Source organism: Telopea speciosissima, chromosome 8, assembly GCF_018873765.1.
Source record: "Telopea speciosissima isolate NSW1024214 ecotype Mountain lineage chromosome 8, Tspe_v1, whole genome shotgun sequence".
NCBI lineage: Eukaryota > Viridiplantae > Streptophyta > Magnoliopsida > Proteales > Proteaceae > Telopea > Telopea speciosissima.
This window is the reverse complement of record NC_057923.1, coordinates 18,197,813-18,269,901: the sequence shown is the minus strand read 5'-3', so window position 1 is coordinate 18,269,901 and position 72,089 is coordinate 18,197,813. Positions and strand designations below refer to the sequence as shown.

General features: G+C 39.1%; 4 protein-coding genes and 1 long non-coding RNA gene across 8 annotated transcripts in view; all 5 read left to right on the top strand.

Moving 5' to 3' along the window:
• LOC122670347 overlaps positions 1-1,664 on the top strand; it is a 4,793-nt gene extending 3,129 nt beyond the window's left edge. The window contains exon 3 of one of the 2 annotated variants that reach the window (XR_006334200.1): positions 1,387-1,664. This is a non-coding gene — a long non-coding RNA (uncharacterized LOC122670347). Of the gene's footprint in view, positions 1-302; positions 335-1,386 lie in introns of those variants that run through there. The other variant, XR_006334199.1, reaches the window with a different exon arrangement.
• Positions 1,665-17,286: 15,622 nt separating this feature from the next.
• On the top strand, positions 17,287-34,159 carry LOC122671895. Of its 3 annotated transcripts, XM_043869371.1 has the most exons (5): positions 17,301-17,398; positions 18,136-18,281; positions 27,381-27,722; positions 27,754-27,789; positions 27,837-27,879. In XM_043869371.1, the coding sequence occupies exons 1-4, from the start codon at positions 17,335-17,337 to the stop codon at positions 27,760-27,762; spliced, it is 561 nt and encodes a 186-aa protein (XP_043725306.1). In that variant the 5' UTR covers positions 17,301-17,334; the 3' UTR covers positions 27,763-27,789; positions 27,837-27,879. The 3 variants fall into 3 exon arrangements, 2 of the variants coding, with proteins under 2 accessions (XP_043725306.1, XP_043725305.1); XR_006334408.1 differs by lacking the exons at positions 27,381-27,722; positions 27,754-27,789; positions 27,837-27,879 and adding exons at positions 29,392-29,395; positions 34,148-34,159 and having other exon boundaries at positions 17,287-17,398; XM_043869370.1 differs by having other exon boundaries at positions 27,381-27,789; positions 27,837-27,878.
• Positions 30,439-31,566, top strand: LOC122671894 (UPF0301 protein BF2109). The gene is made up of 2 exons (XM_043869369.1): positions 30,439-30,631; positions 30,726-31,566. Exons 1-2 carry the CDS (start codon positions 30,475-30,477, stop codon positions 31,505-31,507), a joined length of 939 nt encoding a protein of 312 aa, XP_043725304.1. The 5' UTR covers positions 30,439-30,474; the 3' UTR covers positions 31,508-31,566.
• On the top strand, positions 32,470-33,460 carry LOC122671893 (pentatricopeptide repeat-containing protein At3g46790, chloroplastic-like). The gene has a single exon (XM_043869368.1). The coding sequence runs from the start codon at positions 32,501-32,503 to the stop codon at positions 33,446-33,448; it is 948 nt and encodes a 315-aa protein (XP_043725303.1). The 5' UTR covers positions 32,470-32,500; the 3' UTR covers positions 33,449-33,460.
• A 15,014-nt stretch (positions 34,160-49,173) lies between the features above and the next one.
• On the top strand, positions 49,174-51,292 carry LOC122672106 (pentatricopeptide repeat-containing protein At2g33760-like). Its single transcript, XM_043869604.1, has 3 exons — positions 49,174-49,325; positions 50,163-51,099; positions 51,215-51,292. The coding sequence occupies exons 1-3, from the start codon at positions 49,174-49,176 to the stop codon at positions 51,290-51,292; spliced, it is 1,167 nt and encodes a 388-aa protein (XP_043725539.1).
• The last annotated feature ends 20,797 nt before the right edge of the window (positions 51,293-72,089 follow it).

The following is a 72,089-nucleotide window of genomic DNA, read 5'->3' as shown; positions in this document are numbered from 1 at the left end:
TTACTTTCTACAACCAAGGCTGCCCAATAAATTTCAGGTTGGTATGGTTTTCAAACCTTAATATCTGCTTCCCTTTAAAAGGTGTCTGTTTATTTGAACTTTATTGGTGGTTTGAATAGTGTATAAATATAAAGCACTGGCTTATATGTTGGCAACATTACAAAATGATGGTTCTCATTTTCTTCTTTGTATTTTTGGTTTTTGCTCAACATATTCAATAATATATATTTTTAGGTACTGCAGAGTTATTGTTATTTTAAGCTCTTTTTTTGTTCACTTAACAACATTTTGTTATATCCCAGGATGCATCTCAGCATCCTAGTCTTGTTGGGGTGAAAAGAAAAGAACCATCCAGCAACCGGCGACGCTTGCCACCTCAACAACAAAAACCATCTTACACTCTCCAGCCCCTTCAAAAGAAACCACTCCTTTTTAACTGCGAGATCTGCCAAGTGCCCTGCTCAAGTTCATTCAATCTTAAGCAGCACCTTCAAGGCAGTAAGCACCAGGCCAAACTAAAAGAGTTGGAGGGGGGTCAGACCAATGGTCAAGAGAATAGTAAGAAACCACTTTGGTGTGAACTTTGTGGTGTGCCTTGCATGAACTGGGACTGTTTGCAGCAGCATCTTACTGGAAAGAAGCATTTGGCTCACATCCAAGCAATTGAGGATGCAAAGCAAATGAGAGAAGAAGCTGAAGCTGTGAAGTTTCAATTAAAATATGTACAGTGGGAGATGAGTGCGTAAGGCAACAAAAGAAAAGAACTTAGTGGAGGAAGGCTAAGAAATCAATTGTTGGTTTAAATATGATTCTCTTCCTGTGGTCATCTTGATCCTTTTCTTTCGTTGGGTTTGATCATTTTGACTGATCTTTTGCCTGATTTGACCACAGTGCATGTAAAGAAAACTAGAAACATCTTGATCTGGAAAGACAGTTGTAAATTCTCTACATCTTTTCCTCTAAGTTGCATCATTCTCCAATCCATAAGGAACGACCTTAATACTGGTGAATGGGGTGGGGGAGGGGGGTTAGTGTCTTTGTTTGCTTGGCATGTGAGTTAATATTTGACGGGTCGGGCGGGAAGTGGAGAGGTAGATGGGAGAGTGTTGAAGTGGGTCCAGGGTACAAAGAGAACCTGTTAATAAAATATCTTTACTTGTTAAAATAAGAAAAAGCACTAATCCTTGGAACACATATGTAGTAACTGAAGACATCACTAGCATTTGGTTATGCCCTCTTTTGCTTCTGTTGAACCTTGGCCACTGAAGGTGATTGTCTCAAGTTGTTTCCAACCTCTTATTCGTATGTACTTTTGGTTATCATGGATTGCTTAAAGTGTTAGCCTTGTTCTTTAGAGTGCAATGCTTTCCTATACTTTGGATACAGGACTGCCGGCTGGTGGTTCAGATAACTGTTTAGAAGTGGTCCTACTCTAGCGAGGCATCCACACAACAAAATTGGCTATATTGGGTAATTCTTGTCATCTGATATACGAAGCCCCTTTGGAAAGTTGGGATAAAGTCCTCCACAGTCTGGAAAAAGACAGGTGTGTATTCTCATTTTTTTAGGAGAATTAATTTAGTATATATTATAAATGTACTTGCAGTTGTTTTGGTGTCTTTATTTTTAGCATGTGTCAGGCCACAGTTCAGAAGTAAGCAACCACACTAGTGTAGCCATCGCCAGTATCTTGTTGAGTTCTTTTTATGTTTGAACTTTTACTTTAATGTTTATATATTTAATTTGACAAAAATGGTTAATGTTTTTTAAATTATAACGAAATACTATTGTAAACAATAATGTAATAATAATGGCTGTAATCAATATTTTAAACCCATAGGAATTGACAACTATGTAAACATAGGCAGCTAATCTTTGTGGCAAACCATCCTGTTAGAAGAATGTACTCCAGAATACCATGGGGGTATTCTGGTCCTTTTGGGGTTATTTTTATGTTATTAAGTGTAAGTCGGCTATGTGGGTTTTAGTCCCACATCGCCTATTTTAGTCTCTTGTAACTTTCCCCTCTATTATAAATAGAGGGGCTTACCTATCAATGAAGCTAAGCAATTATTCTCTCAGTCTCTCTTTTCTAGCCCACGATTCTGCCAACATGGTATCAAAGTTGGTCTGATCTAGGTTAGAAAAAGAAAAAGAAAACCCTAATCCATCTCTTCAATCGACTTCTCCCTTCTCCTCCTTCTGTTCTTCTTCCTCTCAACCTTGTAAAGGAGCAGCACTAATGAGGTAAACACAGCATATCAATGATTTAGTTGCTGCCCCCCTCCCTTTCTACCTTTTTATATTAAAAAATTTCTGTTCGAAATCTGCTGGAGCCATACCTGCGATATTGGAGCTGTCCAGAATTTTTGGAGATCTGATTTCTACCTAATGAAGACTGATCCTCTATTGTTGGAGCCTCCTATGCAGCCTTTTCCCGCACTCTTCTACCCTATTCCATAGTCTTCCTTCCTTTTTTTTCTTTCTCTCCATCTTTTATTAACTTTCCAGCCTCCATACCCAAATCGATCTCAACTTGTTAGGGTTTTTCAAAACCTTGACTCCAATCAATTTTGGGGTTTCCCTTTTCAGATGTAGCTAACTTTTTGGTGGTGATTCCCTACTACTACAAGCCCTACTCGACCTAAGTTTGGACACTTTCTGATGGCTGGATTTGTTTTTACAGCAAAACCTTCTTAACCTGCTATTTTTGGTTACTTGCTAAAACCCTGACTCAAATCGAAATTAGAGTTACAGGTTTCAGTTTTTGTTGTTTTTGGAGGTATGATTACTCCAACTACAAGGACCACTCGGCCTCAGTATAAGCCTCTTTCCAAGTGTTTGAAGACCCCTAACCCCAATCGATCCTCCTTTTCAGGGTTTTACAAAACCCTGACACATATCGATTTTAGGGTTAGGGTTGTTTGCTGCTGCTAGAGTTTTTTGGAGGTGTTTCTACCATCAAGAGGGACATTCTACTTCAACTATTCATGGCTTGAAGAAGTTCTATTACACAAGATAGCTGCTGCCCTATTTTTTCTGCAATTTTTTGTGTTTCTCCCAATTGAAGATCAAGTCTCAATCACCAAGAAGATTGGTTATTCGAACTGGAAATCCATTCTCGCAGTTGAAGTCAACATCTATTACCAGAAGACATCACCTTTGACAAGTCATCATCACTTTTGTTGAAGCCCACTTCCCTACAATCGATCTTCACTTTCAGGGTTTTTTACAAAACCCTGCCTATAATCGATTAAAGGGTTAGGGCAGTCCACTCTGGCAGATTTTTTGAGGAGAGTTTTATAACTATCAGAGGAGTATTCAACCCATATTTCAGCATCATTCTCCAATTATCAACCTTTTTTTTACTTGTTCCTATGTGATTGGCTGCTTCAACTACCTATGGATCTGTTGGGTTATTTAATCTATACTTGCTGGTTCTATTGAGCTTTACTACATATATTGCTGGTTGTATTGATTGGCTTCTGTAAGCATGACTAGTTGACATGTTACTGCTGCCTTTATGAGGACCACTGCTGCCCTGTCATTGAGACTGAGTATCCTACTATTGGAGATCGAATTTCTTTCATTATTAAAGACTCGCATCTACTACCCTGGAGATCAGCATATTTGGGATTACAGCAGTGTGTTCCAAGGTTATTGGTTGCAACTACGAACCTATTCAGTTATGTGAAGCTTTTCTGGTTCATATCCGGCTCACTTTGAGAGCTTGATCCTAGCATTGCTCACAAATTCAGATCTGATCCAAGTTTTTTGTTGAAGCTTCTTACATCCACTGTTGTCCAAATTTCTTCGTCAGTTCTATTTAGCATGTGGGAGTTTATAAATTGAAGTTTTGCACACTTGTTCTTCCTTGTATAAAGATCGATCAAGTTTTTGAAAAATGGTGCCTTCTCCTTCTACAAATTAGACCTGTTTTTTAAAATTCAGATCTGATCATTGGAGATTGGTGTTTTGGAATTAGTTTGATCGATTGAAAGAAGGTTGTAGATTACTGTGTTGCTTTGTCCATGGTTCATTATCCCACTGCTTCTTTTCACTTCACCACCTCACATATCATATCTTTGGCATATACCCATAACCACCTTGGAAGTTTATGGTATTCTCTAAATTGTCATTTCTTCTGTTTCCATTACCCTTAGCACTTTTTGGAAAATTCTGGAATATTATACTTTTGCACTGTTTCTTACATCATCTCCGTTTTCTGTCCACCTGTACTACTACACGTGGGGGGGGGGGATTATGTACAGTATACCTGCAGCCATTGCAGAAAGCACAACTTGCAGGAACACTTGGTGCAAAACATAGAAGATCAGTGTTTCCACCATTGCTATTGGGTATCCTTCATTATTGGGTTGAGTTTGCCGTGAGGGGGAGATTGGTGTTAAAAGTTTTGAAGATGTTTGGTTATTGCCTGCCCATATGAGGTCCTATAGTTTGGTTGTTTCCGCTGCTTGATCTTTATTGTTGCCTGACTCATCTGCTTGCTGCCCTAGTTACTTACCTTTAAGATTATCTGTCAGAGATTCTTCCCTGGACAATTGTTGAAGATTGGTAACAATTGATCAAGTCTGTCCAGGTTTGAAGGTCTATTTTTTTCAAGTTCTTGAAGGTCTATTTGGGAGCTGCATTCTTTTTGGAGCTGGATTCTGCTACAACTTATTTTTTCCATTTTTCATTCAAATTGGGCATTAGTACCTTGTATGCGCCAACTTGAGGGGGAGTGTTAGTATTGTTATAGAGAGAGTTTTTTCTTTTAGAGTTTTTTTCTTCTTTTAGTCCAAGCTGGATCTTCCTCTTTTTTATTTGTACAATCCAGCTTGAGGGGGAGTGTTAGAAGAATGTACTCCAGAATACCGTGGGGTTATTTTGGTCCTTTTGGAGTTATTTTTGTGTTATTAAGTGTAAGTCGGCTATGTGGGTTTTAGTCCCACATCGCCTATTTTAGTCTCTTGTAACTTTCCCCTCTATTATAAATAGAGGGGCTTACCTATCAATTAATATAAGCAATTCTATTATTTTCTTCCCTCTCTCTAACCACGGTTCAACCAACACATCCCACTGGCCTGCATTCCAGAACCATCAAAAGGTAGGTGACTGAAGTTCATTGAACTGTTCATTGAACACAATTTTTCCAGGATACAATGGAGAATGCTTGAGATACTCCAGATGGTTTTGGACTACATGAACTATTTCATCACACTTTTTACAGTTCCAATTCATCTTTGAAAACATTGGTAGATGACGGCTAATAATAGCTGCTATTTGGAGGCCTGGTAGTTGAATTTGTAATATATCATGACCCTAAACCTTTTAATACCTTGTTTATTTTAGTGAGAAGAAGTAAAGAGGGAACAGATACAAGGATGGGGAGCCTACAAGAAGTCAAAAATGACAGCTCACCATGGCCCCCAAGTCTAAGCAATGCACTGCAGGAATACTGAACCATCAGTTATCTGTGGCATTGACACTGTACATGGAGTCTTTCACAATTCCCTCTTAGCTAAATCTTTTGGGAGGCATTTGCTGACCTAGGCACCAAACAGATAGCTGTCTGGGAAGGCTCACTAACAATGTTAATTAAAAAAAAAAGAGTGTTACAAACTTACTGATACAGAACAAGGCACCAAAACAGATAGCTGTCCGGGAAGGCTCACTAATTATGTTAATACAAAAAAAAAGTTACAATCTTTTGGGTGGCATTTGCTGACCTAGGCACCAAACAGATAGCTGTCTGGGAAGGCTTACTAACAATGGTAATAAAAAATAAAAAAAAAGGTGTTACAAACTTACTGATACAGAACAAGGTTCCAGAAGCAGTACCAGAAGAGAAAGAAGCCATCACAGTTTGTCAATGTCACAACCACCGTGACAGCCTATGGCTGTGACATGACAGCCTACAGTTGCTGCTCACGGTTACTGTTCATGTTCAGATTCTGTATTAAATAAGATTTGAGATCTTATCCTTATTAAGAAGTCCAAGTTATGGGGTCTGTCTTGAAATTATTTTCTCTCTTTTTGTTTTCTATTGTAAAGCTTATTATGGTTTGAGATTATTTTATTGCAAGCTGAGTAGGCTCCTCTTTTCTTATTGGTTGTTATTATATTAGGTTAGTATAGAACTTTCCTATTGGTTAGATGATGGAAACTCTTATTTCCTGTTGGGTGGATAATGCAAGTCCTCTTCTAAGCCAATCATAGGCTTTTAGAGAAGCTATAAATATATGTAATGGCAGTATGCCTTCCCCATCGATTAAGAGCTTAGCAATTCAGTTTCAGATGTGTGTTGTGGATTCAGGCCATACTTCTATGGATTCAGAAGTGTTTACTCAGTGGATTTTGGGTAAGAATTAGGTGGGATTCCTAGCCTGTTATCTATCTTCCCTCTCTATCAGTTTTCTATCGTCCAATCAAGTTTCAGGTCAGAATTTCCTAATCTTACTTCCTGTGGCTATACTGTTCGATAGGACTTTCAGTTTTAGATTAGTTTTTTCATTTTTTGCTAAAGGTCAGTGTAGACGCTGAATTTTGTCACCCCCCGACGATGATGACAACAGGACACGGACAGACATCGGTATCTCTCTCAAGATTGACTCGTGTCCCTACATCTGAACCAAATCACCCTAACATCCCTAAAATGATTTATCAGACCCTTTTACTAAACTCTGAAGGAGGTACTGCTCACCCTCCCCCACCAGGGCGGTCTCACTAGCCGGTTAGCGGGCCGTGGGGGTCTAGGGGGGTAAGCAGCCCCCCTGGGGGGGTGTAGGGGGACGGACCCCCCGATAGAAAATTTTCTAAAGAGTCAAAAAGGAAAAGAAAACCCAAAAAGACCAAGCCCATGGGCCCAGACAAGGCCCAAAATCAAGGAAAAGTAACAGCGCTCCCACGGCACCGTGGGGGCCCACCACGGCATCAGTGTACTTTTTTCGCGGCGCCACAGAAGGGTATGACATCAGCCTGCTGACTTCACCCACGGCGCCGTGGAAAAGTCCCCCACGGCGCCGTGGACATCTACACGGCGCCGTGGAGGATAGACCCTCCCCTATAAATAGGAGGGTCCCCCTCCCTCCAAAACAAGCTTTTCTCGGGTAAGGAGACCCTTCAAGGCTTGTTTTGCCCCCTTTTCACCCTCTTTTCCCCCGTCTTTCCCTCACGAGTATGTGACTGAGTGGAGTTCGTCGACGTGGGTAGATCCTTCGGTTACCCATCCAAACATAAAGCGATTTTGCTCTTAGGTATTATTATCCCGTCAGTGTACGGATAACGAAAAACCCCCTTCACAGCCATTATTCTGTCTGTATACAGATAACGAGAATCTCTTATATAGCCGTTACTCTGCCCGAAGTCTGAGTGAAAAAACTCATCTCGTATAGCCTCATTTTGTCCGGCAAGAGAGAGACAAGCTGATTGTCCGTCTCCACCTGAGCCATGGGACATCACATATTTCGCCCTCGGTGCGCTTTTATTTATTTCTTGTATTTCTAGACAGGTATCTGTCTCTTTCCCTCTCATTAGTTTTGGCATAATGTAGACAATTAAAGCAACTCGTTTAGTGTACATAATAAATGATTTTTTTTTCTTTGTCAAGATTAGTGCATCATAACTTAACCTTACATGTTAGTATAGGATATATTATCAAGGGAGAATATTCGAAAACCAGCATCTAGTAGAAAGACCGGTTTATCAGGGCGAGGTGGGTGCCTAATACCTTCCCACCCTCGTAACCTGACTACTTACTTTGAATCTCTAACCAGACCATATGGAATCACATAGCCCTTTCCGCTAACCCCGGATGGGGCTACACCCATTGGGTCTAGGCCCTAATCCTAGGTGGCGATTCCATTTCTTTAAAAAGCATGATCCCAATCCCCATGATGATATATCGGAACGATACGCTGTTATTCATCGAAGCCAATCCTTGTTGCTAAGAGGCTGAGGAACCCTCGTCTCGAGGACCACGATACTTACAGTCAGCAAAGAAATATATTACAAAAAAAGGATGTGTAGAGGATAAATCCTGGCATGCCCGGATATAATACAATAAATAACAAAATAGACATGGAAACCCACCTTCAGCATGGCCATCAGTAGGAATCCCAGCTTCAAAGCGATTCAGCCAGGGATTCCACCTTTGGCATTGCCATCAGCAGAGACCCCTAACCAAACCCAAATTATACATCTCCTCCCAACAAGGCAATAAAAAACAGTCAATGGATCACAATTCGGAACCTTGGTCTTGTTTCATAATCCCAAATGATATCCTCTCTTACAAAAATAGGGTGAACAGGCCATATTACTGAAGCTTGAAGACAAGCTCCTATTTTAGCTAAGGAGTCAGCTACCACGTACACTTCTCTAAAACAGTGGGAAATATTCCAAGAAATACCAGCTAGATAAGCCTGGAGGTGAGCCCACTGTTGCTGAAATTTCCATGGAATGAAATTATTTTCCACACTGGATATCACTGCTGAAGAGTCACTTTCTATCCACAGAAAATGTATGCCCTTCCTCTTTTCCAGGTCAATACCAAATACTAAAGCAGAGAATTCAGTATAGAAATTCGTCTCCACAGCCACAGATGAAAAACTTCCCAATGATACCCCATAAGATTTTCTGAAGATATCTGCTGCACAAGCATGCCGGATTAATTTAATCCACCCGTTTTGTGGTTTGGACCCAATTACTTCCATAATTCTCGTTGAAGGAGATCTAGCAAAAGAAATTCCTAACTGCTTTAGTTATTAGCTTGAAGTTCTGCTATTGATTCTGCCAGTTCTCTTTGATGTTGGTTTAACATTCTGAATTTACTAATTAGATTTCAGAACTGATTATCTTCTTACCATGCGGCCTCTGGTTTTACTATAAATTTCAGATATGTGGTGTTAATCAGTTCCTGGTCTATGTTATTAATTCTGATTTCATTTTGCTGCTATTATCTTAGTTAGATCCCTTCCTGAGTTCTGTTTTGAAATTTTGAAAAACCCTAATCAATTCATCTGTTCTGCTTTAAATGTCAAGTTTCCTAGTTGCATTAGGATTGCTCCAGAACTCAAGTTCCAGCTGCCAGGTTTTAATCAAACTTTGCAGGTTTAACCCTTCAACTACAATTTCAGTCCATTCAGAGTTGGTCTGATGAAATTATTGAGTTTCTCTATATTCTGGTTCTAGTTCCTATACCTGCGATTCTATTTTTGTTATCTTCTAATAAATCAATTTTGTCAGGAGATTAGAAACCCCATCAAAACATATAGTGGGAAGGAAGATTGTCTCCCCCCCCCCCCCCCCTCCCAAAACCCACAAAAAAAAGGGAGTGTAACCAAATTATTTCATTTCTCCTTTATCAAAAGTAAATATAAATTCAAGAAAGGATAAGGGCTGGAAAAATGAGATAGCGGCCTTTGTTTGTTCTATCGGCATTTTGCGGTGATATTGTCTGCGACTGCTGGTGCCTGACTGAAAAATGCATAGTTTATTACTAGACAGATAAGAACAAGCGAGGAAGGAGTTTGGCCCTTTCTGTTTTAGAATGTGGAGGGATTCCATGGTCAAGCCAGAATCTTCATTGAATAAAAAAAAAGGGACGTACCCAGATGAGGCTCTTGCCACTGGGGGGTCTGGGGAGGGTCATAATGTACACAGCCTTACCCCCACTTTGCAGAGAGGCTGTTTCCTGATTCAAATCCGCGACCCAATGGAGCAACCTTATCATTGCACCGAGGCCTACCCTCTAGAATCTTCATTGAATATGTGATCCTTCAATTGGCTAGATGTTGTATTTCCCTGGTCACATCTGCTGTATATACTATATGCGAATGTGTATAAGACTCCTAGAAATGCAAGTCTCCCCATCCCTAGAAATGTTGCGGAGGTTTAGGGTTCTTGTGCTCAGATGAATCAAGTTTCAAGTGGATTTCTTATACTCAATTCTATTTCTACCTCCATAATTTTTCAGCAATAGAGTTTATTTTCAAATTAAAATATCAAAAAAATGCCACACCACCCATAAGCCGAACTCTTTAAGCTGGTCAATCTCTTTTATTTTATCTTTCAAGTTTGCTGAAGCTTATTCTTATTTAGTTTTGTTGAATTCTTTCCTAGTCTCTTAAGTTTTGGAACTTCCTTTGCTGAATCCTCAGATGGTTAACTTTGAAACTATTCATCACTTTCCTTCTCTCCCTCCTCCCCCCCCCCCCCAAACAGAACAAATAAAAAAGAAAGAAAGATGGATCAAATTGTCCTTGGAATCTTTCTAGCAGACTGAATAGTGTTCTGTCCTGGCTCAAATAATTTCGTAAGAAAATAGTCAAAAAAACCAGGGCAGGGACATGATATGGAATGAGCAAATTTTACATCCTTGTGATGGTATCAATCATGAATTTGGCAGAGGGGACATTCTCTTTGATTAAGATGCTTCTATCTATGAAAACTTGAGCATTCTGACTGAATTTTCCAACTCTCTTGATCGAAGAATTTGAGGTTGAAAAATCTGCTAACTGGAATTGATGCAACACTGAGAAGTGCTGGATTTCACTCAAATATCCTCGTGGGAGAACAAACTTGGTTAACGAGTTTGGATTCTAGACACACAACATGCTGATAATTTACTCTTTTCGCAAACTTTTTGTCAAATTCCTAGCGGCCTGCTGTAGTTTAATCATTCTCAGGAAGATCCCTGCAAAGAATAATTTTCACTGGCATTAATGATGGCTCAAGTGAATGCTGAAATCTGAAACGTCTTACTCTCCGCTAAAATAAATCCAGTTGACAGGTAGTTATAGTTCCTGAGATTGCCATTCTTTATGTTGAAGAACCCATTGGACAATTATCACTGTCCTTGTTCAATGGAGAAGATCGGAACTGGGTGTCAAATTGCATTTGACCAGAAAAATCACGTTGGTGGTCAGATCGCTATCAAATCTTGAAGGGCTGTTTATAGGAAACATTTTCTTAAGGGATGTTCCAGAACCTTTCCTGAGTAGCTTCATAGTAACCTTTTTAGTTGTAAAAAGGTGTCATAAATCTCCAGCTACATATGACTCAATCCATACCAATTTTCTATTGAGGTCTACGGAAATTGTTAATCTATTTTCTGTGGGGAATCCCCCCAGAGATTGAATAAATGCTGCTTGTTGCTTACAACAAGTTTTCTGGTGAAATTCTATCAGAAATCTACCATATGTAGTGCTTGCCACTGATCATTTTGTCTTAGAACTTGGTGGGTGTGTTGTTAAAAGCTTGGACAATTTGATTAACCTGATAACACCTGCTACACTCAAATTGTCTGTTGTGTAACTTCTCAACTAAACAGTTACTAACTTCCACAATAGAATGCTGGGTGGTCTGTTCTTTGGTCTTCTGTTAAGTGACACTGGCCGGAGATGTTCACCAACTTTCGGAGAACAGTAGTGCTGGGTGGTCTGTTCTTTCCCCTTGTGTTTTCATTGTAATAGAGTAGAAAGCATTCATCATATGATAAGAAGACAAACTCCAGCGTGAGAGGATTAACTGTTTGGGTTGGAAATCTGGATAAAGCAGAATTATGTGTGCTTATATTTTGAGGGTTGTTGCAGACTTTTCAGCTAAGATAGACTTGGTATGGTGTCATTGACCATTGACAGAGGTGTGCTGATGAGGAAACTACAAAGAGAAAAGCTTGAAAGCGTTGAGAAAGTTTCAGGCCAAAATGGGGGATTAACTAGTAATCTACCATTCATCATTCATTTAAGCTCACTCATGCTCCAAGGGAAGGGGTTAAACATAAATATGAAAGTGCTTCTGGTTTCATGTTTAATAATATTATAATAAGACATTGATTTCAATCACATGAGATATGCAGTACATTTTTTTTTCTTTCACAAATGACAAAATTAATTCATATTACCTCTTATTTTATATTCAATTAATAAATAGGAACACCATCATCCTCATAAATTAGGATTATTTTAAGGTGTGTTCTTAAGTTAGCATTCCCAAATGAATCTTTAAATTAGAATCTTTGGTAAAATAGTATATAAGACAAGAAGTACCTTCCAAAATTGAAAGAAAAAAAAAGGTTCAACCGTAGCTCTCATGACCATAAGGTTTTAAAAATTATATAATATATAGGGTTAGGATGTGGATTTGTTTCAGTTTCGGTTCCAATAGATCTTATATATTCTATCGGTTCTAGAACCATTGGGGGACCGGAAACTTAATCGGTAAACCTAGAACCAGACCAATAAGCTATTTTGCAAGTTGGTTCTGGTTTCTAAGGAGTTGGTTTTACTCTAATTCCCAATTTTGGTCCAAAATTGGCCCCTTTTTTTGAATGCTGGTTGGAGAGTATGTTACCACTTTTTTTTCTTTAATGCAAACCTGGTCTAGCATTTTGAGACACATGGAAGGACTAATTTTGGCAAACTGACCATTGGATGAGTTTACACCCTATGGATCAGCCATGGGTTAAATGCTATGGGCGATTTCCATAATTTTCCAATCATGAGTTTACATCAAAACACAATCCTAAAACGAGCTTTCAAAGCTTTGTTTCTTCGCATGGAAATTTTGTTGATGGAAATGTTTCTTGACAAATATGGAAAAAAGTTGTGTAGAACGCCAGGCTCAAAAAATGAAATCGCACAATTTTTCACATATCTTCATGTGAGGGGGTGATATGTCATAAATGTTCCTCCCTTTATTGTTAGATTCTAAAGGGGATCCCTTCATTCACTTGAAACTGCACTCCGACAGTGTAGGAACCCTCTCCCGACAAATATTTAGTCCATTATAAACTTCTCTTGATGGACCACTTAGGTGACTTACCCTAATTGAAATTTGAATACAGATGGGCCCTACGTTTGGGGATTAAACCAAAATCAGCTTAGCCAGAGGACCCATACTTCTAGTTTATTTTAGAGTTATTGAAATGTTGTTGACAATTCGGTAGAGATGAAATTTTAAAATGCTCGATAGAGCTGAAAATTTGTGCCCCAAGTCCCTTTGTCCACATGTCAAGATTCAATCAAATCAGAGATGCTAAGTGGCAAAGTAAAACCTTGAAAATCCAATGAAAAAGAAGCCGACCTTGTTCTTTGCTTGGAGAGCCATAGTAATGGCACGACTCCAAGTCGGAAAGTTGTCACCATTAAGAAGTTGGGTGACAAGAGGGGTGCCAGGGTGATCGGAATTATGCAGGTAATAGGGAGAAGTTGGGTCAGAGACGGAGGGGGTGGGTGGAGCCATAGAACAGTGAGAAAGAAGAAGGATCTCGTTAGGCTGATACCATGATAAAATAGAGATTCTGTAAACTCCGAAGATATTTCCAATGATATTGAATGGGATAAATACACAAAGGTGGAGCAATTATCTCCATAATTAAATCAAAGAATCCTATTCTAATTCCTAAAATAACTCAACGGATATGTAGAATGAGTCAACACCAATCTTATCTAATGAAGACAGCCCTATGCTCCAATATATACAGCTGCACTTCAATATAGACAGCTAACAAAAAAAAAAGAAAAAAAGAAAAAAGTTTCCTATCTTGGACATAGGCTCTTGCATATGCAACCTTGTGTTTGTCTTAGGGCTGTCAAAAAAGCCCGGCCGACCCTAACCCGCCCTAACCCGCCCTGAGCCCGGACCCGAACCGACCCTGTATTTTCAGCCCGAAGGGCGGGTTAGGGTTTATTAATACCCTGACCCTGGCAGGGTCGGGTCGGGATCGGGTTTAGGCCTCGGGCTCAGCCCGGCCCGGACCGACCCGACCCTGTATTAATAATTATACTTATTTATAATATAGGTGGGGTTTTGGGGATCTATTTTGGAGCGTAGGATTGAATTGGATGCATTTAAGTTGTTGGTTAGAAATGAGAAACCCTAAAATTTCTTAACTCCTCATCTATTGTTCTCGATTTCTCCTTTGGAGGAGAAGGTCATCGGAACCTAGCCTCATCGTTCTTCCTTTCAATGGGAGTTGCGAGTCTACAACATAGACACATAGAGGGAGAGATCAGTTTTAGGGTTTGTCTTTGAGGAAGAGAATGTGAAGAGGAGAAGAGCTCTGCTTCGTTAGATCTTCAAAAGCTTGGAAAATTGTTTAAGTTTGTAAATCTGAGATGGACAGAGATTTCTTGGGTTTGAATGCAAAGGAATCGTCGCCGGCGGTGAAGGAGGAGAGCAAGAAGGGATCGAAAGATTCTGGTATTCTATTATTTTCCAATTTCTACTTTAATTTGAGAAATTTTGTTTCTCTAAAGTTGAATTCCCTTTTTTTTCTTTATTTGATAGTTAAGAACTTCACTCCGCTCCCTTCTATTCTTCTTCCACACAGGGAATCAGCCATTTTTTGAAACCAGTTTTTGGTGGTGTCTCGTTGGAGAGTCTCCTCTCCTTCTCTGTTTGTTTCTGCAGTTCATCGTCCTCCATCGTTCACGGATTATTGGCTCTTTGTTCTCAGTTCTGGAGGATCGATTTGAGCTTGCTAGGCTCTTAAATTTTGGGTTTATGTTGAGGATTCATCTTTGTGATTGTCTAGATCTAAGATTCAATATAATTCCATTGCAGAGGATTTTTTCTTTGAGTTCTAAACTGATGGGCAAGGTAAAACCCTTCAATGTATCTTTTGATTTGGGTAATTTGTGGTTCTTTGGTCTGATTCTATTATTCTTTGGCTTGAATTCATGGCACAAAGCTTCAATGGTTGACTCTTATTTTCTAATTAGATAAGATTCATGGTTCTTTTTAAAATAAAAAAAATGATACTGTTCACTGATTATATAGCAAAAACTATTTACAAAAAAAATAAAATAAAGTCAAGGTCAGGTTAGGGACAGGGTCAATCAGGGCCAACCTGACCCTGCCCCTTGACCCTGCCCGACCCTATCAGGGTCGGGTCGGGCCCGGGTTAGGGAAAACCCTGGCAGGGTCGGGTCAGGGTTGAGGGTTTCTTGGCCCTGCCAGGGTTGGGTCAGGGTCAGGGTTTAGGCAGGCCCGGCCCAACCCGACCCATTGACAGCCCTAGTTTGTCTCTCTCCTCTTTGTAAAATGACCTCCCTAACCCCCATAGATTGAACCAAAAGGGAGGCGTTGATTGGGTCTCCTACAAGCATAGGAGCCACGTTCCAAGGCAAAGAACACTTCCCTAAAAATTCGAACTTCTCTAAAAATAAATGGACATCTAAAAATACAAGAGAATTTGTCAATACATTGGTGGGCAAATGGATGATTATGAGTCTGAAATTTGACATATGACCAATCTAGACCATTCTCTAGATATACATATGGTCAAAATTGCCACATCACCCTTCTATGAAAGCGTGTGCATGAGGCATCAACATGAATGAGATTTTTTGTTCCACAGAAGTGGAGTGATAATTTCACATGCTCATGTGTTTGGGAGTAGGGGTCATCCGGTCATGCGACGAGGCATTTCCCTATAAATATTTATTGGGAAAAGGTTCTCTAAGCCGGTAGGGGAGGGTACATTAGCACTTCTCTCTCTCTCTCTCACATGAACGACCTCACTGCCCTCCTATGTACAAAACCACATTGTCACACCTCATTGGTGCTTTTTTATGCCACTTGCTCAGAGAACCCTCTCCCATATTTATTTAATGGATTTGAGTTCCCTATCCTACTACGTAACGTATGCTAGTGCCTCATGTGTCTATCTCTCTCCTCCCACAATAGGGGTATTTATGTCATTTCATTGGAGGGAGGAGAGAGATAGACACAATGAAATGCTAGTGTCTGCTATGCAGCTTGGTAGTGTCCTTTTCCCCTTATTTAATATAACTCTTTTTGAAAAAAAGTTTTCCATGACGTCAATGTAATATCACCCTCTCACATGGGTTTTTTTATTTTATTTTATTTTATTTTTTACTGTTCACTCTCTCCTGCACTTGCCATGTGGGCTCCATGTGAATTATACAGTTCCTTATGTTGTCATTGGTGTGGTGTAGGAGATTCCCCCACATTGGCACTATTTGGTGTCCTTATCCCTTTCATGAGATTTGGAGAGACAAATTGTGGAGTTTTTGATGGAAAGACCTTCTCTCACATTGGTCATTCAGTTAGTTTGCCAAAAGTTCAAAAATTTTTAAACTTGTATGGTTCCCTCCAGATTCAAATTAGATTAAAAATTAATAGGCAAGAGAATGCTAACCGGAAGAAATTTGACACATTGATTTCTGTTGTGAAGAAATTGTCCTTAATAGTAGTGGAATCTTAGAGATTATTTGTTTATGAGTTCATGAAAAATCTCTCATTGCTATCATGAGATCAATGTTATAGTAGATAATTTTGCAAGTATGGGTTCAAACCCATGAGCTGATTTTTATTGGACTTCTTTTCCTTCATCTATTGTAGTTGATTTAGAATGGGATGCTATATCGACACCTAGATATAGATTTTGTTGTTTTTACCAAGATTAAGTATTGATGGAGATGCCAATAGTAGTTTTGTTTTTCCTCCATCAATAATGTACCTCTTGAGGTATGCCTTCACATCTGATCTACACCTTGGCTTTGGCCTAGTGGTTGGCAATGCTCAGTGGAATATTGGATTTGGGTCCTCTGTTAGACTATGTGCCCAAGCACTGTGGGCTGTTGGATGTACGCTACACTCCCTATCGCGGTACAGAGGAGCCCAACGCATGGAGTATTTGCCCAACAGGTTGGTCACTGGATCAACTCTTTTCATATGCATCAATTTCTTTTTTGTTTTGGTAGAAATATGCACCAATTTCCAGTTTCCCAAGATGTGTGACCTTGGGTCCTGTTGACTCTTCTGCTGGTCTGATGCTTGGCCCTATGTATGGAGGTTCACAAACCCCTCCTAGGGTTTTAGTATGTTCCGAAATATTTTTCCGATACCTTTTCCTTGCCCTCTCGAGCCCCGCGGTGAATGGAATCTCATTCACCATTGGTGGAGGGAAATTCGGTCCTTCATCTAATGTTATAGTATGTGGGATTTGGATCTTCTCCAATGAGGTATCTGATGGTTGGACTGTGCCGCACACATCGGAACCATCGGATGCCTCATTGGGCTCGTGTGTGTTTTGTTTTTTTTGTAACAAAAGCCACACGTGCGGTTGCACCTTTGAACCGTCGAATGCTCCGTCACTATTCACTGTCTTTCGTGTCCCGCCAAATCGCACTTGTCGAGAATTTTGAGCAGACTGCAGGGGGCACTCAGACCCCATTAGTGCATGAACAGGTTAAAGCAATTCTTTAGATCTCCCACGCACGCCTTGTGCTTTGTTCCTGAATTAGTTTTAAGGAGGAGGAAGCTAGGGTTCCTGCCTCTCTCTAGCTTGAGTTTCTGAGGCAAATGAGTTCCTCAGTTGATTACAGAGATGATAATGTCGAAAGTTGGATCTTGTCGAAGAGTCAAGGTACTTAACCCTTTCAATCCTATCCAATTTATGCCCTCCTTCCCCACAATTGTTCATCATCTCCGTCGTTTTCCCGTTCCTTATTCACCTATTCACGTGATGCGGTTTCATTAATAGTTCCTGGATAATACTTCGTTGTGTAGTGCGGTTTATTACAGTAAATCCTTTGTTTTTGTTGAATCTTGGAGATTTTATGGAACTGGATAGCATCAGCCATCAGACTCTAGTGTGTTTCACTACAGAGGCTTTCCATTTCTTTGATTTCACTGTCACCACTGACTGCATTTTCATTTGTTTATTTGATTTCTCCTTTTTGAAAGTTCCTTATTTCCTGAAAATGTGTGTGGAAGGAAATGAAATTATGGATGTGCTACTAGCTTACTTTGATGTTCCCGATAGCTTCAATTGCATGGTTTTAGGATCTGGTGGTTGCTCATACTTTGGGTTGAGAGTTGAGTTATGTTTTCTGTTAAGGGTTAGGAGAGATTCGATCTGACTAACTTCAGCCCAACTCTTAACCCACTCAATGTTTTTTATTTCAAAAGAAAGGAAGCTCTTTTTCCCTAGGTTAGATGGAAACGGTCATCGTGTATGTAAGGATACATCTGCAATACAGACACTATGCATTCATGGTTGAGATGATCTTCTCTTGGAGAGGAATATATTTGTGCTTTATTCATTTTGGTATTATTAATATGTTCGCCTAAAGAGAGTATGTCCATGTTCTCTATTGCTAGATTATTTCTCTTGTGGCGCCAAGCCAGGTGAGAACATCATGCCTGTGGAGCTTGCAATCAAAAGAGAGATAGCGTATCGAAAAAGAATAATGACGGTACGAACACAGACTCCCGTTGGTTCTAGAGATGCCTCTATGTCTTCCAAGGTGAGATTGTTAGAGTTCACTGACTTTTGCCGGACTCTACCGGACACTTGGTTGTATGGTTACTTTTTGCAATTTTGAATAATGGTTTGGTGGGCTCTTTAAAATGTTTGTATAGATATAGTCCATGAAATCAGATTCCACAGTGTACTGCAATAATTTTGAGTTCTGATTTCCTTTTACATTCGATGCTTGCTTTACTAATGAACAATACACTGCTGCATATCTCGATGTATGCCTTGCTATTGAATCAGTATTCCATTTGTTGCTGCATTTTCATTTTACAAGAGCCATAGTTGTCTTTTTCCACTGCTTGGTGTTGCTTGTGTGCTTTAGATTCATGAGATGATGTTCGCTTGTTGTTGACTACTCAGCAGCCACACTGAGATATACCATGACTAGTGATTTTATTTGCTATTGTGTGGTGAATTCCAGGAGGTGCTCAATGGAAAATGTTAGTGTGATTACTATGCCTCCTAAGAAGCATGCACAATGGAAAACCTTCTAGTGAAGGAACAACTTTGAAGAAGTGGTGATCACCAAACTGAAAAACATAAAAATTCTCGGCATTTGCATTTAAAAAGGAGTCTATAGGGTTCTAAAATTTAATTCTTGTAGTGGAAGGGAATGCCACTGTCTTTGTGATTAGGGAAATTTACATTTACCACCCCTGGGGTTTTAAACAATTACGTCTACCACCCCTAGAATTTCATCTATTTCATAAACTTCCCCTGTATTTTGAAAAATTCTTACAAACGTACCCCCTACCGTTCGATGAGAACAGTTAAGTGATGATGTCATCACCCAGATATTAACTAAATGTCCGAAATACCCTTAATGAAGCTACTTTTCCATATTTACCCTTATTTTATGACAATTTCATCCCCACTAAACCTCTTCTTCTTCCTGTTTAACTCACCATCACCACTCTACCCTCCTCTCTCTCTTCCATGCACCCCCTGCAACCCGTCCTCTCCGCTGCAACATCTCTCTCCCAAATCCACCCTGTCTCACAGTCCCGCCCCACCACCTCTGTCCTTTATCCCAACCCAATCCCACCCCATGCCATCCCATTCCCCCCACCGCAACACACCCATACCCTCTGCTGCAACAGCACTCCTCTGCTCTACCACTCCTGTGAGGAACCCGCGACCAACAATAAATCACACCTTCCTCCACAACATACCAAAAGCTACATCCAAAGCTACCGAAACCGAGCATTCCACCACGATTTCCAATAAAAATCCCAACTTAGGGCAACTCATCAACGACATGCCACACGAGATATAGAAAATCTCTTTCCAATGGCTTTTTACTTCAAGTTCTGTGAGATTCAAAATCCCTTTGCTGTGAGATGCAGTGAACCCTTAGTGGGATGCTAAGATAGGCTGTTGGGATTCCAGTCTGAGGACCAGCTTGGTTCATATATTCTTATCTTTATTCTTCTTACTCTGCTCCTTCTTCCACAGGCCAGGTCGGCAAAACTTCTTTCATCCTCTCCTCTCCACTCTTCATTTTTTTCTTTCCTTCTGTTCCCCCCCCCCCCCCCCCTTAAAACATGCATAATTCCATGCATCAAAGTATACCAAAACTGTATACATACAACAATCAAACAGTTTGAAAAAGCATCAATGTTGTATACATTTTTTTAAAAAAAAGGCGCCCACTCAAGTCCATAGCCTGGCCAAGGCAGATAAGGGGATGCCTTGTCAATCAAGGCCGGCGCCTTGGTGCAAACAATAAGGCGTGAATATGCACTCCCAAAAAAAAAAGCCTTCTTGCCTAGGTGTCAATGCCTTGACAACTATGTGATGGGTTTCTAGTCAGCTAGGGTCACTAAGTAACAGAAACACAAAGAAACCATAATCGCAATGAAGTAGAATTGATCAGAATTAAAGAATGAACAGTAACAGAATATCGGGTGCACTTCAAAATTTAATGGAACACTATACTATTAAGAGAATAGAGTCTCAGAATCTGAAACCAATTCAACTGTCAGATTGAAAGTTATAGAAGAATCCTAGTTGGATTAGGACTATTCTAGAACCAAGAACTATAGCAGAATAGAGACTGGTCTCAGAACAGCATAACAGTGAATTGATTAGATGGATAAACAATAACCATCATGAAAATGAGCCACGGTATTGAAGGTTTCAAAGAATCCTAGTAGGAGAGGGATTCCTGGAAATCAGCACAGAGGTCAGATTTTGAAACTGTGGGTATGTTTAGGGTATGGTCCGATTGCTAAAACTGAAGTCTGATTTGAGATCTTAGACAGTAGACATGAAACCTTAAGAAACTGAAATTCCAGCAAGTAGGCATGCATAAGAACAAACCGGATTGGATCGTCACTGCACTTCTAGGTTCTTATCTAAACAAAACGCTTCTAGGCTCTTACCCCGGGATTTGCAAGTGATGTAGATCCCACGACTGACCAGAAGAAGAAGAACCAAGGCCCATCGAACCAGCTCCAGATGGACCAGAACTGGACCAGATCGAGCCAGCCCAGCAGGTCTTCTAGAAGGGCGAAGAAAAAAAGGCAAAACACTGTTCATGTTACTGTTTACGTGAACGGTGTCACAACCCATATTTGCCTTGTGTGGGGATGCTTTTTAGAAGATCTTGTGGGCCCATCAAGTGGAGAAAGCTTCTATCCTAATGCTGCCATAGTTTAGTTTCTATTTTCAGTTTATATTAGTTTCTAATTGGTTATCTTTGTATGTTTACAAGGCTGAGTTGTAAAGCCTTGAGTAGTTTCTATTTTCATTAAGTTTCTAACTTCCATTAGTTGTTTTTTTTTTAAAGTTTCTAATTTTGTAAGCTAGCCTACTTCATTAAGTAGGCAGCCCCTTATTGTAATAGTTAGACAGAATTAATTAATGAAATTTTGAGGCATTCTTGCACTCAATTATGGGAGTAAAACCCCTTGTTCAACAGCTGGGATAGCTGTGGGTGAGAGAGCCATTCCCATACCCCCCTTCTCTTCTCTATCTTCTCTTCTATTGCAATCGATCCTTTGTGCTGCTGTTTCTCTGTTGATGCATACAAGTACTGTGAAGAATCCTTTGAAGGCTGCAATCAATCCCCAAACACTCCAAGTCTGTTTCTGCAGCTGCTGTACCCATCAATTGAAAACCACTGCTGCTCCTACGAGTTGTCTCTCTGCTGCAACATCAGAGTGGGATATCTCCACATTCCTTCATCAAAACCTGCAGAGTTTTGGAGCATCACCTCATTCCATCAGCCTCTCCATTCGATCCCCTCTTCTACCCATTCCATTGGCTGAAATCTCCACATTCACAAACCTTCTATTTTCATTCCCTCTTCATAACTTCACTTCTGTCCATCAAAATTACACCAAACTTGTTGCAGTTCACCCACCCCACAAGGCCTCCACTGGATCCTCATTGGAGCCCAAACAAAGTGCTGGTTTGTGAGATAACCCTTAGCCTTCTATTTTGGTGTTGCTGCCATATCTTCCAATTCAATCATCAGAATCAAGTGAGACTTTCAGCAGTGCTTCTACTCCATACAAGCATCAATCGGCCTGAGTTTGATCCCTTTCCAATGGCTGGTTTGGTTCTTATTTACTAAGTTACAAATTCTGGTTTTGTTCCTTTTTGAATTTTTGTGGGTTTTTTTTGGGGGACTGGTATTCCAGTCTTACTTTTATTTGGTATCAGAGCTTATCGCCTCTAGGGTTGACATTAATACAAGGCAGATGAGGTCAGAAGTTCCTTCCTTTATTGGGCTGAGGAATCTAGTCATCTTCTTTGATTGGTTGGATTCTCTAGAGGAATATTCTGACTGGTACAACCTGATAGAGGAGCAGAAGCTTAAGTTTGTTTACTTTCGATTGGCTGGTTATGCTAGAAAATGGTGGAAACTCCATGAAGAGAGACTCATAGCTAGAGGACATGAACCTAGGACTTGGGAAGAGATGAAGTACAAGTTGAATAACAAGTACCTACCGGAACATATACGCAAAAAGCTCTCCCTTCCACAAGATTACCACCAAGAGAAGCAATAAAAAATTTCTTCCAACCCTCAATTGTATTCTATCTCAAATCTCCAAAACTAATGTTAGTAAAACACAATAAAATAAAACAATGGAGAAGAAGAGATAAAGAGACAACACACACAAGATTTATAGCGGTTTGGCACGGTCTCCCCGCCGTCCTACATCCACTCCCAAAACCCTTGCCAGCTTGGAATTAACAATCTTCGTTTAAAGGAGGGAGTGACCCCTTTATGCCAAGTTCACCACCGTGATTAACAATCTTCGTTTATAGTGAGAGCTACGCCTAAACCCAAATCTCCACCTTAATCAAAATCAAACAATCTCTGTTTAAGAGGGGAGGGGGAGCGGCACCTTTACACTCTCCTTATAGAGTAGGTTGAATTACAAGTTTAGCATGTATGCTTGATCCTTTTGCTCAGATGCTCTTTACTCCAAGGCTGATTGAATATGCAAATTAGAACTCACAACCTTTTGCTCTTTAGCTCATACGATTTGCAAGTTTAAGTACAATCATGGTTGGGTTTTCATGATTTAGCTTGTCATCATTTCCATGTATTTGCCTCAATGTCTCTTGTAGAAACTGTGGCTAAATCACTATTTATAAGGCTCATTCCAAGAGTAAAAAATGCTTCTAAAACAGGTGTATTTTGTTCTTCACCAGCAAGATACGACCAAAGAAGCAACGGCCCCATTTACAATCTAGCCGTTTTCTTCTCTAACGGAACTCTTTTTTGAACTCCAATTAACCGCTATACAGAGTGGGTCGGCTGCTAAGATGTGGACTGAGAATATATAGAGCCGGTTCGCCGCCGAGATGTAGTGTAAGAAGAACACCTCTCTGACATCCTCTAGATGATGTAACGGTCGACCGACCTTGCATCTGTTTGCAGAAGGGTGCTCTTGGTAACTAGCGGATTGTGTTTCGGTTGTCCGCCCATGTGCACACTAGTCGTCCGCTTAGTTTTCAACTGGTCAACCACCAGGTGTAGAAATGACCTTTTTCAGCATGTCACTTGGACATAATTTTCAGTAGGCTCTTATGCCATGCCAAGTGAACCAAAATAAGGTCCTTTTGGGTTACCACAGTTCTAAGTCAATAATCATGATGAATATAAACCATTAAGGTTCAATTGACTTAGTCAGTCTGCACTAGAGCCATTGATGTAGATCACAGGTCCATGTGTAGCCGCAAGAACAATGCCCCAAAAACTAGCCTAGTATCGTTGTGGGATTCAACTGTTGTAGGAGACAGCCTAAGTATGCTGATGTGGCTGATTTTTGTTGGTTCGATGGAGTATCACATAGAATTCAGAAAAGAAAAAATTACTGTCTAATGCAGATTTATCACCAAACTAGGCTTCTTTTATTAGGAATAAGTTTAGGGTTGGATTAGATACATGTTGGGCCTTTGATCCCATGGGTTTTCTATGTAACATGCCATTTTTATGGGCCTAAAATATTGGTAATTAGGTTGCATACGGGATTAGATGTTTTAGTCCTATACTTAGTTTTATTTTCATGTTTTCAATGTTTTAAATTGAACCGGTCCAAAGATGATTTGAACTAATGGTTCAATTTAAGTGATTTTAGTAGTTTTCTTTTGATTGTTTTGTTGGGTTGGATTAGGACTCTATTTTGAGTCTATTTCAGTTTCCTAGTCAGTTTAAGTTACCTAATAGGTTAAGGATTGGGTTAGGCCTTTCCTTTTTAGTGTAGGAGTCTAATTTTGAGTCTTTTATATAAGGTTGTAAGGGGGCAAAGTATTGAATACGAATATGATTAATGAAAAAGTTTTTGCTTGCTGCCATAGCTGCTGCTATGTTCTATTGAGTGTTGCCTTGGGAGTCATATCAAGTGAAGGGACTAGTGGATCTCCAGTTGACTCCTTGCATCTTGTAGATCGGGAGGACCTATTACTTGTCTTCAAGCTGCTGCCATTGAAGACTTGCAACTCCAAGTAAGTAGTTGATATTATTAGCCATTATCCTTCTTCTTCTAATCCTCTAAACCCAGCCCCATCAATCTTCATTGCCATTATTCAATCCTTATTACCTTCCTCAGCCCTCATTAAAACCCAAAATCCTAAAAACCTATCTAGACCATTTCAACCATCAAAATCCTTCCATATTACAACCGAACCATCCCCTCACTACCCCCAATACTCGATCCAAAGTCCTAGCCCTAACTCCACTTCTAAACCCTAAAATTCATCACTCTCATCTTCCCCAAAACCCGAAAACCTAATTTTCTAATTTTCACTCAAACACCATTAAACCTTCATTATTAGCTTCCCATAAACCTGCTTATTATTACCATATAAGACTTACTTCCATTACCATATACCTAACCCTAAACTTGACCTAAATTCTCAAATCTGTCCATTAGGCCAGCTGTTTGAAGAGTCCTGGTTACTTGGCTCCTAGTAGATCCTTTATCTATCTAGGACTACATTACTGTTCACATGAACAATACCCGAGTTACTGTTCACCTGAACAGTGGTGTGGGGGCCTATATGGACATCTTGCATGGAGGTTTTGTTGGAATATTTGTTACTTGCGGTAGAAGACTCTTAGAAGATGATGGGACCCAAGCACAGCCTGCGTGGAGGAGAATGGAAGCTGCTATTAAGATCTTTTAGATTGTTATTTACTTTCTATTTACTTGTAATTACTAGTTAGGTAGTTTATAATTTCAGTTTTCAGTTTTAGAAAGTAGGAGTTTCTATTTTTTGTTTTCCTCGTCCAACAAGTAGTTGTTTTTGATAAAATTTCTAATTTGTAATGTAACTTTGTTTTGGTAACTTTCCAGTAGCCATAGGGAGTTACTATTTTCTTGTAATGGTTTTATTCATTATAAATAAAAGAAGGGCTGTATTCAGCCGCCAATGATGAGATAAAAAAAGAGTGGTTGTTATCCATGTAACCGTGAGAGATAGTTCCTGTCAAGGACAGACACGGTTAGAGGTCTTAGGTGAGAGAGACATCCCTATCCCTTTTCTATTTTTCTGTTTTCTTCTTACTTTCTATTGTATTGTTCTTGTGAGTTAATTTACATCTGAGATACAGTCGCTTTATTGTTGCTGTTGGTTAGAAGATCTATAAGTTGGCGAACATCACTGATTTGTTCATCAGTCAACTAGGGATCATTGTTGCTGGGCTTTCTATTGTTGGCCTATCATCGATCCTACTGTAGAGTTGTTCTTCATTGAACTACTTTTACATTAGCCACCTTTCTTAGGTTTTCCAATTTAGGTCCATAGGTGATTGAACTTGAGCATGAGCATTTGGATCATTATATCCTAGGATCATCTAGATATTACATATGAAGCACAAGACCTAGGATACATTCAAGCAAACTATAAATAGATCTTCCATTTCCAGCTTGAGTTGCTTGAATCCTCATGGATGGCTTGACTTGATCTTCTAGCTTTAGCTCCACCAATCCATGACAAATTCTCTTGAGCAGCTTTAGATATTCCAGAATGATGCTTGGGCTTAAGGACACACTTCTTCAATGGTTGGAACCTGTATACTCATTAAAGCACTATGGAGAGCAATATAGCTTTTTCATCACATAAATAGAATGTAATCACCAAAACATAATTTCCATTTAAATCAAGGATTGTACATATGGCATGGTTTGCCTCAACAGACTTTGGGTATGAGTTTTTAGGCGTTGTGAGGGGTGCCTGAATAGTCGCCGGCGGTCGGTAAACATGGATTTAGTGCATGGTATTGCATCGGGTATTAGACATCCTGGAAACCAATGTGATTTAGATACGGATCGGCCCGTATTGGACAGTTTTGCCCTTGGGTTTCCCAAAAAAATTGTTTTTTTTTTACAGTTTTATTCCTATTCCGTATCTTTCCACCGATACGGGATCGGCCTGTGCCGATACCGATACCTCAAACTACGTCGATAAACCTTCGCTGTGAATTTTGAGGGCCAGCAGCAGCCATGGTGGGTTGCAGAAATCTTAACGGGTTTTCTGCCTTTGGTTTTGGTTATGGGAAGGAGAGGGAACATTCCCTCCCCAGATTCCATATGCCATTTGATTTTTTTTTTAAAAAAGGGTAATGTGTTATAATACGAAATGGATTTCTTATTCTTGAAATATTTTAGATTGAGATAATCAAAACAATTTCAATTTCTGGACAAAAATCTATTTGTTGACTATTTCAAGAAATCAATCCAAAATTGAAATCGAAATCATACCAAATCAGCCCTAAACAACCCAAACTAAACTAAGAAAGTAAATCCCGTATTCCTACCTTTTACCCATGAAAGTGGCCTCCATTGGGCTAAAGGCCTAACACATTATAACCAAACCCAAGACTCATCTCCACAAAATAAGCTGAATTCTGTGTTTTATCTGCATCATGATTTCTTTATATACTTGAACCGTTTTTATGGTTTGAATGGCATCATGCATTAAAGGCAAACATTGTAATTAGTGTCATAACATCTAAATGATCTTTCAAAAGGGTTTCATGGAAATTTTTATGTCTCTGAATTCTGAATGACTCAGCCGGCTGATTATGGTCAGCAATTACATGAAATTCAGGCTGGGTAGGGTCCAATCCAAGAGCCCAAGACCAACCCTAGCTGGATGTGCTTGGGTTGGTTTTGACCCTAGTTAGATAAAATTGTATATAAATGTTGTATAGAGTAGAATAGAAAGCGGTAGTTTAACAAAGCATAATGTGGGTTGAGGTTGAACTGAAGGCCTCCCTTATTTAATGTAAGACACAGAATCAAGTCAACTTTCATCAATTGTTCTCTTACCTTTTTATTTAAAAAAAAAAATCTCATTAATTGTTTTAGTTTTGTCAAAATGAAGATCGGTTTGGGCTCCCCATTTTTCAATCCATTCCGACCTGACGAAACTTGGGTATGGAAAACTCTGCTCAATCTGATCAGAGACTGGTATGTTGGTTGGGTTTGATTTTGTTAACCCTAGTTAAATTCCTAATATGATGTCATCTTGTATTAAAATTTTTGTTTACATTCGATGTGTTTGATGATAATGTGGACTCTTGTGGTTTTTTCATGCTTCCTCTTATAGTTTTTTCTAATTTCAGGAGACATCCCCAAGTCAAAGTTTAGTGGGAATAAAGAGAAAAGAACCATCCTGCAACTTCCAATGCTTGCCAAAACTCTCTTCCAGTTGCCAACTGCTTCAAAACCGTTCAGTAGGTCTGAACCGAAAGTTAGTATTGAATGTCAAGCAGCGCACTAGAGTTAGTGGATACAAGAACTTGTATAAAGGGTTGGAGGAAAATCAAGAGTACATTGGACAGAAAGGAGGCCAGCTATGGTGCAATGCATGTAATGTTCAATGCTCGGGTGAGTACTGTTTGGCGCAGCATTTTATGGGCAAGAAGCATGCTGCCTGCATTGAGGAAATCAAGAATGGAAAGAGAGAAGGAACCGAAGCTGCCTAGGTCTAGCTGAAGGAACTGAAATGTGTATCTTAGATCTGTAAATGCCAACCTAGCCAAACCTTGTGAATATTTAGTGCTTTTAATGCATAGATATATATACCACTTAAGTTCAGCTAACTTTGTTATTCCCAGGACTGTCTTGTTTTCCAGGTTCCCAGCATGCCAGACCCCATTGGATAATAGAAGAAAATGCTGAGGCCATGTACATCGTGATTGTAGCTTTTGCGGGTGTTTCCAACATCACGTGCAAGTGAGGATGGTGTTAGTACTCTTTTGTGTTCAGCAATGGTTCATTGGACTTCTTTCTTTTTATCACTTTAGTGGAAACTCAAACACTGAATAATGATTCTTTCGTAGTTCAACCTTCAAGCACCATTGAGTAATCGCTTGTAGCGATTCTGATTTGATCGACATGAAAATGAATTCTAGTTTTGAAATGTAGTACACAGCATGGAAAGTGCCTAAATCAAGCAAGTGCTCTTAGTCTGTACACAGTTGGGAATTGGGATCATCTCCTTACAGCGTATGGTGTGTCACAGATACAGGCACCGATGCGGCAACAACACACTATCGTTGGAACCCCAAATGCCAATACCAAAGTGGCTATTGCATAACCTTTAATGTACTCCGTTAGCACAGCATGAAGTCCATGGCTAGCAATCAAAATCAACTGCCTTAGGTATGTGACTCTATGTTCATTGTAACAGCTGCCTTTACTGAATTAGAAGAAATGAACAGTATTCAACATTCTATCACCAGTAAGTAGATAAGCTATGGTTCCGTTTCTTTCCATGTAAAAGTTTTACTTGTATTCATTACAATTCCGAATACAATTTCACATTCTAATTCAGAACACAATTACATATTCAACATAATTGTAACGTCGAAGCAAAGGAGGACCTAAAATCCCAACATTGATTTTAACCTTCGGATGGACAATTTCAATATATTAGCTTATTCTTTTTTCTTTTTCTTTTTCTTTTTCTTTTTTTTGGTAATTATATATTAGCTTATTCCCATTTTGATATTATGGCTGCAACAGGATCGGGTTGGGCAGGGCTTACTTTGATTGGCTTGACCTTAGGGAGGCCGGGAAAGAAAAAGAAGAGGAAGAAGGAATAAGAAGACAGGGCCGAGTCAAGCTGGGCCAGAGTAAGAAAGAAGAAGAAGACAGGATTGGGCTAGGGCTAAGGCTCAGCTCAAGGCCTCAATCCTGGCCCAGTCTGACCTTGATTCAGGGCCAGAAATTTCTAGACCTGATCTATTTTTAGGGCCAAGGTATCTCAGCTTAGTCCTATTTAGGACGGGCCAAGATAGATTCTGAGAAACATTGCACTAAGTAACATACCTCTGTAGGATGGACAACTTCAGATTCAAAAGGACAAGAAATTGTAGTGGGGATGTGAAATCTGGATTGACCTTGTTGACAGTAGACTTTTCTCTGACTTATATTAAACTTTAGTCCTTACTTGGGAGTTGCGAGTAAGGGTTTGAAGGTGACCATGCCCGATCTGATACCTGGTAAACTTGTCTGATATAGCCGATCCATGTTGATACGATATCCATGTCACCCCGATCCGATGCCATGTAACCAAAACCATGGACTTGTGACAGTATGATAGTAGGGACACTCCCTACTATGCCCTAGATTCGTTGGAGTTGCGGAAAAAAGATTCTTAAATTGTAGTGTATACAACTGGTTTATAGGTGTTTAATCTTGGACTTGGCTCATGTGCATCTGGGCAATCCGGTTGCATGTGTAGTGCCAGACTCAAGGTGGTGCGCTTTGACCACCTTACCCCTGCCCAAGCAGCTTGCCCGAATAGGGGTAAGGCGGTCAAAATGCAGTGCCTTGAGTCTGACGCTGCACATGCATCCCAACTGCTTGGATGCATAGGATCTTTTTCGTGTTGAATCTTATCCCTTGGATCAAGCTCCTCTACGGCACACCCCCAAGCTAGACAACTGCTCCTTTACAGCACACCACCAAGCTAGACATTGTCTGATACACTCCAAAGGTCGACATGTGGTCGAGGTGCTATTCAAACAACGAGGATGAATGCGCAAACCTAAGCTGGAATTCTTTCTCCATCTCATGTGCACCTTGTATTCATTCTCACTGTTTGAACGGTATCTTGACCACGTGTCAATTTTTGGGATGCGCCAAACATCTTCCAACGCACTCCCGCACCGTAGAGGAGCTCGATCCTTATTCCTTCCATACAGGCGGTATGTACAGTGTCACATTCAAGACCGCGCAAATGTTCGGATCTTTATCACCTCCAGTTTGTTGACCGGCCCAGTTCCCCAGTTCCTCTAACAAAGGGGGGCTGAAATGACCTCTCTACCCATGCCCAAACACCCTGCCCGGGTGGGGTCCACCATCCCCCTATTAGAGGAGCTGGGAACTGGGCCGGTCAGCAAACTGGAGGTGATAATTTTCCGCAAATGTTCATAGCAACCATTATCCATATATACAATTCCACATATGGCGATAAGCCATATCCTCTCTTTTTTGCCACGTGTAAAGCGCAACTATGATGCCATACCCCAAAAGCTAAGGCAGTGATGTGAGAAGACACACACACTTGTGGTGTACAATTGTCCTCGTTTCTTATATAAAATTTCTCTTTTATCTTTGACAATAACTTCGATCTAATCTGCTACAGAAGATCAAAATAAATTGGGGAAAAAGAAGAGAACACAAGGAAGCAGAGAGACAAGTTAGTAGATGATGATGATGGCTATGACGAGTATGGATACTTGTTTCCTCACCTCCCCCAAATCTTTCACCACCACCAACACTCTAGAAGTACTTGTCCCTTCAATCAAACCCAGAGTCACCATCTTCTCGAACAACACCAGGTGGAAGAGATCCTCTTTGTCATGTAAGTGTTTTTTCATTTCATTTCAGTTCAGACTTCAGATTCCTCTGGAGAGAGATTTAGGGTTACTTTTTTTTTTTTTTTTTCTTTCATTTAGGTTGTCATCTTGGATCGCCGTTGCCGGAAGATAATAATAAGCCGTCAATTGAAGCTGATTGGAGATCATTCCGGGCAAGACTAGTTGCCGGAGAACTCGCATCTAGACCGGAAAATTCTTCCAACAGTGTCGACCCAGATACAGTAAACGAACAGGATCTCGCTCCACTTGATACCATTGGAGACAAGTGGGCTCACCCCCTACTTGAGCCAGAGAGAGGTTGTTTGCTAATAGCGACAGACAAGTTGGATGGGGTCCACATCTTTGATCGTACGGTTATCCTCTTGCTATCAATGGGTCCGGTGGGTCCTACTGGAGTTATTCTGAATCGACCGTCCTTGATGTCCATCCAGGAAACAACAAGATCGACGGCTCTCGACATGGCGAGCACATTCTCTGATATGCCATTGTTCTTTGGAGGACCTGTGGAGGAAGGATTGTTCTTGGTGAGGCCAGAGGATAATAAGAAGGAGAAGGGAGTTGAAGATGGAGTTGGGAAGAGTGGGGTGTTTGAGGAAGTGATGAAGGGGTTGTATTATGGAACTAAGGAAAGTGTAGGGTGTGCAGCAGAGATGGTGAAGAGGAATGTAGTTAAGGCAGGGGAGTTTAGATTCTTTGATGGGTGTTGTGGTTGGGAGAAGGATCAGTTGAAGGAGGAGATTAGAGCTGGTTATTGGACAGTGGCAGCTTGTAGCCCAACTGTAATTGGGCTTACTGCTGTTGGGTCTGTTGGGCTTTGGGAAGAGATTTTAGGGTTAATGGGCCAAAGAAAAGTTTGGTGACTTTTTATAATGTTGATCTTATTAGGACTTAGGACACTTGAGCTTTGGGCTTTTTTTTAGTTTGGTTCAAAATATCTTCATTTGTCAATCCTATGGAATACAATATGGGTTTTTGTTATTTTTATGTTAGGGAAAAAGAACCCTGGAAGACAGTATGTCATTTGCGCCTAAACATAGAGGAGTGCGAAATGATCACCCAACTCCCATAAAAGGTGCAAATCCTGGCCTTATTGATGCTTTTACACATACTCCTATTAGTTCCCGTGTTGGTGAAGGGCCCCATACTTGAAATGGGGAAAAGATCCCTATGATGTCAGCACGAAAATGAAACTGCATGCCCCGACTCGTATTACTATTCTCCCTCCCCTTGAAAGTCCTATATATACCCTCTATTTAAATAGTTTTTCCATAATACCTCTTTCCTTCGCCCAAAACTACGCATCAGCATTAGAGGGAACCCTCCCCCACTTGAAATTTAGGAATCACAACACCTAATGATTAAGGGAAAAGTTATTTTTTATTTTTTTTTTTAATTTTTTGGGAGAAAAAGAGAGATTGTATTAATTAAATAAAGAATAGGAGAATTTATATCATAAAGAATTTTTTCTCATTGGCATCATCCCGTATAAGTGCAAAAAGTGTTTCGGGGAGACTATCTAATCATAAATGTAATTCTTGACAAGTATGAAGAAACCCCGCCAAGAATGTCCGCACAACAATTGATCTCCCTCGTATGATTAAGGGAAAAGTTTTCATGCACAGCCGCATGAGTGAGGAAACAGGTTACTTACCATGCGTAAATAGGGGGTTTGTCATTTCGACGGCTGCATATGAGAGGGGGATTAGACCGTACACAGTGCACGATCATGCACAGAATCTTTGCCAATGATTAATATATAAGGAATTCTTTTGGTAGAAATATATAAGGAATTATATTCCTACGTAAGTCCTTGGGAAACGTCTTTCTCCTCACAGACTGAGCTTGTTGCTATCATGCATTTTCTCCAACACATAATCCCCCTATACTCTTCTTTGATAGAATCTTGTTCGTCCACTAAGAACCTAAACACCCTAAGAAAAATCCACGCTCAAATCGTGACCGTGGGAATCTCTTACCATGACTTCATGAGAGCGAAGCTCGTGTCTTCCTACGCCGCTTGTGCACAGATGCACGAAGCCGCCCTCATCTTCTCCTGCACCAATCGTCAATCCACTTTCCTCTACAATTCCATGATCAGAGGCTATGCTTCTCTCAACCTCTTCCGTCAAGCCCTCACCGTCCACCGTCACATGCTCCTCACGGGAAAACAACACGACCGGCGAACGTTACCCTCCGTCCTCAAATGCTGCGCCGGCCTCTCGGCACTCCACCTCGGTAGGCAGGTCCACGTGGCAGTCTTAGTCCACGGTTTCACCGACGACTTGGCCACCTCCAACGCGTTGGTGACGATGTACTCAAAGTGCGGTGACCTGAGAACTGCCCGCAAGGTGTTCGACGAAATGACGGAGAGAAATTCCGTTACATGGTCGGCGATGATAGCTGGATACGGTATTCACGGGCGCTCCACCGAGGCTGTGCGGTTGTTCGAGGAGATGCTAGATGTGGGAGAGTCGCCTGACGCCGTTACCTTCACAACGGTATTGACGGCGTGCAGTCATGGAGGGTTGACGGAATTGGGACGGAAGTTGTTTGAGATGATGGAGGAGGGGAAGTTTGGAGTGGGGCCCGGGTTGGAGCATTACACGTGTATGGTAGATATGTTAGGTAGGGCGGGACACGTGGAGGATGCAGAGGCGTTGATTGAGAGGATGAAGGTGGAGCCAGACGAGGCATTGTGGGGTGCATTGTTGGGAGCGTGTAGATTGCATGGGAAGATAGAGGTGGCTGAGAGGGTTGCCGAGAAAGTGTATGACAAAAGGCTGTGGTTAGCAACTCAGTAAATCATTCACGTCTTATAGCACGTACCATTGAGGGATAATCTGGACATTTTAAGAAGTCAGGGGGCGAAGGAGAGGTATAAAAGCTTGTTTCATTGGAGGAATAGGAATAGAGGTGTTCTATAGGTGAGTTTAGACAATGGGACTATTTGATGACAGTTTTATAGGTGTATTTAGAATTTGATACCTTTTAATTGTCCATTGTTGTTTCTTCAAAGTTCTTTATGTTAAGGGTGTAAAAGGGTTTTTAAAAATAATTTAAAAATAACATATCATTATGTTATTATCAAAAGGTGTCAGTGTTATGCATATTTTTCGAGTATACATATGAAATGACAATATTTACTCTCATTGTAAAAACTTGTATGTTACACTAGAAGGGCAAAAAAAATAAAGTTACAAATTAGTTGACATAGGGGGTATCAATAAAAAAATTTCTTAGATAATATAAATTAAATTCTTAGGGACTGATAAACATTTCCTAATTTCAGAAAGACAAAGGCTTCGTGCTTTCATTGTGGAACGCAGCAGTCCCACAAATAGCACTAGCCCTGCCCCTTGCCCCCAAGACAAAGAGGTAGCCACTGTCTCAAAATCTATGGATAAGTTGAATAACATAGGTTCAAATCAAGTCAATTTGCACTAGACAAACCCCCATCTCCAACTGGTTTTCATTGCAGCACATATTTCCAGCTTGTGAAGACATTGGTTCTCATTGGTCTCACTTTTATGGACGAGCAAAATGTTACTATGGTAGCTGATAAGTATTTTGTTTCATAAAATTTTATGGAACTATTGGAGAAAAAGTCTCATTGTTTAAGATACAAACCCAGTTTCTCTTCAGCCATTCACCGAGGTGGGTCCAGATCTACGTAGGAGGCATCAAAAGGTATTTTGGAGACAATATTAAAATTTAGAAGGAGTTTGTCAACCCTAGGATGGTGGGAATCTATTCAGCAGGTGGTGGTGGAGGGAAACTTATTCCTAAAGATATTATAAAATACTTACCAAAAGGGTAAATTACATGCCACCCCCTGATTTTCAAATGAAACTCAAATCACCCCTTATTTTTTGAAAATACTCAAATCATCCCTTGTATTAAACCCCAATATGATAAATTGGTCCCTATCGTTAGTTTTATGCTGTTAAGTGATGATGTCAGCCAATTAAATAAATTAAAATCCCTAAACTACCCTTGACATCCAAACATAGATTTTGAGGGGTAGTATTATAAATTTAATTCTAATGTTTTAGTACAAGGGTAAAATAGTCCTTTTACACCAATAACTAACAGCAAACTAACACCGTTACTATAGAGGGGGACGGATGAGTATTTTCAAAAACCAGGGGGTGATTTGAGTTTCGTTTGAAAGCCAAGGGGTGACGTGTAATTTACCCTTACCAAAAACAAAAAGATATTATAAAATATTATGATGTTATTTAACTAAGGACCGAGTTTCCCTCCAACGACGGTGAATGGGATCCCATTCACCGAGGGGCGGGAATTAGTAGCAGGAGGGTATTTTGGAACATATTGATTTGTCAGCCCTAGGATGGTGGGTGAACCGTCCTCTATAAGTGGAGGAAAACTTTGTCCTTTAACTAAAGTGAAGCAAGAATTTTCAGATCAGAAATTGATTCAACTAATCACAGAATTTAATTTCGTGCACACAAGCATCGAGTAATAATTTTTTTTTGGGGCACTGTTCTCTGTGCCGCAGCGCAGCCTGCACCCAGACACATGGGGGTGGGTGCAATGACCACCCTGCCCCCTTGCATAGGCTACCCATGTGCCTGGGCATAGGTTGCACTGCGGCATAGAGAACATTCTCCCTTTTTTTTTTTTTTTTTTTTTTTTCTATTGCAGTTCTTAAAAGCTAGGTGAAGTATTTTTTGGTAAACAAGCTGTGGGTGAAGGGACAATTTTAAAGAAATTAAAATCTCATCATTTATTTTGGTCAAGAAATCTTAAACCATTTAATCTGCTCAACTTAACTTGGAAAAAGAACATTGGCTGGTCATGTAGCCCCTGTGCCAAAACCAAGGTGATAAACCAAAAATACACGGGCCAATCCCGAGATGCCACATGTCCTAACACGAGGAAGAAGCTGGCCTAGGCCGGGCTACGTCAAGACCCATTTGAGGAATAGACCCCAAAAAGTCATCCAGGGACCAAGTCTTTCACGCCAGCCAATGAGGTCCAACTGTGACATCACCACCAAAGTCCATGTCATCTTGTCACTAAAAGGTCAGAGCATGGATATGTACCAAATGGGTGTTATCCTAAAGAAATATAATTCTAGTTGAACTGAAACATCAAGGGCCGATTGCCCAACAAGCGAAGAACACGCTTAGGGAACCTCTTCCCTACTAGAACTCTACGTCTCACAAGGAACACTTCTAAATACGACTCTACTACATGATGATCTACCCTGTGTAGCACACTCATCACCCACCAGGACTCTCCACACCGCCACACTCAACTATAAATACTCAGATATTATACCTCATTAACCATCTTGAATTCCAATAATTTATCTGTTGCTACGGGAGACCTAATTTAGGCATCAGAGAGTCCAAGGCTGGAACCACACCGGTTCTCCTTTGTCACTGACGTCCTTTTACAGGTTACGGCACCCGAAAGACCCATTAGCGATTTTCTAATGCAATAGATTGGCTTCGTCTGTGGGAATGAAGCTAGCCAACGTATTTACTTGCTCGCTTCCTCAAGTGCTCAATGGCACCATGGAAGAAGGTCGCTCCCTCTACCAATACGGGAGAACATCTCTGCAAGAATCAATCATTAAGGGGAAAGATGATTGTTCTAAACTGTTTATTAATGCACAACATCTAGACATTAGGAGTGATGATAAAGAAGAAACTATTCTCCATTTGTGCGTGAAATACGATCGTTTTGAAACCCTGAAACTAATTCTTGAATCAGACGTTGGTCAACAAGGAGAACTCATCAATTTGAAAAATATTGAAGGGAACACTGCTTTGCACCTGGCGGTGCTAACCAGAGAAATGGAGGTCAAGTTTTTCTAACATTTTTTCCCTGTTATAATGGTTCGTTATGCTAATTTTTTTTTTTTTAATTATTATAATGGTTCATTATGCTAGTTTTTTATTTTTATTTTTTAACACAGCTAGTCAATATATATCATCGAAGGTATTTTGATTCAATTAAGTTAAACACTGTTAGAGAATAAAAACCATGGTGCACAAGGGAAAAACCTGTTGTGTTCATCATCTTCTTCCCTTTTCTCTTAATCTTCACAGAGACTATCAATGGCTAATTCATTTCATGGTCACCTGAAATTATGTGAATTTCTGATTTTTATTGTTTAAACCAAACATGATATAATGATTTTTCTAACAATTTTGTTTTCCTGCTCTAATGGTTTGTTAATGCTAATTCATTTCATGGTCACCTGAAATTATGTGAATTTCTTATTCTTGTTGTTTCAACAAAAAATGATATGGTCACCTGAAATTATGTGAATTTCTGATTCTTATTGTTTCAACCAAACATGATATAATGATTTTTTTAACAATTTTGTTCCTGCTCTAATGGTTTGTTAATACTAATTCATTTCATGGTCACCTGAAATTATGTGAATTTCTAATTCTTATTGTTTCGACCAAATATGATATCTATATAATGATCTTTGTATGTATGTACAGGTCATCGAGTCCTTGTTGAAAACAAATGGCATCGATGTGAATGTTATAAATAATATGGGTCGGACACCTCTAGATGTGATACTTTATTCTGCCAAGAGTTTCGTTGATGGTAAAATTGTAGATATTATAAGTTGTGCTGGAGGTTTAAGTGCGAAAGATCTCATTAATGAAGAAATTATCGAGGAGCATACTAGTCCAAAAACTCATGAAGATTGGATCACCAAAATATTTCAGGTAATATCAGGGAAGCAAACAACCCACAAAATGGAGTGGATAAAAAAAAAAAAAGAAATACTCCTTGATGATGGTACCAACGGTAATAGTCGGGATTACCACACAATCCCTTTTAAACCCTCCCGGTGGGCTCTGGGACAAAGATTCCCCGAATTATGCTTTGAAACCCAATCATGTTTTTAAGAATAGATAGGACTGTGCCAAAATGACAGATAAGGATCCTGAAAGGTTCGGGGTCTTCTTGGTGTTTAATGCCATGGCACTACTTGGTTCATTGTTAATCATCTTCCTTCTTATTAGTGCATTACCACTTACCCGAAGATGTTTATTACGGGGACTGAATTTAATGATGTGATGTATAATCACAAGGTTGATAGTGGGTTGGTGTGTGTCACTATACCAAATAGTCTCAACTGGTAATGCCCATTTAGATCTGATAAGAAATATACTTGGAGATTATATAGTAGATGTTTGGTTGGGCTTTGTATGTTTGATTTTCATAACTAAGACAGCATGTCTAGGCGTATGGTTAGTGTGGGAAAGAACTGGGAGGTGGAGGGTATCCACCTGGGTTATAATGTTCATGCTTCCCATGATGGTGGCACTCTTTTTGGACATTGATCACCTACTACAACCCAACCTCTTAAGGATACTAATGATAGGAGTCATCATATGGGGTACCATAATTATTTTTGATTGATTTACAACTCACATAATTTTATTGTGTGCAGATTTTGGGAGGAGAGGGGGGAAGGAGTCATCAAAGCTGATATATGAAGATCACAACACTGTGATGTTTTTTTTCTTTCTTTCTTTTTGGTGTGTGTGTTTAAACTTGATGAGAATATAGGTCTTGAATCTTGATGTTTATCCTCTTTACTTGATGGCTGGGAACTTTCTTAGCATTGGGGTGTGTGTTTGATACTTTGATGAGATTATAGGTCTTGATGTTTATCTTTTTTGGTTGATTAAAACTTTCTTAGCATTGTCTATATCTATCTCTTATTTTGATAAATATTGTTTGCGCTCATGGTTTGGCTCACTAGTCACTTGTCGACGTTGTGGGTATCTGCTTAGGCTCATGACTTATTGGTTTTTTAATTATTGTTCAAAGATATTGAAAGCCCCTCTCAAAAATTCCCCCTTTTAAGAAAACATGGTTCACCACCTGCAATGAGTCTCTCTCTCTTCACTTAGATGCCATGGCCATAATCCAATTCACCACGTGCAGTGAGTCTCACTCTCCCCATCTGTATCTTAATTTTTTTGCCAAATTACATACAAGCAAAGTGCTCAGTTTCTGTAATTCTTCATAGTAATCTATTTTTCACCACCTGTAGTGAATCTCACTCTCCTCACCTGTATCTTAATTTTCTTGCCAAATTACATACAAGCAAAGTGCTCAGTTTCTGTAATTCCTTTTAGTAATCTATTTTTATTTTTATAAAAAAAAATGATCAGTTTCAGTCCTTTAAGTAATGCACATCAGAAATGTTGTATTATTAGACATGTAAAACAAATATGGCATGTAGACAAATGGAAGTTTCTTTCTTTATAGGCTGAACTGAACGGCTTTAACGAAGAGAAATAAGTTATGAACATGATGAAAGAGAGGGGTTAGGCAACTACTCAATTCACTAGGATGGGTTAAATTGGAGATGTCAAAATGGAAGTGTTGTTCCTCCCATCAGGGATTGATTGTACAAATCCTATTCCACCATTATTCTCTACTCTCACCTTATCTGCTGTTAACTCATGAGCATCCTTGTCGTCTCCCATCACTTTAACCCAAGTGATTTTTGGATTTGTTTTATCCTTTTGACATCTCCAATTTGTTACATGTTATGCTTTTTCTTCAATGCATTTATTAGTTTTTTGTCATAATTGAGAAAATAGGAAAGAGGCAACTAGTGTACCCCATATGATGGCTCCTATCATCAATATCCTTAAGAGGTTGGGCTGTAGTAGGTGATCAATGTCTAAAAAGAGTGCCACCATCATGGAAAATATGAACATTATAACCCAGGTGGATACCCTTCACCTCCCAGTTCTTTCCCACACTAACCATACGCCCAGATGTGCTGTCTTAATTATGAAAATCAAACATACAAAACCCAACCAAACATCTGCTGTATAATCCCCAAGTATATTTCTTATCATATCTAAATAGTCATTACCAGTTGGGACTATTTGGTATAGTGACATACACCAGCCCACCACCAACCCTGTGATTATACACCACATCATTAAATTCAGTCTCCCTAATAAAAATCTTTGGGTCAGTGGTACTCCACTTATAAGAAGGAAGATGATTAACAACGAACCAAGTAGTGCCACAGAGATCTAGAACACGATTGAATAAAATAACGAAAAAACAAAATGTACTTGTCACCCACGTATGTTGGCGAAGAACAATAACAAAGAAAAAGTTTCAAGCTTGATTCGTCCTCGAACAATAATTGAAGTCCCTCGGTCTGGATCTTCCACAACCTTCTCCTCCCACTTTGGCTCCCTTTCTTGTGAGAAGAATAGAGAATGAGACTAAGAGACTGTAGGGACCCTGACCAAGTATTTATAATAAATACAAACCCTAATCCAATCTACCCCCACAATGGAAAAGACTAGTATATCCCAATATCCTTAAAACTATTTCCAAGCAGGGTTTATGCCTGTGGACCCACACCAAATAAATTGTACCAAACTTTTAAAATAACTGCCTGAATTTCTGTGTGGCCCAATACTACCAAACCTTTAGTTTCATCACAAGTGAACACAACTATCTTCTCCCATGTTCCCATTTTCTTATCCTGGTTTTGTCTCCTAAAGTGTTTCTAAACATACCAAGTTTGGATATTGACCCTAAACTCTCTTCTAGGTCTACAACTTATTTTCCTTTATAGTTATTGCAACATGAGTAAGAACAATAGAAAATATTCTCAAATATGACATCATGCGTGGAAGAAAAAGCAATCAACAAGATATTAGACATGAATGAACAAGTCTGTCAATCACATAATCAGTGCACTTACCAATAAAATCGAATAAGCATTGCAACCGTTACTACATTCTTATCCTTTGGGCTAGGGATGCACTGGTTCTCTTATTCATCCGCATTTACCGTAAAAGGAACAACAACTCCTGAAATTCTATCACCTTGGGCAAATGTCACCAACACTTTGGTGTGATATACCCACACATAAAGAACCATGCTAGCAATTAGAACTAGCAAACAAGAGTTTCGATTGTACTACATTTTTCAATCTTTGGGTAAAAAAATGCACTGGTCCTCTTAGTGCAACTATTGCTAGAAGACAATGACGTCCGAAAATCTCCTCTACCTTTGGGTGATAAAAAACTCCTAAGCCATGCTTCTCCATTTCTTGTGCATAAAACTTTTAAACCTTGACAATTTCACCTTTGGGTGATCATTATCAACTTTGCTACCAAACAATTAGATAACCTTGAATCACAAAAATATCACAATAAAAATCAGGCATGCCACTTTGGTGGGTCCTGCCTAATTCCATCCTGACACTTTGTAATCCTAACCTCTGCAGTCAAATTAGGGATTCTAAAATCTATGCACAAAATTAACTTTGATATTAAAGTCACTTTGATACATTTAAGTACCTCAAACCCCAAAACTGAGACACCCACCGCCCATCGTAATTAAAAATAAAATTTGAGAAAACCAAATCTATATAGACGAAATCATAGAAACACATCTTTAAAGATGTCAACAATACTCAAACGAGGTACCCAAAAACAGATCTCAGAAAGTCGGACACAACGGTCCAAACCGGAGCTCAATCCCATGCTCCACACCCATTATAACATGCATTCAAGATTGTAGAAAGGCGCAAAAACCACTAAAACCATGGTCTTTGATTTTTCAACATATGCCAAATTACATATCAAAACAAAGAACATGAAAAAATAAACACCCCAAAAAAAACCACACCTAAAAATTCATCCAAACGAACCCACACGGGCCTCTGAAAGTTTCTGATTTTATTTTATAGAAAGAACCAAACCGATTCAAGACGAACCGGATCGAATAAACAAAATCGAACCAATCTGGTTCAGTCGAACCAGACCGCCGTTTCATCCAACTGGGTTTTCGGGTCAGAAAATGGGTCTCGGATCGGGTCAAGTTGACTTTGACCGGGTTAGAGAATCTTTGACCAGGTCGGATTGACTTTCACCTGTTCTCAGTTGACCGGGTTGGGTATCTTTAACCCAAGTCGGGCCCATCTCTGATCGGGTCAAACGTGACCCATAAGTCACAGTGCTGACATCACGATGACGCCAACCCTACAACGTCATGATGATATCATAAATATTTATTATTATTATTATTTTTTTAAACAGTGGGAGAGTGGATCAAACCCGTCGCTTTCGTCGACGCGTGGCAGCGCGTCCGGCCTCTGACGGTGACAATCCACCCACCTAAACCTTCATCTCGCCGAGCCCTATCACCCTGTATAAAAATTTTCCAATTTCATCAGTGAAAAATTACGACAGCGGCCAAAACAAGTACGGGTTCGCCCAAAAAAATTTGAAAAAATTCATTCTTCGTTGTTAACAATCGATTTAAGTGCTCACATAAACAAACAATTGATTCTAGGTCTGTATGGATGGCTCTGATACCACTTGATAGAAACAACCTTTGGTTTTATCAAACCCGAATCCATTCGCATACAGAGATCTAGAACACGATTGAATAAAATACCGGAGAAACAAAGTGTACCTGTCACCCACGTATGTTGGCTAAGAACAATAACAAAGGAAAAGCTCCAAGCTTGATTCGTCATCGAACAATAACTGATGTCCCTCGGTCTGAATCTTCCACAGCCTTCTCCTCCCACTTTGGTTCCCTTTCTTGTGAGAATAATAAAGAATAAGACTAAGAAGTTGCAGGGACCCTGACTATGTATTTATAGTAAATATAAACCCTGATCTAATCTACCCGCACAATGGAAAAGACTGGTATACCCCAATATCCTTAAAACTATTCCCAAGCAAGGATTATGCCGGTGCACCCACATTAATAGATAAGACATAATTAATAAAGCCCACAGAAAATCCTAACATTAAACACCAAGAAGACGCCGAACCTTTCAGAATCCTTATCTGTCATTTTGGCACAACCCAATATGTTCTTAAGAATGTGATTGGGTTTCAACTGATCATTCGGGGAATCTTCATCCCAGAGCCCATCAGGAGGGATCAGGAGGGTTTAAAAAGGATTGTGTGGTAATCTCGACTGTTACCGTTGCTACCATCATCAAGGAGTTTTTTTTTAAATTTTTATCCAGTCCATTTTATGGGTTGTTTGCTTTCCTGATATCACCTGGATTATTTTGGTGATCCAATCTTCATGAGTTCTTAGAGTAGTACTCTCCTCGATAATTTCTTCATCAATGAGATCTTTCGCACTTAAACCTCTAGCACAACTAATAATATCTGTAATTTTACTATCAACGAGACTCTTGGCAGAATAAAGTATCACATCTAGAGGTGTCCGATCCATATTATTTATAACATTCACATTGATGCCATTAGTTTTCAATAATGATTCGATGATCTATACATACATAAAAAGATCATTATATAGATATCATGTATGATCAAAACAATAAGAATTAAAAATTCACATAATTTCAAGTGACCATGAAATGAATTAGCATTAATAAACCATTAGAGTAGGAAAAAAAATTGTTAGAAAAATCATTATATCATGTTTGGTTAAAACAATAAGAATCAGAAATTCATATAATTTCAGGTGACCATATCATGTTTGGTTGAAAGAATAAGAATAAAAAATGCACATAATTTCAGGTGACCATGAAATGAATTAGCATTAACAAACCATTAGTGCCGGAAAAAATTTTTGTTAGAAAAATCATTATATCATGTTTGGTTGAAACAATAAGAATTAGAAATTCAAATAATTTCAGGTGACCATGAAATGAATTAACCATTGATAGTCTCTATGAAGATTAAGAGAAAAGGGAAGAAGATGATGAACACAACAGTTTTTCCCTTGTGCACTATGGTTTTTATTCTGTAACAGTCCCCAACTTAATTAAATCAAAACACCTTCGATGATATACATTAAGTAGCTGTGTTAAAAAATAATAATAAAAAACTAGCATAATGAACAATTATAATTAAAAATAATAATAATAGCATAATGAACCATTGTAACAAAAAAAAAAATGTTAGAAAATCTTTACCTCCATTTCTCTGGTTAGCACCTCTAGGTGCTAAGCAGTGTTCCCTTCAATATTTTTCAAATTGATGAGTTCTCCTTGTTGACCAACGTCTGATTCAAAAATCAGTGTCAGGGTTTCAAAACGATCGTAGTTCACGAAAAAATGGAGAATAGGTTCTCCCTTATCATCACTCCTAATGTGTAGATGTTGTGCATCAATAAACAGTTTAGAACAATCATCTTTCCCCGAACAGCCGTTTCATCCAACTGGGTTTCCAGGTTAGAAAACAGCTCTCGGATCGGGTCAATTGATCGAGTCGGGTTGACTTTGTTCGGGTCAGAGAATCTTTGACCATATCGGAATGACTTTTACCTATTCCCAATTGACTGGGTTGGGTATCTTTGACTCGGGTCGGGCCCATCTCTGATCGGGTCAAACGTAACCCACAAGTCACAGTGCTGACGTCAGTCCTACGACGTCATGATGATGACATAAATATTTATTATTATTATTATTTTTTAAACAGCGAGAGAGTGGATCTCACCCGCCGCTTTTGTCGGCGCTTGGCGGCGCGTCCGGCCTCTTACAACGATGATCCACCCACCAAAACCTTCGTCTCGCCAAGCCCTATCACCCCTTATAAAATAATTTTGATTTAACCAGTGAAAATTACAACAACGGCCAAAACAAGTACGGGTTCGCCCAAAAAAATTCAAAAAAAATCATTCTTCGTCGTTAATAATCAATTTAAGTGCTCACACAAAGAAACAATCGATTCAAGGTCTGTATGGATGGCTCTGATACCACTTGATAGAAACAACCTTGGGTTTTGTCAAACCAGAATCCATCTCTATACAAAGATCTAGAACACGATTGAATAAAATAATGGAAAAACAAAGTGTACCTATCACACACGTATGTTGGCGAAGAACAATAGCAAAGGAAAAGCTCCAAGTTTGATTCGTCCTCGAACAATAACTGAAGTCTCTCGGTCTGGGTCTTCCACAGTTTTCTCCTCCTACTTTGACTCCCTTTCTTGTGAGAAGAATAGAGAATGAGACTAAGAGGCTGCAGGGACCCTAACTATGTATTTATAATAAATATAAACGCTAATCCAATCCACCCCCACAATGTAAAAGACTAGTATACCCCAATATCCTCAAAACTATTCCCAAGCAGGGTTTATGCTGGTGGACCCACATCAATAGGTAAGGCATAATTAATTAAGCCCACAGAAAATCCTAACATTAAACACCAAGAAGACCCCGATCCTTTAAGGATCCTAATGTGCTATTTTGGCACAACCAAATCTGTTCTTAAGAACGTTATTGGGTTTCAAAGGATCATTTGGAGAATCTTTGTCCTAGAGCCCACTGGGAGGGTTTAAAGGGATTGTGTGGTAATCCCGGCTATTACCGTTGCTACCATCATCAAGGAGTTTTTTTTTTTAAAATTTTTATCCAGTCCATTTTGTGGGTTATTTGCTTCCCTGATATCACCTGGATTATTTTGGTGATCCAATCTTCATGAGTTCTTGGAGTAGTACTCTCATCGATAATTTCTTCATTAATGAGATTTTTCGCACTTAAACCTCCAGCATAACTTATAATATCTGCAATTTTACTATTAACGAAACTCTTGGCAAAATAAAGTATCACATCTAGAGGTGCCCGATCCATATTATTTATAACATTCACATTGATGCCATTAGTTTTCAACAATGATTCGATGACCTATACATACATAAAAAGATCATTATATAAATATCACGTTTGATCGAAACAATAAGAATTAAAAATTCACATAATTTCAGATGACCATGAAATGAATTAGCATTAACAAACCATTAGAGCAGGAAAAAAAATTGTTAGAAAAATCATTATATCATGTTTGGTTAAAACAATAAGAATTAGAAATTCATATAATTTCAGGTGACCATATAATGTTTGGTTGAAACAATAAGAAAAAAAAATTCACATAATTTCTGGTGATCTTGAAATGAATTAGCATTAACAAACCATTAGAGCAGGAAAAAAATTTGTTAGAAAAATCATTATATCATGTTTGGTTGAAACAATAAGAATTAGAAATTCATATAATTTCAGGTGACCATGAAATGAATTAGCCATTGATAGTCTCTTTGAAGATTAAGAGAAAAGGGAAGAAGATGATGAACACCACGGTTTTTTTCCTTGTGCACTATGATTTTTATTCTCTAACAGTCTCCAACTTATTTACATCAAAACACCTTCGATGATATATATTAACTAGCTGTGTTAAAAAATAAAAATAAAAAACTAGCATAATGAACAATTATAATTAAAAAAAAAATAAAATAGCATAACGAACCATTGTAACAGGGAAAAAATGTTAGAAAATCTTTACCTCCATTTCTCTGGTTAACACCGCCAGGTGCAAAGCAGTGTTCCCTTCAATATTTTTCAAATTGATGAGTTCTCCTTGTTGACCAACGTCTGATTCAAGAATCAGTGTCAGGGTTTCAAAACGATCATAGTTCACGAACAAATGGAGAATAGTTTCTCCCTTATCATCACTCACAATGTGTAGATGTTGTGCATCAATAAACAGTTTAGAACAATCATCTTTCCCCGAACCGCCGTTTCATCCAACTGGATTTTCAGGTAAAAAAACAGCTCTCGCATCGGGTCAAGTGATCTAATCGGGTTGACTTTGATCGGGTCATAGAATCTTTGACCATATCTGACTGACTTTGACCTATTCCTAGTTGACTGGATTGGGTATCTTTGACACGGGTCGGGCCCATCTCTGATTGGGTCAAACGTATCCCATAAGTCACAGTGCTGACGTCAGCCCTACGACGTCACGATGATGTTAGCCCTATGACGTCATGATGAGATCATAAATATTTATTATTATTTTAAACAGCGGGAGAGTGGATCTCACTGGCCGCTTTCGTCTGCGCGTGGCGGCGCGCCCGACCTCCGACAGCGGCAATCCACCCACCAAAACCTTCGTCTCGCCAAGCCCTATCACCCCGTATAAAAATGTTCCGATTTCATCGGTGAAAATTACGACAACGGCCAAAATAAGTACGGGCTTGCCCGAAAAAAATTGAAAAATTCGTTCTTCGTCGTTAAAAATCGATTTAACTGCTCAGACAAACAAATAATCGATTCAAGGTCTGTATGGATGGCTCTGATACCATTTGATAGAAATAACCTTGGATTTTGTCAAATCCGAATCCATCCCCATACAGAGATCTAGAACACGATTGAATAAAATAACGGGAAAACAAAGTATACCTGTCACACACGTATGTTGGCGAAGAACAATAACAAAGGAAAAGCTCCAAGCTTGATTCGTCCTCGAACAATAACTGAAGTCCCTCGGTCTGGATCTTCCATAGCCTTCTCTTCCTACTTTGCTTCGCTTTCTTGTGAGAAGAATAGAGAATAAGACTAAGAGGTTGCAGGGACCCTAACTATGTATTTATAATAAATATAAACTCTAATCCAATCCATCCCCATAATGAAAAAGACTAGTATACCCCAATATCTTTCAAACTATTCCCAAGCAGGGGTTTATGCCGGTGGACCCACATCAATAGGTAAGGCGTAATTAATTAAACCCATAGAAAATCCTAACATTAAACACCAAGAAGACCCCGAACCTTTCAGGAGCCTTATCTGCCATTTTGGCACAACCCAATCTGTTCTTAAGAACGTGATTGGGTTTCAAAGGATCATTCGGGGAATCTTCATCTCAGAGCCCACTGAGAGTATTTAAAAGGGATTGTGTGGTAATCCCGGCTATTACCGTTGCTACCATCATTAGGGAGTTTTTCTTCTTTTTTTTATCCACTCCATTTTGTGGGTTGTTTGCTTCCCTGATATCACCTGGAATATTTTGGTGATCCAATCTTCATGAGTTCTAGAAGTTGTATTCTCCTCGATAATTTTTTCATTAATGATATCTTTTGCACTTAAACTTCCAACACAACTTATAATATCTACAATTTTACTATCAACGAAACTCTTGGCAAAATAAAGTATCACATCTAGAGGTGTCCGATCCACATTATTTATAACATTCACATTGATGCTATTTATTTGCAACAATGACTCGATGACCTGTACATACATAAAAAGATCATTATATAGACATCATGTTTGGTCGAAACAATAAGAATTAAAAATTCACATAATTTTAGGTGACCATAAAATGAATTAGCAATAACAAACCATTAGAGCAGGAAAAAAATTTGTTAAAAAAATCATTATATCAGTTTGGTTAAAACAATAAGAATCAGAAAGTCACATAATTTCAGGTGACCATATCATGTGTGGTTGAAACCAAAAGAATCAGAAATTCACATAATTTCAGGTGACTATGAAATGCTTAGCATTAACAAACCATTAGAACAGGAAAAAAGAATTTGTTAGAAAAATCATTATATCATGTTTGGTTGAAACAATAATAATAAAAAATTCATATAATTTCAGGTGACCATGAAATGAATTAGCAAGTGATAATCTCTGTGAAGATTAAGAGAAAATGGAAGAAGATGATGAATACAACAGGTTTTTCTCTTGTGCACCGTGGTTTTTATTCTCTAACAGCTTCCAACTTAATTAAATCAAAACACCTTCGATGATATATATTAGCTAGCTGTGTTAAAAAATAAAAATAAAAAACTAGCATAATGAACAATTATAATAAAAAATAAAAAATAAAAAAGCATAAAGAACCATTATAACAGGAAAAAAAAATGTTAGAAACTCTTTACCTCCGTTTCTCTGGTTAGCACTGCCAGGTGCAAAGCAGTGTTCCTTTCAATATTAGTCAAATTGATAAGTTCTCCTTGTTGACAAACGTCTGATTGAAGAATCAGTGTCAGGATTTCAAAACGATCGTAGTTCACGCACAAATGGAGAATAGTTTCTCCCTTATCATCACTCCCAACGTGTAGATGTTGTGCATCAATAAACAGTTTGGAACAATCATCTTTCCCCGGACCGTCGTTTCATCCAACTGGGTTTTCGGGTCAAAAAACAGGACTCAGATCGGGTCAATTGATTGGGTCATGTTGACTTTGACCAAGTCAAAGAATCTTTGAACAGATCGGATTGACTTTGACCTATTCACAATTGATCGGGTTGGGTATCTTTGACCCGGGTCGGGCCCATCTCTGATCGGGACAAACGTGACCCACAAGTCACAGTGCTGACGTTAGCCCTACAATGTTATAAATATTTATAATTATTATTATTATTTTTAAAATAACAGGAGAGTGGATCTCACCCGTCGCTTTTGCCGGCGTGTGGCTTAGCGTACAGCCTTCGACGGCGACGATCCACCCACCAAAACTTTCTTCTCGCCGAGCCCTATCACCCCGTATAAAAATTTCCCAATCTCACTGGTGAAAAATTACGGCAGCGGCCAAAACAGGTATTTATTTTTAACACAGCTTCTCCCTTATCATCACTCCCAATGTGTAGATGTTGTGCATCATTAAAGTGTTTAGAAAAATCATCTTTCCCCTCAACGATTGATTCCTGCAGATGGTTGTATTATGGGACTAAGGAAAGTGTAGGGTGTGCAGCAGAGATGGTGAAGAGGAATGTAGTTAAGGCAGGGGAGTTTAGATTCTTTGATGGGTGTTGTGGTTGGGAGAAGGATCAGTTGAAGGAGGAGATTAGAGCTGGTTATTGGACAGTGGCAGCTTGTAGCCCAACTATAATTGGGCTTATTGTTGTTGGGTCTGTTGGGCTTTGGAAAGAGATTTTAGGGTTAATGGGCCAAAGAAAAGTTTGGTGGCTTTTTATAATGTTGATCTTATTAGGCCTTAGGACACTTGAGCTTAGGGCTTCTTTTTAGATTGGTTCAAAATATCTTCATTTGTTAATCTTATGAAATACAATATGGGTTTTTGTTATTTTTATGTTGTGGAAAAGAATCCTAAAAGGCAGCATGACACTTGTGCGTAAACACAGAGAAGTGCAAAATGACCACCTACTCCCATAAAAGATAGAAATCCCATCCTTATTGATGCTTTCACGCATGCTCCTATTGGTTCCCGCATTGGCAAAGGGCCCCGTACTTGAAATGGGGAAAAGATCCCTACCATGTTAGCACAAAAACAATACTGCATACCCCCGATCTAATTTATTTTTCCATAAGACGCGTCTTCTTCGCCCAAAACTGCACATCAGCATTAGAGGAACCTTCCCAGAGGAACCTTCCCCCACTTGAAATTTAGGAATCATAACAACAACTGATTAAAAGTAAAAAATTTTCTTTTAGAGAAAAAGAGAGATTGTATTAATTAAATAAAGAAAAGAAGTCTTTACATTCTAAAGAATTTCTTTCCATTCGCGTCATCCTGCATAAGAGAAGAAAGTGTCTCTTGGAAGACTATCTATACATAAATGTAATTCCTGACAAGTGTGAAGAATTCCCGCCAAGAAGTTAGCACAACAGTTTACAATGCGTAAATAGGAGGTTTGGCATTACGATGGCCGCATATGAGAGGGGGACAGGATCGTACACGATGTACGATCATACACGGAACCTTTTGCCAATGATTAATATATAAGGAATTATATTCATACACAAGTCTTGGGGAAACGTCTTTCTCCTCATGGACCGAGCTTGTTGCAATCATGCATTCTCACCAACACAATCCCTCTATATTTTTCTTTGATAGAATCTTGTTCGTCCATTAAGAATCTAAACACTCTGAGAAAAATCCACGCTCAAATCGTGACCGTGGGAATCTCTTACCATGACTTCATCAGAGCGAAGCTCGTGTCTTCCTACGCCGCTTGTGCACAAATGCACGAAGCCGCCCTCATCTTCTCCCGCACCAATCGTCAATCCACCTTCCTCTACAATTCCATGATCAGAGGCTACGCTTCTCTCAACCTCTTCCGTCAAGCCCTCTCCGTATACCGTCAGATGCTCCGTGCGGGCAAACAACACGACCGGCGAACGTTACCCTCTGTCCTCAAATGCTGCGCCGGCCTCTCGGCACTCCACCTCGGTAGGCAGGTCCACATGGCCGTTTTAGTCCACGGGTTCACCGACGACTTGGCCACCTCCAACATGTTGGTGACGATGTACTCCAAGTGCGGTGACCTGAGGATCGCCCGCCAGGTATTCGACGAATTGACGGAGAGAAACTCGGTTACGTGGTCAGCCATGATAGCTGGGTACGGTACGCACGGGTGCTGCGCTGAGGCTGAGGCTGTGCGGTTGTTCGAGGAGATGCTAGATGTGGGAGAGTCGCCTGACGCCGTTACCTTCACAACGGTATTGACGGCGTGCAGTCATGGAGGGTTGACGGAATTGGGACGGAATTTGTTTGAGAAGATGGAGGAGGGGAAGTTTGGAGTGGAGCTCGGGTTAGAGCATTACACGTGTATGGTAGATATGTTGGGTAGGGCGGGACATGATAGGGTTTTGGTTGGGGAATTGCTCTTTCGAGGGAGCTACCTCCTAGAAGAAAGACGAGAGAAGAGAAACTTGAATATTGTCTGTCTTTTCCATTGCCTTCGATCTCTTTTAAACAAAACGAAAACGCAGAAAGCATGACATATTCCCTTCTGGGAATTGAACCATAATCCTAACTAACTACATGATCTCATAGGAGGACAGATTGTCTCCTGTGCCTGATGCTCCTTCTTGCCGAGATGGGCATGGACTGCGTGACTGTTGGAACCGCTGATGCTGAAGGCTGATCGAGTAAGGTGACGTGTTCCTTGGGCATATCCTTGTCGTCAACCACGTGTCCCTGGGTAATCCTACCATTACCCGCCCCTTCAAGAGCAACCTTGTCCTCAAGGTTCAAAGATGGGAACTGAGAGCGCAAGACGGCAGTCCACCCACGATCCTAGTTATTTAATTCTCCGAATAATTCGCGAATTATTTGGCCAAATCGAATTATATCGAATAATACGAATTATTCTTCTCGAATCCAATTTATAAATATAAGTTGGAAAAATTCGCGTTTTATTCAAACTATTTAAAAAATCACGTTATATTCGGCCGAACCGAATTATATACGAATAATTCGGTTACCTTAAAAAAAAAAAACAAAAAAAACCCCTTAATATCCCTTATTCCTTTTATCCCTTAGGATTTCACGGTTTAACACTTTCACAGTTTTACCCCTTTAACCTTTTTACTGTTTTACTGTGAGAGAGACAAAGAGTCAAAAACCAGTATGAGGCTCTGCTTCTTCTTTGACACTCCGACGAGTCCGGCCCTGCGGCCACCGCTGCAAGTGACCTTGAGTTCCATCTTTGCTCCTTCTCCTAACCCTCTTCTTCACTCTCTCATCTTTCACCATCTACGGCTCCACTCTAGTAATCCAACTCACAAGACGTCGTCTACGGTCTGCTATTGATCGATCTTCACTGTACAATTGGTTGAAAGATAAAAAAAAACAAAAACCCAAAGAAGAAAACACCGTCACCAAGTAGCCGCGCTCCTCCCAAGTCCCAACCTTTTGATTATTTTATCATTCTCAACTTTGCTGCCCTTTAACCAAAAAAAAAAAAAAAAAAAAACTCTGCTACCTGTGATTCTGCTAGTCTGCTGACTCTGCTCTCCCTGTTTATTATTTGTTTTCATTGTATATACCATCAACCTCTCTCTCAATTCTCAAGTGGGGCTTTGCAAGATTCGGTGTAGCAATTAGCAAGTGACCAATCAAATTTCCATTGGACCGACTAAGGGTTGAGGATCTTTAAGAGGTAAACCACATGCTCTGTAATATATTTGTCTCCACGGCATGCCCCACTTGCAAAGTCACAAGTCACAAATCACAGTAGCCTTTGCACTCTTGATTCTTGAATGAAATTGGAATTCCTCTTGTATAGTCACAATTTGTCTCCACGGCATGCCCCACTCACAAAGTCCTTGCACTCTTTAGTCTTGATTCTTGAATGAAATTGGAAATCCTCTTTGCGCATGTTCATCAATACCGATTGCACATAATTGATAATGAACCCATTTCACATAATTGACTATGAAAGGAAAAGAAAAAAGAAAGTCTTGATTTTTGTTATGTTTTAGACCATTGTAATTCTTGTTATGTTTTTATGGATGATGGAATTAGTGGACTATGAATGCTTGTATTCCAATTCTTATGTTACTTGTATCTTATGCGGGTATATTTATTGATTGGCAATGTTAAATAGATACTATAAATATTAAAAATAACGTTCGAATTTTTTGTCCGACTTTTATTTTGGTAAACGAATAATTCCCGAATCCGAATCCGAATCCGAATTTTATTATGTCCGTTTTTTTTACCGCTTTTTTGATCGAAATCTTAAATTAACAAAATGAATTATTCCGAATAATTCTTTATCCGAATAATTCCCGAATCCGAATTTGCTAACTAGGCCCACGATGCCTCTTCCAAGGAAAGGGTAGCCCATTGTACCAATACCTTGAGGAATCCACTGACCCTGGTGGCGAATCTCGCGTGAACGAAGAATAGCCAGCGGTGTCAGACTCCGATCCGGTGGAGCTGCAACAGGCTGTGGTGTCACAGTGAAAGAAATGGAACCCACATATTTCTTGAGAAGGGAAATGTGGAACACCGGGTGGATCCGCGAGGTCACCGGTAAGTCGAGCTTATAAGCCACGGGTCAATACGGCTCAAAATTTTGTAGGGACCAAAGAACTTTCTACCCAATTTCTGGTTCAAACGTTGAGCCACAGAGGTCAGTTGCCAGTTGAGTGCGTTCTCAGTTCTCACCCAGAAGGTCAAGAAGGCACCTGAACAGGAACAATTTGATCTTTTCCAAATCAAACTGTCGACCCAATATCAATCTGAATAGGACGGACATACCAGTCTTCTATTTTAAAAAAATATATATTTTTATATTTTTACCCTTCATCGTATAATCCACTTGTATGGGATCAACCACGAATCAGGGATCGGGGACCACCGATACCAATCTTGAGGTATCGATATCGGTATTGAATCGGCTGATTCAGTCTATTCATATTGGTATCAATGGATACCGACATCGATTCTTGACCGATCCCGTATCGAGGGATCGGTACAGATAGGGGTAAAAATGGGAACATTGATAATTTTTGGATGAATAGAGCCGATCAGGATCAGTATCGACAAAGACCAATATTGATACCGATTACTAAAACCCTGCTTGCGATTGGGAATCTTGAAGATTTATAGGGTTTCTTTCCACTTTAGAGCTGGACAAGTGGGAGATCGAGAACATGATAGGATTCAAGATTAGGAGTAGGGATGTAAATGGATAACCGAAAATCTAAATCCGATAAGCATCCATATTCGTTTAGGGACATCCATATTCGGTTAGAGATATCCGGAAAAAATTTGAATAATCCGATAAGAATTCGTCCAGAAACAATCCAAATACTTAGAAGGTCCAGGTTACACAAGGCAGAAATGTAAACGGATTGTCGAAAATTCAAATTCGATCCGCATCCGAATCCATCCGAATCCGTTTAGAGATATCCGTATCCAACCAGGGAATATCTAGATCCAATCACATCTAATTTGTATCCGAGCCAACCCGTGTACATCCCTAATTAGGAGTGGGGGAGTCTTGAAGATTTCTACTAGGGTTTCCACTTTAGAGCTGGAAAAGTGGGTGATGGATAGGGGTGTCAATTCCAGGCCGGCCCGATAGAACCGACCGAGTCTGCCCGGCCTAGCCCATTTACTAAACATGTCGGGCTCAAGCTCGACATGTTTATTAACTGGGCGGTCCCGATGTAGGGTTCTAACCCGTCAGGCATTTGACCGGACCAACAGATTCTAGCCTGACCTAGCCCAACCAGTTAAAACCTGGCCTAGCCCGACCCTTTAACTTGTAAATTTTGCTATGGGCTTGGGCCCTGTTTGATTTATTGGCCCAAATCTGTTTATGACATTAACTTTCTGTAGGGCTGGGTCTGATATATTGGGTATATTTTTATGACAATTTCTGTTGGGCTGGGCCTGATATATTGGGTATATTTTTATGATATTTTTTGCTTCAAATTGTATCATATATTATATGTGGTCTTTTAAATCTTAAATGTCTTTTCCCTTTTAATGTTCTTATGCAGACAAGCTATAGATGTGTAAAACTTGATTGAACTCCTATTGATTTTCACATCTGGCCCTGAAATATTCCATCTATTTGTTTGTAAATGCTTTGTACAAAGATGCTTCCCTCACCCCCAACTTTCTTTTATTTTGTTTTTTGTATTGAAATGAAAGAACGAGAGGAAGGAAGCAGTAGAAGATGGTTTTTTTCTGTGTTGGTGCTAATCCTATTGGTAAGGGAAGAAGCATCCAACCCATTCCGTGGCTGCACCGTTTAGAGCCTGGTTAAGGTCCGTTTAGTGTTAAACATGCCCACAGCCCGGTTATGGCCTGGTTAGGGACCGATTACACTAGTCCAATTGTAGCCCAAAACCCAACCTAGATCGACCTAGCCCAACCAGGCCCGGCCCAAAGACTTAAACAGGCGGTCACAGTGTAGGCTTTAAGCACCGTGAGGCCCGGCCGAACCCGACCGAGCCCGACCGGTTGACACCCCTACTGATGGAGGATGATAGGATTCAAGATTTCGATCTAGAACACGATAGGATTCAAGATTTCGTTTGCACACTTGGATTAGGGATTGTGTTCCCAATATGGTGTACAAATATAGTACATTATACGTACATACAAAACCTTAAAAAGGTTTTCAATCAAGACAAGATACACTTACCCAAAACAAAAAAATCGAGACGAGATACGAAATATGTACAAGGACTTTCACCCATTCTCAACCCAAACGACGCAAGATGTACAAATGTACAATCACCCATACTAGACGGATATATATATACATTTTGGACCCACATAAGGGTATGCATATTTCGGCAGCGTTTGGTATGCCTTTTTGGAATGCATTCTCAAATGATAAAAATAGTTGTTTTATTGTTCGAGAATGTGAAATCAACCTAGAATTTGCATACCAAACAAAACTTTCATCACAAAGTCTCTGTATGAATAAGATTCCCATCATCGCATATACACGTGGACCCGTAGAAGTTTATGCTTTGTTAACGAATCACTTCTGAGGTAGAAACCTATTGAAATTTGAATGCTCCAAACCAAACCGGTATAAATCAAAGACAACAGCATGATTACATATGGTTGTGCAATTAGGGGACAAGTAAGTACCTGTTGGAGATGGAACCCAAGGGTCATGTAAGCATGAAGTTGAAGAACCATTCCCGATAATTCGTTGAACCATACCTTTAAGTGTTGGAAGGGTCTTCGCAATGCTATTCCAGGTCCAAGAGCCTCCCTTGGAGAAAGTTTTTTGGTCAAAAATAGAAGAACTAGGGAAGTATTTGGCTTTGAGCACCTTAGTCCATATAGTTTGGGAATGGAATTCAAAATTAAAGCTTGATTTTGAATAGAAGATTTTCTGATCCCCAGGCCACCATCCTTCATCCTTCACTAGTTTACATATAGTGTCCCAAGTAATGAGATGACCTCTCGTAAGGGAAGCCAGGTCATTGAATCAAAAACTTTGTGCCAGATAGGTTTAGAAGTACTGGAAACCACTCATCATGGTTTAAGGCTTTATTTAATTTAAGATTTTTTCTTTGAAATTTGATAGGTGGAGTGAGATCCATGGATGATTTTATGCTTAAATTCTTCCCATCAATCTACTACAAGCTATACTTGCTTGAATTAAGACCACTATGTTTGCTTGCAATTCCAATAATCCCCTGATTGATTCAGGCTATTCAATGGATATTGATTCCTCTTGATTGGTCACATGTCAAATTTTTATATTGGAACGAACGGAAAAACTAATTTTAAGAAACACTAGAAACAAAAAACCAGTCAAAATAAAAAATTTAAAAAAAAGGATAAAAAGGTGTCTATTTCGATACCTTAATGTATAAAATTGAAAATTCAAAAATGAACAAGTAAGAGACTGAATAAAAACCTATTATGTCAACTAAATAAAATATCGAATCGAATCTGGTCAAATTGAAACTTTTAGCTTAACGATTTGGTTTTGATTTGACCCATTTCGAGCTCGAAAATAATCTAAATCCGACCAAAACCAAATGGAACCGATCGATTGACACCCTTACCTACCTTCTAAGGTTGTCCTCTCATTACTCCACAATATCTCTCTCTCTTTCCCCAAATTGAATCGACCGATACCATATCCATGAACCATTCCTCAAACGTAGTACTGATTACAGAACTACAGTACAGGAACATTCACTCCATTCTCAAATCTCATCCCCATGGGGAGTTCGAGACAAGGATGGAAACCTATACCCATACCTTAAAACCCCCATTGAGAGTGCTTTACCAAAGGGTGTCAATCAGTTTGGTTTTGGTTATTCGGTTCGGTTCTAGAGAGTATTGTTGTGATCCGGAACTGAATCGAGAATCGAATCGGTTCTAAAATTCGATACTCATATCAAACATGCTCAGTTTCGGTTCTTATTGAGTTATATTAGGTTCTTACATGGTTCAGTTCCAATTCCTCTACTCAGTCCATATACTATAATATACATATTATAATATTATAGTATAATATATTAGTATTATAAAATCTAGCTAATACTAACATTAGTAATATATACTATGTCATATTAGTATTATAATGTATTAATATACTATATATGTTAATATTATAATAAAATAACATACTATAATATACTATTATCCAAATTCGATTTGATTTTGATTTTGGAATTTGATTCCTATGCTTGATCCCGAATCGAACTGAGTACGTTTCATCAAATACTACATGAGCCAACATGTAAAACTAATGAATCTTCACATGAAAATCATCTATAAATATAATGGCTTTACCATTAGGTAGGATGGAATTCTACACATAAAACTATTCAATCTCCATCAACATAAAATCGTCTATACATCTGCAGAGTTATGTGGATGTGGCTGATATTATCGTTTGGGAAAAGATTGTGACATGGGAGGAAACCAATAAGCAAGTAAGCATATATGTCAATTATAAATTATTGATTAATAGTAGTAATTGCCATTTCGAATCGTTTGTTTTGACGTAAAATAGATAAAATAAAAATTTTATTGTAAAATAAAATTTTCCACAGTTTGTCTTAAAATTTGTAAAATTTTTATTAGATAGATTTTTACAAGAGGCCACATATTTTCAACGCCGGTAATACGAAGTATAAGAGCGTTATTTGGAATGATTGGGGTTTTTTTGAGGTGGAGAATGGTCGCATATCATGGCTTCACACCATTCTTGTGAAAACAAGCGTTGTTCCAATCCAGGTTCTCTCTTGAACCAGCCCCTTTCTATTTTTAAGAAAAAGCTTGGCAAATTTTAGAGTTGATACTTTTGAAGCCTTCGAACACACAACAAGAGTACGAAGCAAAGTTAAATACTTCACTTCTTTTGCAATAATCGATTGTCGTCATGGTCTAAGATTTAGGGAAGCAAAAATCAACGTTAATCTTTAAGGTAAAGAAAGCAAAGAACTCAATCTAGATTGTTTTAGAAGGAAGTTCTGTTCCCATGGAGATATGCGATTAATATAAAAAATAATTTGTCTTTTAACATGGGAGTGTTGGCATAGGCCACGTTCATTGGATAGAGTTCTTGGTTTTGTCAATCTTCAGTGAGTTTTCTCTCTATATAAAACTCACCCAAACTTACATGGTCGGTTGGCTGGAGGCAATGCAAGTTGGTGCATGCCCCCCAGGAGGTCAAGGGTTCGACTCTCCTGAATTGCATTTGTGCCAAAAAAATGCACCTTTTTCCTCTTCCCCCTCCCTAGTTGTAGATTGTGGGCTTGTCTTAACCTTCCCCTTAGCTTGTAGTTGGCCTATGGACCCTTGAGTAGGATAGACAAAAAAAAAATTACATGGCAGTGTGCAATTTTCATACACATCTGTATATGGGTGATAATGATGATATATTTGTGGGTGAACCCTTCAATGTGGGTCACTCTTTGAAGAATTGGGAATTGGATTGGTAACTTGATCGATTTGGATCGAAATCGGCGGTCACCAATCTCGATTCCCTGTTGAGCCTAATCAATTATCCTTGAATTGCGATCAGATCAACCGATTCCCAATTGCAACCAGCCCTGCTTGGTATCGGATTGATCTGCAGTTGGTGCTTCTTGCGCTAGATGAAAATAATGGAATGAACCCATTTCACTTGGACGAATAAGAGATGAATGTGGGAGAGCTAATCCCACTGATACCCCAAAAAAGCTTGGAATTGGATGGATCGGACGAATTCGGGTTGATTCCATTTCGAATCATTCACTATCGATTTAATCCCGATCCTGCCTTTTATAACCATGTGGGTGGGTGAAGGAAAACTTTCTTCTTGTATTAAAATCCTATTAACACCAGCCTTCAGATAATATAAATGTTGGGATATAAAATGGTTAAATCAATTGTTGTATTAAATAACCCTAACTAATCAGGGCAGTAGTTTGTTCGAATCTCAAATGGTGTATTACATTTCATTGGGAAACCACTTAATTAAGTAAGATGGCTCCTAAACTTAGCCTGTGTTTGGTATGCATTCTTAGACTAGATTATTGTTTTGAAACGTATTTCGAAATCGATTCTTCTCTATTTTCTCGCATCAGAAATGTTTTCTAGACTTAGAATCTATTTCCAAGAATGCACAGCAAACACAACTTTAAATGACTAGCAGTCCAATTTGAGCACTTATCTTATGTAAATTATGCACTTTAGAGTGTTTAATTACAAACAATTATGCAATAATGCAAGAACTAATGTGTTGTAATTAATTTGTTTTCTTTCTCTTGATCTTTGACCATTTACAGCCTAATAATAATGTTAATACTTATAATAATGGTTCATCTTCTAAGATAGGGCTTATGAGCCCGTATTAGCCAAATGAATTTGTTCTCCATTATATACTTAAAAAGGGAAATTGGGTGCTCTTGTAGGATCTGGATCTTCTACTTCCAAAGTTGGTACTTCCATCCTACTTCCGTGAGTTCACAGTGTGTCACCTGGCCTAACATGCATGATGTTAAAAAAGTTCAAAATATTTTGAAAACCACATGAGATGATTATTTGAATCACCTTGAACCCCAAACCAAACCCACCCGGGTTCAAACTCAACCAAACTCATTTCACTCAAACCAAATCCATCAACACTCATCTCTATATTTCTCTGCAATCCCCAAAATGCATAGAGAAGACAAAACCGTATTTTCAATTAACAAAAGCAAAAAAGAAGAAGAAGAATCAGTAGGAGACGGAAATGCGAGAAACCCAAGTAAAAATACAGAGATCCCAGACAAAAAAAAAACGAAAAGAGATTACAGGGGAAGGGAAGTAGAAAGCTTAACCCACGTGAAACATTAAAAAATAAAAAATAAAAAAGAACAAGAACGCCAAAACTGTTGATTGGAGTTACGGAGCAGTTCTTGCTTTCATCTTCATTTTCTTCTCTATCTGTTATGTTCTCAAGCTTTTATACATTCTTCTACTTCTGCTTTTGCCTGCAAAAGAGGTTCCAAAAGGTTTCGGCGTTTGAGATCAATTATAATGACTTTTGTTAAAAGGGTTTTAATGGGTTTTAGTATTTGTGGGTTTTGCAGGAATCAATCTGGAATCAAACTTTTTTGGGGCTTTTCATATAAAGCGTTTTATATATCTCTTCAGAGGGATTTTAACTTGACACAGTAAGAGTTAGAAGCTGTGAGAGATTGAAAGATTGAAAGATTTTCTTTCTACAAAGTTTTTATTTTTCTTTTTTTTAGGTGAGATTTCAGGAATGACGTTGTCTGAGAGGCGACTATTGAATCAAGTTAAGGCCTTTAAGCAAGAGGAGAAGAAATCAATCTCTTCAGAGAAACCTGACACACAGAACAAACCATGAGAAAGATTCAAATTATCTGTTCTGATCCTAATGCTACAGATTCTTCTTCTAGCAAAGATGAATCGATGACAACGATTTCTGATGGAAGGAATGGTACGGCGGAACTAAAACGCCTCGTTCAAGAGATTATGTTCCACTTTTTCTTTTTGTATCATTTGTTCATGAGATTGATAGTTCTTCCCAAGAGAACAATTATTTCTTCAAAACCCCTAGTGCTAGAGTCACCAAAAACCCTAGAAGAAGAGTTTTAGAAAGCAGCTGAGAGGGAGGAAGAAGACGATAATGGCCCCAAATCGATTTGAGACCCTAGCTGAGTGTGAGTTTGAGTGAAATGGGTTTGGGTTGATGAGCCGAATCGGCCAAATGGATTTCTTTTTAGGTTCAAGATGGTTCAAACAGGATCTCATAAGGTTTTCAAAATATTTTGAATTTTTTCAATATCATCCATTGGATGTTGGTCAGCTTAGATGGTGCATTGTGAGGAGGTACGATGGAAGTACCAACTTTGGAAGTAGAGGATCGGGATACAATGTGTTAATAAAACAAGGATTCACATTAGTTTTCCTACTTTTAAATGGGAGATTTATGCTAATCTGACTGCATTTAATGCTCTATATGCCATGTATGAAAATTTTTATCTTTTATGGTGAACAAGAAAAGCATTAAGTAACAAAAAGAGTATACATCCATAACCATACAATTTAACTTATCTAAACGGGTTTTACGGGCCAGCACCCAAGCTAACATACCCACAGTCCTATCTATCTTACAAATATGGAGAAATATCATCCCCTCCCCTCTAACTCTCTAAGTATCCATAATATCAAATCCTACCCCTAAGTTTTGAAAAATGATAATGTCTTCTCCTACTTTTGAAGGATTCTATCAATCGTACCCTAACTGTTAAAAAATACCATTAAGAGATGATGTGGCATTTACAATTTTCTAAAATCCCATAATACCCTTAAACCCCTTTTGCTCCCATTCACCCATAATTATTTTTATTTCTCAAAATATAAAACCTAACGGGACCCACTCCCCTCTTCTTCTTCTTCTACTAGCCTTGTAGCAGGAACATTTCTGTTGTAAGTGTAGCACCAAAATCTTGAGAAGAGGAGGAGGGTGATATTTCCCCTACAAATATTTACAATCTTAAAAGAGTTCATAGTCATAATCACTTCCAATAATAACCCTTAAATATCTCATGGCCAGTTTTGCTTACTCTATCATACAGATATCTCCTTAAACTCTGTCTAAAGTTCTACCTCTATTGAGCCTTACTTGTGAATCTTGTCCGTGCTCCCTATGGCGTTCTTTATCCCAGATTGGGCAAGAGATTGTTGCCTAATAGCATGGCCCCTGCAACAACATAAGGTCAAAAAGAGGTATCAACATAAATAAGATTTTTTATTTCATGAGAAGTGGGATTTGGTAATTTTGTATGCTCTTGTGTCTAGATGCAAGGGCCACACGACCAGTCAATGCTTTTTTTCCCTTACAAATTCAATGGTTTAAGTTTTCATGATCAAAATAAACGAGGGGATTTTAGCTTCTTTAAAATTGACCATAACTTTCACCCACAACTTTTGAGGACTGTAATTACAAAAAAAAAAAAAAACCTATAACTCGATGCTTGTGTGCACGAAACTGACTTCTGTGGTCAGTTGGACCAGCTTCTGAGCAGAAATTCCAACCAACTTTAGTTAAATAACATCATACTATCTAATAATATTTTGAACAATGAGACTTTTACCCCATTTCAGTTCCATAAAATTTTATGAAACCAAATACTTACCATAGTAACATTCTGGTCATAAAGTCGATCCAGGGCTTGCCCTGGTGGTTCGCTATTCCCTTGGGAGATTTGCGTCAGGAGTTTGATCGGTGGTTCAAGTCTCCTTAGCGACACCTAGTCCGCATTTATTTGCTTTCCAAGAAGTGGAGTCTATGGGTACCATATTTGATCCCTTGTGGGTCCTCTCCTTGCCTCCTTGTGGGGTCCAAATGGAGTGTTGATCAGATAATATGATGTTATTTAACTAAAGTGAATGCCAGGTCATGTGGCCCTACGTCAGACACAGGAGCATATAAAATTATCACCCCACCCACTAATAGTCCCTGTAAAATTTAAAAAAAAATATCATTTATGTTGATGCCCTTGTGCGTGCTCTCATATACTCCCACGCTGGTACAGAGACCACACGACCATACAACGATCTCTTGCCCAATCTGGAAAAAGAATGTTGGCTGGTCATGTAGCTTCTGTGCCCAAATATAGGAGTGTGCAAAATTCCCACCCTTCCCTCCTATGAAATAAAAATTTTCATTCATGATGATGCCTTGCACACACTCTCATTACAACCCCGCCTCCCTCCATGCTAGTGCAGGGGCCACACCACCAGATGGTAACGATCTCTTGCCAATATGGTAAAAATAGTACTGTCAAGTTGTGTGGCCCGTCCAGACACATGAATGCCCAAAATTATTACTCTACCGGTCTATCCCGTGAAATCAATAGTCTCAAATTCCCATTTATGCTGAATAGTTTGTGAATCCCTGACTAACTTACCAATGATAAGACTTTCCTTGGATAACAAAAAAGGGATAAGTAGACAGTAAATAATGCAAACAACTGCGAGCTTGGTTGGTTGGTGGTTTGTCAGTTGAGTGCATCCCCACTCAGGAGGTCAAGAAGGCACATGAACAGGAACATTTTGGTCTTTTCCAAATCAAACTATTGACCCAGTATCAATTTGAATAGGACGGATGTACCAGTTTTCTATTTAAAAACAATTTACAGTTTTACTCTTCGTTCGTATAATCCACTGATATGGGATCAACCACGAATCAGGGATCAGGGACCACCGATACCGATCTTGAGGTATTAGTATTGGATCGGTCGATTTAGTTGATTCGTATTGGTATCGGTGGAGACCAAAATCGATTCTTGACCGATCCCATATCGATGGATCGATATGGACAAGGGTAAAAATAGGAACAATATTAGTTTTTTGATGAAAGAACTAATCCAGATCGATATTGACAGAGACCAATACCAATACCGATACCGATACTAATTACTAAAACCCTGCTTGGAAATCTTGAAGATTTCTACGGTTTCCACTTTAGAGCTGGACAAGTGGGAGATCGAGAATATGATAGGATTCAAGACAAGGAGTGGGGGACTCTTGAAGATTTCGACTAGGGTTTCCACTTTAGAGCTGGAAAAGTGGGTGATGGAGGATGATAGGATTCAAGATTTCGTTTGCACGCTTGGATCTGGAAATCTGGGATTCAAGGATTGTGTTCCCAATACAGTGTACAGATACAGTACATTATATGTACATATAGAACCTTAAAAAGGTTTTCCATCGAGACAAGATACGAAGTATGTACAAGGACATTCACCCGGCCCTTTCTCAACCCGACACAAGATGTACAAATACAATTACCAATACTAGATGGATATATACATTATGGACCCACATAAGGGTATGCATATTTTGGCAGCGTTTGGTATGCACTTTTGGAATGCATTTTATGTCGATTTTGCATTCTCAAATGCTAAAAATAGTTATTCTATTATTCGAAAATGTGAAATCGACCTAGAATGCATACCAAACAAAGTCTTCATCACAAAATCTATATGAGTAAGATTCCCATCATCGCATATATATGTGGACCCGTAGAAATTTATGCTTTGTGAACCAATCATTTATGAGGTAGAAACCTATTGAAATCTACATGAGCGTACACGTAGAACTAATGAATCTTCACATGAAAATCATCTATTAATATCATGGCATTAATATGATGGAATTCTGCACATAAAGCTATTCAATCTCCACCAACATGAAATTGTCTATACATACAAGAGAGTTATGTGGATGTGTCTGATTTTATCGCTTAGGAAAAGATTGTGACATGGGAGGAAACCAATAAGAGCAACTCTTCTCAAAATCTAAGGATTCTTGTGGTTCGAGAATCTAGCTATAGGAAAACTGGGAAAGGAAAGCTTTTCCCAGTTGGAGGACATTATGTCTTGCATAGTGCATAACGGGTGTCAAACGGTGTGGTCTCGGTTGGGTGCACATTTTGCAAGGTAGAAATCAAAACTGCACCGAATAATAATCACCTAAAATCACAATCATTTTATATGCGGTGCGATTTTAGCTGTTCCTATTCAGTTCTTGTTATCCGGTTTACATGCGGTTTGTAATATCGGTTTCATCTTTGTACCCTTTAATTTTAATTTTCATATCCTTGTTATGTGGGAGAAATTCTATTGTTTCATATATATACATCTAATTCTAAGCAAAATTCACTTAGACATGGTAGATGCAATGATAATTTTAAGTGATTACTCAAAGCCACTAAATATTGCGAGGGAAACCAACCAGAGGACATTACCAATCCATACCCTACTCAATTCATTAACAAAGCCCACTAAGACATGCTCGTTGCAATGATATTTTAGAGTGATTACTAAAACCTTCCGTACCTTCATGAATTTGGCACTCAAACTAAAATTCAAAAAATCTAAGTAAGGAGTCCTAATATTTTAGAGTGCTTAATCTCATTCTTAGACAAATCAGAATATTCATAATCTCGGTTTTCTATCCGATTTCTATTCGATTAACAGACGGTTTTGTAGTTTTGAACTGAACCAAACCGGTAATAGAATCGGTGCCCTCATCTATTGAAAGCATGTACCATCAAATTAACTGCCATTTAGTTTTAAACGTCAACACTCACCCAACCATTTTTTCAGGAGCAGATTGCCCAAATTAAAGTTTGAAGATGAAAATACTAGTTGTTTATTGAAGGGGGAATGCAAAAATGAGGGAGGGCAGGTGCTGTCCGTCGGTGGAGCTATTCCATTCGGAGCCGATACAACTAGTGCAGCTGATCATCCCCATGGAATCCGCTTATCTGACCATTTCTTACCTTGGCGACCTCGGGCTCGTTCAATTTATAGATGTAATCATTCTTCTGCTTGTTTTGTCGTTTTTTGATCTCGTACCCTGATTCTGATTTAGTAAACCCTCATTGGCGTCTACAGTCTGGTGTTCAATACAAGTTTTTTTTACCTTTTATCAAGATCACGAAACTGAGCAATTTGATCAACAAACAGGGTTTGGCTATGGAAATGCTATTTAACGATTTCATTTAAATTTACAGCCTATGGCTTGTGTCTGATCATATTTCATCACATCTAATTAGCAGCTGATCATGACTTTGGCATATCAATATTCCATAAAATTTTATGAAACCAAATACTTACCATCTTAAAGTGAAAGTAATGAAAACCAATGGTCTTCAATTCCCATGGTACAGCCGTAAGATGGTAAGTATTTGGTCTCATAAAATTTTATTGAACTGATATCGATTAAAAGTCTCATTGTTCAAGATATTATTAGATATGGAACTGATATGGGGTAAAAAAATTCTTTACAAAAAAAAAAAGATATGGGGTAAAAATCTCATTTGTTCTTTTTTTTGTTTTTAAGATAAAAGTCTCATTGTTCAAGATATTATTTAACTAAAGTTTGCTGAAATTTCTATTGAGAAGCTGAAAACAAAAAAGGATCATTGTCCGGTCATGTCGCCTTTGAGGCCAAACATAGGAGTGTGCAAAATTACCACTCCACCCTCATGTGAAAGAAAAAATTGCATTCATGATGATGTCCCTGCCTGCATACACTCTCATTGCAACCCCCTCATGGTGGTGTAGGGGCCACACTACTAGGCAATAACGATCTCTTGCCCGATATGGTAAAAAGAATACTGCCTGGTTGTGTGCCCTGTCCCGACACATGAGTGCACAAAATTATCACTCAACCTTTTGAAATCAATAATCCCAAATTCCCATTTATGCTGAACAGTTTGTGAATCCCTGACTAAGTGACCAATGATAAGACTTTTCATGCAATTAAAAAAAAAAATGACTTTCCATGGATAACAACAAGGATTGAGTTTCCCTCCACCCCTCCACCCTAGGTGGGAGAGAGTGAGAAAGGATATCAAGAGGGTATTTTGGAACATACCAAAACCCTAAGAGGGGTTTGTGAACCCTAGGACGGTGGGTGCATAGTTAGTAAAAACGGGAATCGCCAAAAAATGGAGTCTTATTGTTCGAGTTTTAAACGGTAAAAAATCACAAACGGATAGTCAAATAAAACGGTAAAACAGAAAACGAACAGTATGGCCATACGGGTTTTAAATGTTTATATTTAAAAAAAAAAAACAGAAAAAAAAAAAAGGCACTATTCTCATAAAAATTGAGGAATTTTTATTTGAAATACATGCTTCTAATTTTGATGTCCGTGCATTGACCTTGAGTTGAAGATTGTATTATGAAAAATGTAGCCCTTCGAGTCATCTTTATATTAGTGAAAGAATTAGGTCGATCAGATCTCGGGAGAGAGAGATATGGTCAGTTAAGTAAGCCATTGTTCAATAAGTCCAAGGTCTTAAAAAACGCCCAAAAAAAATGGGAACGTGTTTTAAACGCGTTTAAAATGGGAATGCTTTTTGTTTGCCATTTTTCCTCTTATATTTGGAAAATATACGGCAAAACGTGCTTAAAACTGTAAAAAACAAGAACACGTTTTTGCTAATAGAACCCTTTTAAACACGTTTTTTGCTAATAGAGGATTGGTGAATTGAACCGTCCTCTATGGGTGGAGGGAAACTTAGTCCTAACAAAAAAGGGATAAGTAAAGGAAATCAAATTCTCTGCAGTGCCCTAATTTCGTGGTGCACTGCAGTGCGGGCCTCAGAGCTTGACACATGGAAGATGCGACATCCAACGATGCTGAGCTCGAAAAGAAAGAAGAAAAAACTGCCTTGCATCGAGCTCACTCCGTTGGATGAAGCTTCTTCCCTGTGTCGAGCTCTCAAGGTCGCACTGCAGTGCACCGCCATATGGCCACACCGGAGAGGATTTTAATCCATAAGTAAATCGTAAAGAACCAAACGGATGTTACTCATTCTCAAGCATAAAGAACCAAACAGATGTTACTCATTCTCACCGTGTTATTGTTTTTCAAGACATGAGACCCAAGACTTTCCATGAACAAGAAGAAAGATATCTTGTGGATATTACTCATTCTAACAATTTGTTAGGATCTAGATCTTCTATGGCACGCTGCCTCGTCTTGCATGTGCTTTTCAGACACAGGGCCACGTGCAATAACCGTCTTACCCCCACTCGGGCAAGGAGCCCGGGCAGGGGTTAGGCGGTCATTGCATGTGGCCCTATATCTACGTAGCACGCACAAGACGGGGCAACACGCCGTAGAGGATCAGTTTCCTTGTTATTGTTTCAAATATTATATTAAAATAGAAAATGGACTCTGTTTCAGAATGCAATGTATGATAGCACTTCCCTCTATCTCTGCCCTTTCCAATGAAATGATATATCTTGTCATTCTGCCCCTCTATTGTAGTAGGAGCATGGTTTAAGGAATCAGCATTGGATCGGCTGGATTGTCGAATCATATCAATATTAACTGAGGCCGATATCTATTCTTGGCCAAATTGATACAAACCAATCTGAATCAATATCGGGTCTGTATCGCCTGAGACCAATAAATATCCGATACCAATTCCTAAAACCCTGCTTGAGAATGGGAGTCTTGGAAAAGTGGGTGATCGAGGTTGATAGGATTCAAGATTTCGTTTGAATGCTTGGATCTGGAAATTATGGAATATAGATACAATACATTATACGTACATACAGAACCTTAAAAGGGTTTTCCATCGATCCAGGATACGAAATATGTATAGGGACATTCACCCATTCTCAACCCAATCGAGACAAGCTTGCAGGCCCACATAAGGGTATATATACGTACATGGACCCGTAGAAGTTTATATATGCTTTGTTAACCAATCACTTCAATGTAGAAACCTATTGAAATCTGAATGCTCCAAACCAAACCGGTATAAATCAGTATTAAACCGATAGCGTGGGATAGAAAAAATTCGATACCGAAACCAAAAGTTCACTCACTATAAACCCGAAACTGGTTTTGCCCCACCAACTGAAACCGCTATGAATATGAAATGCAAATTCACATTTATGTAGGATTTTTTAACAGTATTATTGCCGTATGATCCATTTAATTACCTTACGTATTCGTACCCTTTTTATTGTCGTTCCTGAACTTACTAATTGAGCCTGTATCTAGGCCCATGCTACGTGGAGCCTGGCAAGTAGAGATGTAAATGGATCGAATTCGAATAATCGGATTGGGTACTATCCGAATTCAATCCGAATATCTGCCGAATAGAATAACAAAATATCAAATTTGAATTCGACTTGTTAAACGGATTCCGGATATTATCCGGTTCGATTCGTTTAGCAATGGATACCAAATATCCGAATATTTTTATCCGATTACCATCCGATTGTCCGCTTACTGTTTTCTATTTATTGAGGTTTATTTCTTCTTAGAAATGACTTCATTACACTCTATTGTTCAAATCGATTGGAAATCCTGTATCACATAATACAAAAAATGCAAGGAATTACCCAAAAATAAAATACAAAAAGAATCAATAAAAACCATGTTGTCAACAAGTTTGAGATCGACAACCTGAACAATGAGTTATGGGACTTCAGAGGACGATCCAAGAGATGGATTCCCTAGAAATTAGAATGGGGTAATCCTATAAAGAAGAAAACGATGCATATGAAACGAGAGAGAGAGAGAGAGACTTACCTTTTACAGTTGCTACTGGTGATTGCGGATGCAGAACGATGTCTCTTGTAATAACGAAGATGTGCGCAGAAAGGCCTGAAACGATATATATATATATATATATAAATGAAACCAGAGAGAGAGGGATTATAGATTTGTAACCACAGCAAATGGAAGGCAAAGAGAATGTTGAACTTTAGGGTTATACTTGAGAGTCTTGAGAAGTTGAGAGTTGAGAGATCGAGAATCCGAGATTTCAATTTTCAAAGTGGTATTTTCGACCATCCGTTTACATCTCTGCTGACAAGGATTTTTTCCCATTAATAATGGGTAAAAGATCACAATGTCAGGGTGAGGATTCCTTCCCATGCCTTCTCACATAACGACGTAGGGATTCACACTAACATTTCTCTCCTCTAACAAAATATGGTCTCCTTAAAAGAAGGAATCCTTCTGCCACCCTCTCATCGGTGTGGTTAATTTGACATCATAGGAAACCTCAGCCGTCCAATAATTTTGAGATGTAGTGCAAATTCTTGCATCAGATGGTTTTAAATACACAACTCCTTAAACTTAACAGTATATACAGTATATGCATTTGGGAGCTACTAAAAGGCACCCCCCCCCCCCCAACCTCCCAAAACCCTTGACATCCCACAAACTAGAAGGTGGCACTTGAGATATACACACATAAGAAGATGAAGAAAACGTGACAGTGGATTGGGTAACTTCTATGGATATAGGAAAGGGTAAATTATACTGTCACCCCCAGGTGTTTAAACAAAACTCAAATCACCCCTTAGTTTTTTAAAATACTCATCTGTTCCCCTCTATAGTAAAGGTGTTAGTTTGTTGTTAGTTATTGATGTGAAAGGACAATTTTATCCTTGTACTAAAACATTAGAATTAAATTTACAATACTACCCTTCAAAATCTATGTTTGGATGTTAAGGGTAATTTAGGGATCTAAATTTATTTAACTAGTTGACCTCATCACTTAACAACATAAAACTAATGGTAGGGACTAATTTGTCATATTGGGGTCTAACACAGGGGGTGATTTGAGTTTCGTTTAAAAACCAAGGGGTGACATATAATTTGCCCTATAGAAAAATATGGGTGCATATTATGTGCTTATCTTGTCATGCCTAAAGTGGTAAAGGAAAGTTGTAGCTTTCTTTTGAAGTTCTTGAAGAGAAGTAAAAGAAAGACTTAAAAATTGATTTGAAAGTGACTTACCTTTATGTATTATGTAATTCTCAACAACTACTATTGTCTTGCACGTTTTTAAATTATAAGATTTTACCTAAGAAAAAGTGTGTTATATTAAAGGTAAAAAGTAAGGTTACAATTTCGGTTACGACAAAGATTTCCCCCCGGTAGGGTATATAAGTTTAGGGAAAAAGTTCTTTGCACTCACTCCTACGCTCAGACACATGGGGGGTGGGTGAAACGGCCCACCCTCCTAAATGCTCGAAATCCCATCCCTGTCCCGCCCCATGTGTGGGCGCAGCCTGTGCCCAGATACTCTCCCGAACAGAGAATGTGCGCCCATAAGATTATAAATAGTATAGATGTAGATGCAGTTAAAGTAGATTAAGGTAATGTTTTTCCATGGGCCATTGTACTGGGCTATTGAACTGTTCTGTTTGGACTAGCAAACCAAATTACTCCACCCCTAGCATGTCTTCTTCATAATTATTGACCAGGCAAGGCAAGGCATGTGTGATGGGTAAGGGCTGAAGTACTGTTGGTTTGGAGTAGCCCATGGGTCTACCACCCCCCCCCCAAATATCTGAGCCCATTCTGGTAGGCCAAACCCAGAAACAGCAAAAAAAAACTTCGGTTTTGGAAGGTTTAGTGGGCCAGGCTGGGCCGAGAGTTAGGACCACTATCTTTATGCTTGCAGCTCCAATAATCTCCTGAGTAGATTCTCATAATAAGAACTTCTTCGACAGTTCAGTTCCAACTACCCATGTCTTAGTAGAATACCCACATTCCACATTGGAAGTAAGTCTCCCACTAGTTGTCAGTGGTTGATTTCTTTTTATTAGAGTGGATTGTCTACACCCACTTTTCTGTTGCCGTAACCTCAAAGCTATAAAAAAAAAAAAACAAAGCATCACTAGAGTAGTGTTTATGGAATCATGGATGGATAGTTATATCCAACAAGTTTGTTCTCAGGAGTTCTGACCATGAAGTGGATTCATAAATAATTAGCCACAGAATAAAGTCTGATCCTCTGTTCTTGTTAATCCTACTAATAATCAATCTTTCTATAAAGCCATCTGCACATTAGTTATATTCATAAAAAAGAGTGTCCCAGTGCACGAGACTCCCACAATTACAGGGTCTGAGAGGGGCAAATGTACATAACCTTACCCTGTTTCGCGGAGAGGTTGTTTTGATGTTTCGAACCCGCAAGCTGATAGTTGCAATAACATTGCACCAAGGCTCGCCCACTATTAGTTATATTCATATCTGCATAAAAATATGGATAAAAACTATCCATTATCTTAGGTTCTTATAATTACCTTCTTCCATTTGATTCCACCCCCACCCCCTTAATAATCCCAAAATTTTTGGGTGTTATTATCAATTTTCAATATGAATTTGATGCTTAAATATAGGAAACTTTGAAGGGTTTTTTTTTTCACAATTTTTAATTCCGTGGTCTTATATGTATGGGAGAAATGTTCTTTGTGAGGGAGAGTGTGCCCCAGTGCCCAGATACATGTGGGCAATTATTGCCCGTCCCGCATGAAAAGCGGTAATGATCACCCTGTTTGATGTCACTGCATGCATTCCTATTGGCTCCCGTACATGGATAGAGGCCAGCCACGCTCCCCCATAGAAAACTCTTGTCCATATGTATATT

Coding starts and splice junctions, on each gene's coding strand:
- LOC122671895 (XM_043869370.1), top strand. CDS start 17,335: ATGAGTTCCTCAGTTGATTACAGAGATGATAATGTCGAAAGTTGGATC. Junction 17,399..18,135: donor GATCTTGTCGAAGAGTCAAG/GTACTTAACCCT, acceptor CTCTATTGCTAG/ATTATTTCTCTTGTGGCGCC. Junction 18,282..27,380: donor ATGCCTCTATGTCTTCCAAG/GTGAGATTGTTA, acceptor TTCTAATTTCAG/GAGACATCCCCAAGTCAAAG.
- LOC122671893 (XM_043869368.1), top strand. CDS start 32,501: ATGCATTTTCTCCAACACATAATCCCCCTATACTCTTCTTTGATAGAA.
- LOC122671894 (XM_043869369.1), top strand. CDS start 30,475: ATGATGATGATGGCTATGACGAGTATGGATACTTGTTTCCTCACCTCC. Junction 30,632..30,725: donor GAAGAGATCCTCTTTGTCAT/GTAAGTGTTTTT, acceptor TCTTTCATTTAG/GTTGTCATCTTGGATCGCCG.
- LOC122672106 (XM_043869604.1), top strand. CDS start 49,174: ATGGTGAAGAGGAATGTAGTTAAGGCAGGGGAGTTTAGATTCTTTGAT. Junction 49,326..50,162: donor ATTGGGCTTATTGTTGTTGG/GTCTGTTGGGCT, acceptor TTAATATATAAG/GAATTATATTCATACACAAG. Junction 51,100..51,214: donor AGAAGAGAAACTTGAATATT/GTCTGTCTTTTC, acceptor ATGATCTCATAG/GAGGACAGATTGTCTCCTGT.